This window comes from Glycine soja, chromosome 3 (genome assembly GCF_004193775.1).
Source record: "Glycine soja cultivar W05 chromosome 3, ASM419377v2, whole genome shotgun sequence".
Taxonomy (NCBI): domain Eukaryota; kingdom Viridiplantae; phylum Streptophyta; class Magnoliopsida; order Fabales; family Fabaceae; genus Glycine; species Glycine soja.
This window is the reverse complement of record NC_041004.1, coordinates 30,689,864-30,750,811: the sequence shown is the minus strand read 5'-3', so window position 1 is coordinate 30,750,811 and position 60,948 is coordinate 30,689,864. Positions and strand designations below refer to the sequence as shown.

The window sequence follows — 60,948 nt, the reverse complement described above, 5'->3', positions numbered from 1 at the left end:
TGTGATTCCCCTTAAGTGACCTCATGCATTGTGTGGGCAAAGTGCTCGTCGCCCTAGGGGTGTCACACACAAACCTCCAGCTGGTTATGGTAAGCCTTCAGCTTTATGAGCTCCTCCTCATGATGTCGTTCCATCTCCGTAATGCGGGTTTTAAATTGTTGGAAAATATCGGTATCTGTCATGGTCATCGAGGGAGGATTGGAGCCTTCAAAAATGGTCTCTCATTTGAGGTCAGATTGCACGCTAACCATGGGTGAAAAAGAGGCCGTGGGCTAAGTTTTACCATGACCCCACGATGGACGCCAAATGTACATACCAAAATCTGGAGCTGATTGATGTCAGGGTGGTCGTGGCCAAGGTGGGCTCCACGATCTCGCAAGTCGAACTTAGAGTACCCTTTGTTAGGAGAACAAGAGGATAGACCTGCAAAACAAATGATTCTAACACTCAAGTAAGTACATGAGTTAGGTGAGAATGAAAGATGAAAATGGTGAAATACAACCTGATACTTATAGAGTGAAGTGGGAGCTAGGGGTCTTTGTTTGTAGGGGCTGTTACCATGTTGTAACAAACCTTACATATAATTACTAGCGTGTAGATAATAGCTAGTAAATAATTTTTTCTTATAGATAGTGCATATCTTATAGATAATTGAATACTTGTCATGTGGTAAGGAGGTTGCAACATATTTAAATAATGAAGTGATTAGAGATAACCTATCGGTTGGAAGCCCGACGGTTAAGGGTGATACGTTCATGCTCCTGTGTCAGGACTGACACGGAGGACTAACGTGTGTGTTGGAGTGTCACGTAGTTTGTCATGTTCACTTTATGAGCCCTGGACAGTACACTTATTTATTTAAAATAATATATTTTTATTTTATTTTTTGCATAAATAAAATTTTAAGTAATATTTCTATTAAAAAGTAATTATTATTTTTATAAAAATTGAATATTTTTTTCAATAAATATAAAATATTTTATTAAAAAGAAAGCAATACAATAATTAAAAAAAAAACAACAACGCAATATTAAGATGAGAATCCAAAAAGTAATTTAGTAGCAACAAGCCAACAACCGATGTGGTAGCTGAGTGGATTATTAGTGCTGAGGGATGTAATAGAGTTGTATTGTATGGGTAAATAAGGTATCATAAAAAAATTCAGGAATAAAAATAATAAAAAAACAATTGCAAGTGGAAGTTGAAAAATTAGAGAACTACTTAGAATAGCATTTAAAAAAATGCTATAAGTTAATTACATAAGCTGTTTTGCTAAACAGGTCTTTTATTTAAACATGTTTTTTAATTAATAAAATAAAATTTTAAGTGAAAAAAAAGTGTTTACAAACACATTTAAAAATTTGCATTGTCCATGTACTAATAAAATCAATACGTAAAAAAAGTGTTACGCTCTTCTTCTGTTTTTAGCCATGTTATACTAATTTGATAATTTAAAATATTAATTTGAAGCACAAATCAATTAGGCGACAGATTTAAATTTTAAAAAGTTTAAAGGCAAAAAGGCTGCATAAAAGATGATTTTTACACCTCATTTTAAGTAATCATCTTTTTCATCCCATTTTTATTAAAAAGATAAAGAGAAAAATTTATTTACAAAACATTTTCCAACCTATCATAATAAAATATAAAAAATATTCTATCATAACTATATTACGACATAATTGTATTTTCATTTTTTATTACAGTTAATGTATACTTTTAGTTCTCTAATACTTAATTTACTTGAATTTAATTTCTTTTCTAATTATTACAGTCAAATTATTTTATCATTTTTTCTTTATATACAATATTTAAATTCTTACATTATTTTTACTTATTGAGAGATTATGATACACTTGAAATAAGAAATTGTTTAAAAGGCTTAGAAGATTAAAAGAAAGTTTAAAGAATTTTACAAGATTTTAAATTAAAGTTTTAAAAACGATCAAATTCTTTGATTTTAGGAAAAATAGATAGGAAACAAATTTAAAATAGTACAACTAATCCAGAAAATAATGATATAAAAAATGAAAATTGAGGAGTTAAAAAAAAAGCATACTGAAGAATTAGATGATAAACTTTTTTATAAAAAAAAAGTTAAAAAATTAAATTTAAATAAAAGTATTATAACCGAAACTACACATTGGAGTAACTAAAAATAGAACTAAACCTTAAATTCTTTCGTCAAAATTCCATATTCCATAATCATGTTAGTACATTGGAATGTCATAAATGGAAAGAGAAAAACAAATGCGATTCCTTTTCTTTCTCCGTCTGTTTCGTGAGAATTGGTGTAGAGATCATAATTTATTAATTTATTTAATATTTAATTAATAAATATATTATAATATTCAATCTCTCTCTTCTTTCTCTCTCTCTCTTTCACACATAACAACCAAAAACACATTATGCCACAAAGAAAGAGAGATTGCGCAAACATTTTTCAATAAATTTTGGGTAATTATCATCGTGATCTGTGCACAATCATCTGCTACTTCATATACCTCTCTTCCTTTTTTATTTGCTCCTCTTTTCCTCCTTTCTTTGTTCAACACCCTTCTCTTAGGAACAACCCTTTTCCAAGTTTTGGGATTTGGAGGATGCAAAACGTGAGATTTTTCAGTTGGGTTTTGTGTGTGTCGTCATAAAAACCCTTTTTTTTTCTTTCTCTGGGGTTTTTGTTTTATTTTAGTTTATTTAACTTTTTTTTGCCTTCTGGGATTTTTGTTATCTATGTGAAGCTGGGCCAATGTGTTTTTTTTTTTTAAGGTTTGAGTCCTTTGTGTGAAGGGTTGAGGGAGTTTGGTGCTTTATGTATCAACTAGGTGAGTTCAAGTTGCATTTATATCTGTGTATTTTGACTTTGACTTTTCTGCTTTGTTGTTAGTTCTTGTTATTGTGTTCCTCCTGCTGCTTTTGTGTATTGCAAATTTGGGCTTTGGATGGGGTAGTTGACAGGTTTTCACATCATAACAATTGGCTGCTTCTGTTACAGTTTTAACTTCATTGGAAGAATTTCTCATGTGCTTGAGTTTGTGGTGGTTGATTTGCTTAAATTGGTTTATTGAGTTCTGTTAGGTCAATTCCTTTGATCTATGTGGTGTTTGTGTTTGTTGAGGTTGGTTATACTTATGGCTTCTCACTTCACTATAGGTATAAACTTTAAAGAAGTCTGTTGATTGAGAAGTGCTCTTTTGGTTCCTGAAAATGCAAGTTACCTTAGGTTGAATAGAGAGCTGTTAGGGGCATGAGTGTCATGAATATTTTAATATTATTAGGTCTAAAGTGAAAATTTTGTAAATTTTTTTTATCGAATTTGAGCTAACTGAATGGTTTAATTGACTTTATGATTTTGTTCTTCAACTGAAAAAAGATTGACATATAAACATGTGATTGGGGCTTTGGTCAAAAAGGAAGGTTGCCTCTTAACTTCCGAATGAGTTTGAGCTGTCCTGATGATTTAATTGATTCTGTTAATTTCCTTTTCTTCGACCTAATGTGCCTTGTAATTTTGTTTGATCTATATCTTTGCTTAAAGTGAAAGAAAAATGAAAAATTTTCTGATTGGTGATCTTAACAGATTGCTTGGTGTATGCTGTCATCAGAATTTAGCCCCCTTGAAAAGCCAGCTTATATTCTATATTATTTTGCTAAGAAATGAACCTTTACTCGTTAGAGAATGGCATGCTTGATACTGTAATTTTAAGCTCTTTTTAGAATCAAAAATGCAAAGTTGATGAATACCAACTTTGATCCTTTTAATGTAATTACTTTAACTGCCATTTTAATAAAGATTTTGAAATAATATCATATTCCATGGTCATGTTTGACATGAAACAAAAATACCCTTTTTACTAATGAAAATTCGGTTCCCCCTCGAGTACTCTAATATAATGAGCTACCTATCGGACAGCAAAATAATCGATTGCTGCCATTCAAAGCCTTTAGTGCTTGATGACATTATATCTCTCATGTGCTGCTTGATGGCATAGAGTTTCTGAAGGCATTTGCTTGGAAACGTATACTCATCTCATTACAAGTTTTTTTATTTTCTTGGCTTGTCCTAAGTAATGTTTTCTTTAGTGATTGATAGAACTTATTTTCTCTGAGAAGTTAAGATTATCGTCTATATCGTATTAATAGCCCTGTGGCAATTCTGTTATATAGTTTGTCTTTGATATAACAAATAGATGTTTGAGCAATTAGCAATATAAAAATGCCTTTTGCACTTCAGTTGTTTAATGCAATAGTTTATTGTGCACTTTAGATTAATGAAATAATTTGTCTCCCTTTGTATATGGTTTTTTGTCTAGTACTTCTATTAAACCAGTAAGGTATAGATGATTGAATCCATTTCTGTCAGTTGCTACGCTATTATAATCTCTGGAGAAGGCATTTGTTCTGACAATTTAACCATTGGACTCTAATATGCCAGTTTACCTTTGGTATTCACTGAATGTGCCTTTTGAAAACTTTATGAATTCAGGAAGTAAATTCAGTCAAAACGGTTCTTCTTTTCTTGTGGAACTTTTTGAATGCAAACTGTGAAGAAGTTAAAGAACTTAAAATTGATTTTATTCTTATGTGTGGTCTCTAAGCACTTAAACTATCATAGAATGGAATCTCTGGGTCTAAGTCGAGTGTGTCTTCCTTTGAATATCATAAATATATAGTCATATCCAATGGAAATTGGACAACATGGAGTGTGATTCTTGTATGAAATTTGTTCATAGTATATTCGTTCATTCTGAAAAAGTCGTTTTTCTAGTACTTTTAATTTCCCAATTTATTTATGACTGAAATATTTCTTTCTTCTGATGAGTTTGTTTCTAACATCTGCTGCATAAAGTTGTCCAGTCTTTCCGTGAACTGGTCTCTTCATGTTAATGTTATATATAAACAGTTTTCTTTTGGTATCCTTTGTTGCTTTACCTACCCATCGTGTTTGCTTCATTGTGTTAAATTGCTCACACTGCTTTCTAATTATCGTGTTTACACAAACTAAACAATTGTCCTAAGCTAATGGGTAGTGTCTACTTTTTCTTTGTTTGTTTTTCAAATATAAATGTATTTTTGTTTTAGTGGAAAAATATAAATGTTTGTTGCTTGCTTTAAATGTTGTATTTTTATGTTTTGTTCGGTATGACAAGCTATAATGACTGCAATTTAATATTGCATGCTAACTTGTGTAATTTTTTTTAATTCTAATCAAACAAGTGCTTAGTGCTTAATTTTCTCTTTATTCCTGTTTTTATTATTCAGGACATGAGTTTTGTGAAAAATAGTGCTTTAAAAGCAATGGTGGGACAATTGTGACAAATATGGATCCTCAGGCCTTTATTAGGTTGTCAATAGGTTCTCTGGGGTTGCGATGCACTGGAATTGAACTGAGCACTACAAAATCTGGAATTCAAACACTCTCTTTACCTTGTGTTTGTGAGATACGGCTTCGAGGTTTTCCTGTTCAAACATCATCAGTCCCCGTGATATCCTCCACAGAAGTTATACCTGATACTCAGAACGTTGCTTTTAGCTTTTACCTTGAGGAATCTGATTTAAAAGCGTTGTTAGCTCCCGGTTGCTTCTACAACACTCATGCTTGTTTGGAGATTGCGGTGTTTTCAGGGAGGAAGGGATCCCATTGTGGAGTTGGCAACAAAAGGCAGCAAATTGGGATTTTTAGAATGCAGGTTGGCCCCGAGTGGGGTGAAGGAAAGCCAGTGATTCTTTTTAATGGGTGGATAGGTATTGGCAAGAACAAACAGGATAATGGAAAGCCGGGTGCGGAGTTACATTTAAAAGTGAAACTAGATCCTGACCCTAGATATGTGTTCCAGTTTGAAGATATAACAACATTGAGTCCTCAGATAGTTCAACTGCAAGGATCCATCAAGCAGCCAATCTTCAGTTGCAAGTTTAGTAAGGACAGGTGATATGAAATTCACGATCTATTTTACTTTCAGTTATGTTGACCCTTCTAAGAAATCTTTAGAAGTCATCATTTAGTTGTTCTCAAATAACTTGCATTTGAGTTTTAAAATTGAACTCAATATCATGTTTTACAAGGTTTTTCTTTTATCAACATAATTAAGTATGGATCTGGCTCCTCTAAAGTGAACTCACTTTAGAGAGTGAAGTAACAAATTCCAATCGTGGATGAGAAAATCAATGATTAATATTATGTGCACATGCATTATAAATCATGCATGTGTTAGAATATCAACAGTTGATTTGTTTGTCAACAACTTAGATTTGTTACTTTACTGACTAAAGTGAATAACTCATTTTGGAGGAGCCAAATCCATTAAGTATAATTTTCTTTGCATCCTGAAGCATGGACAAAACACTTATACCAGAATGTCTGTGGACTGATGTAGTTAACCAGTCTCCTCCAATGGAAGCTTAAATTATATTTCATAAGAACACAATGCCTGGTTTTGGGACCAAGGAATTAAATCATTCTCTCAAATCAATATTTCAAGTGGAAAATTGGTAGTGTATTTTCTTCATTGTTTCCTTGTCAGTTGGTTGGACCTGATATCTGTAAGACGTGCAACATTTGTCTAAACATTTGTTGTTAATAAAACTTTTGATAGCTATGGAATGACAGGGTTTCCCAGATTGACTCGTTGAGCGCTTACTGGTCAGGTTCTAATGACATTTCTGACTTAGAGACAGAGAGGAGAGAAAGAAAGGGGTGGAAGGTGACGATACATGACCTCTCTGGCTCAGCTGTAGCTGCAGCCTTCATAACAACTCCCTTTGTTCCATCTTCAGGTTGTGATTGGGTTGCCAGATCCAACCCAGGATCTTGGTTGATTGTTCGTCCAGACATAGGTCGATCTGAGAGCTGGCAGCCATGGGGAAAACTTGAAGCATGGCGCGAGCGTGGCATTAGAGACACTGTTTGCTGCAGATTCCATCTTCTGTCTGAAGCTCAAGAAGGAGGTGAATTTCTTATGTCTGAAATACACATAAGTGCTGAAAAGGGTGGAGAGTTTTTCATAGACACTGAGAAACATATGCGAACTGTAGCTACTGCAGCAAGTCCAATACCTAGTCCACAAAGTAGTGGAGACTTTGGTGCGCTGAGTCCATTGGTTGGAGGTTTCGTCATGAGTTGTAGAGTTCAAGGTGAAGGGAAGCGAAGTAAACCATCAGTACAACTGGCAATGCGACACGTGACATGCGTGGAGGATGCTGCCATCTTCATGGCACTTGCAGCAGCTGTTGACCTCAGTATCGTGGCATGTAAACCTTTCCGGAGGAAGGTCAGGAGAGGTTTTTGGCATTCGATGTGATCAACAAGGCAAATGTATTTATAAGCACTGTCGGAACTGTCAATGCTCTGCCTTTGCTTTTCATTGCTGCAATGCTTAAAAAAATGTACAGCTTAAGTTAGTGTCATACATTGCCCTCTTGTGAATTCTTCTACATATTATGATTTCTAAGGCTACATGACAATGTGGCCTTTGTACAATTAAGGTGCACAAAACAATCTCAAGTTAAAGAACTTTTCTAGAATTAACCTTATTCTGAAAAGCTCGTATGTTTGATAGATGTTATTGTCAAATATCATATATCTTTCTTCCCTTCAATATTGTGAGTTGGGTTCAAGGTAGACCTTGTACATTGTATTATCCATTTACTGAATTTTACAATATGTGCAGATTCATAATTTTGAATATCTAAGGTAAATAAACACATTGAATCCAAGATTACATTTTTTTTTAATAGTTTTCTGTTTTTTGAAATTTCAGTAGTTTCCTCCTTTATATGTTGTATTTTTCCGTATGTACTTTTATGGAGTAAATTAAAGGTGTTGGATTAATTTAAGAAAGTTTTAATAATGATACAAAGGGTTTTTATTCATGTTGACCCAAATATTAGAAAGATTTTAATTGGTATTACCTCTGATAATAAGTCTCACTTAAGAAGAAAAAAATAATTTTAAAATAAATGTCATTTTAGTATTTTAGTTCTTTAATGTAATATTAATTATTCTTTTTCATGTATTCACCTAATAGTAATATTTTTTTATAATGCTATGTTATATCATTTCTAGCAAATAAGATTAAGTTCTATATCATCTAAATGTAGTGTCAAGATACAATATATAATTGAGAGATAATCCTTACCATATGAGCTAGGGTTTGGGGTTGATTTAGACTCAAACTCATAGTGTTTAGCTTAGGTTGAAATTCACATTTTAAGATTATATTGAGAGTGTATTTGAAAAAAAAATTAACTCTCATATCGACAAAAGATAATGTCAAGATAGAGAATATGAATGGGAAAATCCTTATTATATGAGCTAGTTTTTGAGTTGAGTTATGTCCAAATTCATAGTGCTAACTAAGATTATGTCTAAACTCACATTCTAAAAAATAATAAGGTTAATTTTATAAAATTTTTATCTTTTATCATTTTGTTAACTTGTTCTATGTAAAAAAAAAAAAAAAAAACATAGGATAACATTGTGTGATTGACTCGGCAATGTGTCATCTTGAATTCACTAATGTTAAAAGACATAAATGCTACTCTTGATAGTTTTGATTGAACACACATAAATTGGAATGTAATGCGTATTCAAACACTTTCAAGTCTCATTAAAGACATAAAAACTACTCTTAATAGTTTTGATTGGACACACATAAATTCAAATGTAATGCGTATTAAAATACTTTTAGGTCACATTAAAGGCAAAGAAGCTACTCTTGATAGTTTTGATTGGACACACATAAATTGGTACTACTTCTGTTCTATATATAAGAAACAATTATCTAATTCATCAAGACCAATAGAAATAATTAGATTGGTCATTTTGTCATAAATTTTGATGTCATTCCAAGACTACTCATGACATTAAATGGTTTAAGAAATGATTAATTTTCAAAAGATGATTTTTCAACCAATATGTACCTTGTTTGATTGGTAGCTCAATAAATACACCCACTTCCAGGGAGAAATGAGTATATATCATTAATAAACCTCACAATTAATTAGGGGTAAAAATAAATTTAACAATGAAGTAGTTTTATGTTTCTTACAATGAGGATCAAGAAAACGTTACATTATATTTCTTATATATAAGTCTGGATGTAGTATGTAACACACTTAAACATCTTGAATTTATTTTAAAGACAAACTCTTGAGATCTGGAATATTAGTAAAAAAGAAATTAACTTATGCTAATTAAGAAAGTTAGTTAGTATCATTTAATTATTTCAATTTCATGTAAACTCTTTTTTTTTCAAACTATTATTCCTTAGAACTTGATATCAAGAATATAATATAGTTATAAAAAAAAATATATCAATTAAATAAACGATAATTTGAGAATCATCTCATTAAATAGAATAAAATTAGTTGAAATTTAGTTATATTTAAGATGGTTTTTTTTTCTTGTTATCCAAGAATAAAGAGAGCGAAAGCTACGCTTGATTTAAGACAAAAAAAAGCTATTCTCGATAAATTTGATTGGACACATAAATTAGTATGTAATCCACATTCAAACACCTTGAATTCCTTAATCACATAAAAACTTGTGATAGTTTGGATTCAACACACATAAATTGATATGTTACACGTATCCAAACACTTCTGAACACACATAAATTAATATTTAAGGCATATTCAAACACGTGAAAGAGCCAACTTTACAATACATGCCTAATACACTAGTAAGAAAAAGCAGCTGCATAGTGTTACTTTTAAGATCAAACATTCTTTATGCGGACAAAATTGCTCATTTAGCTTTCATTTATAACGATTTGTACTGGTTAGAGGAATTGCCTCACCAAGCTGAACCCATTGCTTTGTATGATGCTTCTACTAGCTCAGGCTAGTTTCTGTTTTGCCTTAATAAAATAAGCATCTTATCGTAAAAACTAAAAAAAATAAAAATAAACTTTCTTCTTCTAATTTATTCTTTTCCTTCTATTTGAATTTCTAATATCTTTTGATTTGATGATTTTTAAGGATTGTTCTACAGTCATGAGAGGCTAATTTTCTTATCTGTAGGATTAGAGAAGTAGTTCACCCATCAATCACTAATATTGTAACTTGTAATTATCTTAGGTAAAATTTAATCCACTTTTTTATTACAACTTTTCTTTTGCTTAAAAAGCGAAAGTTCCTTCAATTAATTTATGTTGAAGTTTTTTTTTTTTGTCCTGTAAAAGCTGTCTTTTTTTACTTGTTCTTCATTGTAAAAGAAACTAGCTGTAGTAGAATCTCTACAAATTGTGTTTTGTCTAACGTCTCTTAAGAAAAGAGGAACTAGAAAAGAAATTAACTTAAACCCTGCCTTAATTTGTAATTTCAATGCTTGTTATAGTACAATCCATGTGTACAAATGTATTTAGGTGAGGAATTAAATGGTGAAATTCATTATTGAAACGTCTGATAATTAAATCTTGGAATTTACTCTCCATATGTAGGTTATTTTTTTAGGCTAATGAGTTATTGTGGAGCTTAAAAAAAATCAATTAACATAATGTCACGAAAGTAAGTATTAACTTAATTTTAGTTTTTTTTACCTCTAAAGAAAGAACTAAATTATAATCAGAACCTACTCATCAAAAATTTATAATCAGAACATTCAAAATGAATATAAACTTAGCAATCTGGATGTGAGTAGTGAACCTGTGTGACTCTTTTTTTTTTTCGAGTTAATTTGCTTTCAATCAAAATCACTCAACTCTTATTGTTCCACCACTCACTGCATCACATATTGACAACTCTAAAAACACACATTGCAATTCAAGAAATCAATCACTGAACACACGCTCACACGCTTAGGCAAAGCAACAAGGTACGTATAATTATTTCATATTATTCTATTTAATATATTGTTTAGTCAATAAATGGAAAAAATTGTAAATTATTAAATTAAAATTAAGTTATTAACTTACTAAGTATCCCTTATATACTTGCATGTAATTATAAAATTATATTACCAAGATTTTATTTAAAAATTTATGTGTATATATTTTTTGGACATTTTTTTTCATAGCCATCCTTCTGTTAATGAATATTGGCTCCATCCCTGCATCTAAATACTCAAAACCTTAAAAATTTGAGATCACTAATTAAATTAAAATAACTAAAAATTCGTTTATACACACACATTTTGGACAATTGGTTAGACATTTGTGTTGGTGCCAAGTTTTGTTTCCCTTTAATAGGCATAAAAATCATGTGTAATAATTGCTCAATTTTATTTTTTTTAAAAATGATAATAGAAAGTATGAACGGAATATTGCCATCACATCTATAATTTATATTACCTAATTATCGTAGAATTATCTTTTGTCTCTATTTTTTTTATATTTAGCGGCAGCTAGAAATCATTGTTATTGTCATAATTAATTTAATAGATAATTATAATCACCACTATAATTTTGAAAGATTACATTTTTTAGATTTAGTGGTGGGTGAGGGTGACTTACCATCGCCAAATTTTTATTTAACGTATGGATTTCACTTTAGAAACCATCGCAAAATTCACCGTCACAACTAATATTACAGCAGTTTTATATATTACTACCACAGCAAAATTCCAACCTAGCAAGGATAAGTGTTACCACTTACAACATCATGCCTAAATGTTTGTGATGGTTTGGCGTTTATTTCTTTTATACGGAAACATTATGTTTCAAATTGCAAACCCGTCATTAAGTGTTTATTAACTTATAAATTTCTAGTACTGTGTTGAATTTCGACGGATAAAAAAAAAATTAATTGACAAGTACTAGAGTTACATAAATATTCCTACAAAGATCTTTAGTGTTTTCCACGGAATAATTGGTGCATGGCTAAGAAAAATATTAAAATAATGATACAATAATCTTATAATGTAATTTATCTTAAAGAAAAATACTATATGATATTTTTTTTATACTTATGACATTGATACGGAATATAAATCAATTTTATTGATAACTAATCTGGACTAAAAAATCTGATTGATCAATCACCTTCAATGAAATTTCCTCTCTTAAACATGTTTGTTTTTAAGACCTATTGTAAGGGGACCAAGCTCAGTCCACACAGACCAATGACTAATTATATGTAGGATTGTGGGGGTGGAAGAAGAGAAGGAGCTTGGGGGTGCTTGTGCGGCGCTAGGGGTATGGGATGCCTGATGAGGATGGGGGCATTTTGGTCTGTTCAGGTCTTCTTGCTTTCCTATGGAGTCTGGGAAGTAATTGCCAAAATGCATATCGAAGTTAACTATGGCAAGGACCAAACCAGTAATGTTTTGTTTCCATGTAAGGAAATGATTTAAAAATATTAGTTTAGCGTTACAAGTAAACTTAATTTTTTTTTTCTACTAATGAAACCCTTTTGTGGTTCAAAATTTGAAAAAAGTTAGATAAAACTAATTTTGAAAAAGTAATTTAAAACCGTTAAACGTGAAAATGTGTTAAAAGTAATCTCTACTGTGTATTTTACATGATGTGTTTGGGATAATTACAAAAATTAAATAATTTAGTAATCAATTATACGTATACTCGATTATATTTGGATAAGTTTGCTAAAAAGTAATTTCATTTCTAGGATCTATATGAATAGAAGAAAAATAATTTGGTCACACGGTACTCTTCCAGTCACTGAATCAATTTCATTTTATTACACTGGTTAAAGGAAAAAATATCTAATAATTCAAAGAAAATATACATACTTAATATAGCTATGTAAATAATCTATTAGGCAACCATCCACACTATTGTACAGAAAGTGATACAGTTACCCAAAATATGGATCAGCATCTAGTTCAGCCATACATAATAATGTACAACACTGTTTTACCATGGTGCAGACACAAAGGGACATGTTCCCCAGGTTCTGCATAGAATTCTCCAAATTAAAGTTCTACAACTGTCCATTCCAATTTTCCAAAGGTATGGTTTTGTTGGGACAATATAAGTACTGCACTTTGTGCATGTATATATATATATATATATATATATATATATATATATATATATACCTAATCAATGCACAACTCCATGCTCATTAGCTATTAATGTTTCCTTTCCCACTTCCCTTCACGTCTGCTGTCTCTGTCTCTACGTTCTCCAAGTTGCCTCGACTTGCTTCCTCTTGAACTATGCCTTTGAGAACCATATCCACCAGGCTGGCCATCAAATGCTGATACTAGCTCAGGATCTCCAATGCTGCCGGTATCCCCTGAATCCTTGCTTCCATCGACATTTTCTTCATACATGCTGCCAGTGTCATCCTGTCTGTCACGTGACTGTAAGATAGTAGGCAGCTGTCCAGACAACGTTCGAGATCCAGAAAGAACTATAGTTGGTAAGGGTGCCATTGATGAACTGGTGGAAGGAATTTCAGGCTGTAAGCTTCCACTGCCAGCTCTTATGCTCCCTTCATTACCAGATCTTCCGTTTTCTCTTTCGCGGAATCTATCCCTAGGTCGACTACAAGATGAGAAACCCACAAAAACCCCATGAAGCAAATAGAAAACCAAGGAAAAGAAGCACAAAATACATCTGCTCTTTCCAACAGAATAGAGAAAAAAAATTCTTTATGACTACAACATTCATGGCAAGGATAAAGTTTCATGGAACACTTGTAAATAGGTAACTGATTTAATTTAACAGCTCACCTGGAGGATGGAAAATCACGCCGAGATGGTCGAAGTCCTGATTCTGCTTGCTCTATTTCACGCTGAAGTTCTCTCTGCATATAAATGAAAAGGTATTGTTATTTTAAAAGCCCTAGAGCAGAATGCCACTTTCTTTGATTAGGGAAAATGAGAATATATATAATCATATAATTATACAATCCTTATTATTACACTATCACATGTAAAATCAATCAAAATTTAAGTAATCACGTTAACAGGAATATATGTGTAGAAAAAAACATAGTGGAATCAATCATCCAAGAGGTTTCAAGAAGTTAGAGAGAAAATAACTCTTAGAAAAATCTATATTATTCCTTCTTATTTTTTAAAGGGAAAAGCCATATAAAAGTGTGAAGGTAAGCCATTAATAATTGTCGGCCTATCAAAAGTAAGAGTAACTGTTTTCTAGCTAATTAGCAAAACCAAAAACCATATACAGCAAACTAAATTACAGTTACTTTAACAATAATAAGTCTCGAAGGAGGGGGGGCTAGGGCCCCTGCCTCCCCCCCTTCCTCCTCTCTGTCCCTGACTAGAGCTGAAAAAGCAAGGAGAAAATTTGGCATCAAGACTTCCTTTCATGGTGATTTGAAAGCGGGAGTTATGTAGAGCAACTACCAAGGTATACTGACTAAGAAGGGGTCTGCATTTGCCAGAAAAGTCAATAAATCTCTATATAGCTGAAGGTGGTCTCCTATGCTTTGTTTTTCATCCTCAGCACCATCAGTCAAACCTTTTATTAAGATGTCCTGCATTGCCTAGGAATGACTAGAATACTTCTTACAAGACTTGGGCAATCCTCCTCCCTTGAGCTAACTTTTAGGAGTGAGTTAGGTCCAATTTGTATCTACTATAGTATCATACATATCTTATCCAGTCTTTAATGTTGGGGCACCCACTAATGTTGAGTCTTGAGTGTGAGGGCTGTGTTAAGATGTCCCATATTGGTTAGGAATATGGCCAAAATACTTTTTACAAGAGTAGGACAATTATCTTCCCTTGGGCTAGGCTTTTGGGAGTGAATTAAGCCAACTCCGTTTCTAATACCTAGCAACACTCAATGAAGTTGATCATTCTATTTTGTAGTGATAATGTGATGTTTGTTGGAAAGTATCCCTATCAGGAGAACAGAAATACTAGCAAACTTCTCTTTATTAGTATATTATTGGGTGAATGTAATGTGGGTCTCACTGTAAATGGGGATTGGGAATAATCAAGCAACTCAAAATATATCTTGCAATCACTCTGTGGAAGGACTAAGCACATTGAGATTTTCTGCCACTTTGTACAGGTGATTCAGTGGTTCAGCCCAGATAAACTGTTGTTGCAGCATTTAAGTTCTAATAACTGATTAGGACAGGTTTACTTAATGGTCCTATGTAACTACATGCCAGCTTCAATGGTCTCTCTTGAATATTAAGTCTTACGGTGCTGGGCTAGTACTAGTAAAAAGTAATACTACACTAATACTTAAACTAAATTAGTAGTTTAAATAGGCGTCAGAATTCAGTATCAGTATTACAAGTTTATAACACATTTCACAATAAGAATTCCTGTTTTTGAGTTATTACCTGTGTTTGCCTCTCCTTCTCCATATCAAGATTGTGACGCAGTTCCTTTGTTTTAGCACGCTCTATTTCTAGCAATCTTTGTCTTTCCAGCTCTTTTTCCATTTCAGCTGTTCTCTCCCTATTGAATAATTATAAAAAATACTCAGCTTCCAGTACAATCAATCAAAACAATATATAACAAGCACCAAAATCCTCAATAAAGAGCTAAAACCTATCAAGTTCTTGCAGAAGATCTGCTTCCCGTAAAGCTGCTTCTTCCAAATGTTTTTGACGGGCATGTCTCATAAGTAGTTTCTTTTGCCTACGAGCTATGATATCTTCTTTAAGTTTGGACTTTTCTCTGAACATAATAAGAACAAGTTTCAAACACTTAGCCACATTCCTCAACAGCGTAAATTGTTAAGATTTCAAAGAAGGTAGAAGACTGAAAGAAAAGGTAACATTTAACACACACACACAAACCCGGCAGTAAACCACGACCTGCCAATAGTTATAATATTTTGCTTTTTTACCTTTTTGGTTGGCAAGGGGAGGGATAACAAGATATTTTAACTAAAGATAAATGACCAAACTTAAAATACAGTGGCATTGTGGACAAAAAAGAAGACAAAAAGACAAGGAAAATAAGAAATACAGTATCTCAAGAGAGCTGCAGAGTCAAATTGGATCCTACTAATTTCTTAAATAAAAATCATAAGCTTTAATGTGGAGACAACTCTACCCCAGGGGAGATTTATAGAGTGGTTCATACTTAAAGACATGCAAACCCTCTGAGTCAAACCACGCAAAAAGAAAACACTTCAAAGATAAAAGTCAAATTGAGTAAATCATGTCTTTTCTACAGGGTTTCTACCATTACTATTAGCATACTTGAAAGAGAAAATTACAACCACTTACAGGGAACGAATGCACTCTCTGATTTGCTGAAGCCTTGAGACATCCTTTCTGTAGGCTGTAAAGTTCAAATTTATAAAACAAATTTGAAGCAGAGTGGAGGATTTTCAGCAACTATAATAGTGAATAAGTTACTACAAAACAGCAAAAACAAGTGTACAAAGACTTCTGCGTTACTTGGTTACATGTGCGCATGTGCTATACCAGAAACAGAAAGTACTTACAGGGAAGACCTGGAATCTGATTCCAATCTTTGGAATCATCCATTCGTCCTGGTAATGCATGTTCCTTCTGAATAATGTCTAGCTCCAACTCAGCCTCCTCAAGCTCCTAGAAAATACTCAACAATATGTAACTAATCAAATAAAAATTAAAATAACAAATGCATTTGGTTAATGACCACACATACCATATCATCTTGGTCGATTTTCCTTGTGAATAAATCAAAGTATGAGTGAACTGCTGTTAAGTTGCCAAGGACCTGTTTCAAATTAACTAAGTTAAAAATCATGGCATAAAACAGTTGTAGAAAATTTGGCTACTATGCCCAACCAGAATGCATAACAGCTGAAAATAGTATAAATGCATGACAAATTTGGATAATTTAGTATAAGTAGATTGCAACACTTCTTTTCCTTCTTATTGAAAATTTATATTTGCAACCAAAAGACATTTTTAACTACATGCACATGAGACTCTAACATGAATCAGAAGTTTTATACACAACAGCAGTGCAAATTTAATTGAGCTCCAAGTTTACAAAAGGTTCAAATCTGTTTAGTAGAATATTAACAAGCATAAAATTACAAATACAAGCAGGCAAATCTACATTATAGAAGGAATCTGCTGAATGTTGTGTTTTGTATGTTCATTGTTCACACGAGTCTTATTTATAATCATATATTAGGGTAAACCAGTGTCAGTCTTAAATACATAAGAATAAATAAATCAAATCCCTATTTTGTGGTAACTGCATCCCTAATTTATAGCAATAGCTATTTACATATTTAAGTATTTAACCAGTGTTAGATATGCTATCTAACACATCATAATCAACACACAGAAAAGTAATTTTGGTTTATTCACTTAGAGTACACAAACTTGGGTAGGACTGAAGATTATGTGTCAATAAATTTATCAGCAGCTATACACTATTACAAGTTGCATGTATAAATCATTTTGATGCAAACAAAATTTGGGCGTTCCTGAAAATTGAAAGGATGACATGGTTGTTTTAAGTATATTACATTATTACCTGGACAACAGATTCACGTGTATTAGCAAAGTCCGGGTCATACTGCTTTGAAGAATTCTGAGAAAGTACTTCTTTCAGGGCCTTACATATAAGCATAATTTAGGAAGTCAGTATGAGATAAGAAAAAACAAAATACAAAATTATGCTTTGAACAGGAAAAGGATTTAATTTTTTTTGTCTAAACTGGCATGAATGACTAGTTTCTTTATAAAAGATACCTCTTTGGCCTCATCTCCTTCATCCCTCAATCTACACAGGACTTGACAAGTCCTCTTTTCGAGGTCTCCAAGCTTGCCATCTAGAAAAGCAATAGATAACAATATGTAAAATTAAAAGATGTACAACATAAACCGAAATTGTAAAATGCTCATATCATACAAATATACCAAGGATAAAGATTGATACCATGTTTTGTTGACCCTAAAGTTTCAACATTTTCCCATAAATTTTGAGGAATCAAAGAAATATCTTCAGCTGGTGAGTACAAGCAGGCATAAGCAATAAGTGCTAATGAAAGTTGCAGGATAGGACCATCTTGCGATGGTTGCGCATTACACAAACAGCAAATGCTATCAGCTGCCACAAGAAAAGATTGCAAATGATGGCGCTCAGCAAATGGAATGTAATTTGAAAGAAGTGCCATTGCATGAATCCTTAGTTGTAATGACAAATCAGATGATGCCAGCACAACAACTTCATCCCAAGTACTAGAAACCAGACGAGAAAGAACATAATCAGGAATGGATAAAACTAACTTATTTTGAATGAAGTCAGTGCAAATTTTAAAATTCATCACAGCTCTTTCTCCATTTGTACATTGGCCAAGAAGTATTCCTAAATGCTTAACTGCTATAATACGTTGCTCCGGTTCAGCATGGGCTAGCAGAGTACAAAATAGATCTATAAGAGGAACCTCACTTTCTTGACTATTATAAATGCCTCTAGCAATTAAAGAAGATAACCACTTATCACTCCGCAAACGCCAAGATATTTTTGGCGCACTGCAAGAAACATTCTTTATTGTGGAACATATTATGCCTACCACACCATCCAGGCAAAAGCTATAGGTTACTCCAAGTAAACAATCAAGCATCAAGCAAGAAACTTCCCAGCAACTTCTTTCTTGAAGCATAACAATCAATTCACAAAGTCCTTGAAGACCAAATCTCCAATGGAGTGTGAATATGTCAGATGATTTAGTTGGTGAAGAATTTTGGTCATCATCTTCAGCTTTATGAAATTTTTGAGAAAGTGATGTCAAACATTTTGAAAAGACAAAACATTCTGCTGATGCTATCGTTAGTTTTCTACTTATCTGATGATGAAGATTCCAACAGCACTCAATAGCTGGATTAAGTTCTGAAATGAGACCCTCTATGTCCTTAGAAAAGCCTTCTAAATCATCAGAAGGTAAATGAAAATGACCAACATCAGAGTTGTTACTTTCTACATTATGAACATCATTCACACACGAAGTGCAACAGACATCACTAAGAAACCATGGATTCGGTTTCAAGTTATCATCAGAAAGTCCACCAACATTTCCATGAGGATAAGGAGGCAGCTGAAGAGGAATCACACCAAATTCTGTTAATGCATTCACTAATAGTAATTTGCAATTATCCATAACACATTGAAATGCACTGAGATAATCAAAGAAAGAAGTTGTTGGGGCAAAAGCAGCAAAGTTTGCCAGTTTCAATAAAGACTGCAAAAACTCCCTTCTATATCGGATAGATAAATCAGGAAAAATTGAAGCCAAAATAAAAATAGCCAGCGCTGTATTATATTCTTTATCTTCAGAACTATGTTCAATCTCACTCTTTTGTTTCAGTTTCATGAAAAGAATGTTAAAGCACAACTCCTCAAAGTTAAGACAAGAATCACCATCCAATAGCTTTTCATCATGAGAGATCTTAGACAAAGAATAAGAAATGATAGGCTTCAACAAACGCAAAACAGAATCAAGAAATGACACATCACAGTATGTAGAACTTGAGAGAGACACAAGCACTTGCACTAGTTTAGGAGTCTCAGGAACCATAGCTTCCATGTGTTCAACTATAATAGCTTCAAGTATATAAAGGATTATTGCTCTGGCATTCTTTGCATTATATCCTTTTAAATTATTACTTCCAATTGAAGAAGCAAAAGAAAATGGCCACAAACACAACTCAGAAAACCAGCACAAAACATCAGGCACCAGAGTGGAAGAAACAGATCTCAGCTGCAAACCAACAGCCTCTAAAATGGCTTCTCCAAAAGATTTGAATTGCCTTTTCATATTAGGAAAGAACTTCCAGAGTTCAGGATATATTGCACAAAAAGATCGTTCCTCATCACATTGATTACCTCGCTCAAATTCCCTCTTAGCAGAAGAACTATGTTCAAGCCGTGAATCTTCAATTTTTACCTCTTCATACTTTTTATTGACAACGTCATCAACAACAGCTAGGTCATCGGCAAAAATAGAAAGTAAATATGTCAGCTGAGATAGATCAGATGCAAGGAAAATACGGTCCTTCATATACTGTTTTGCATTACGAGATATTGCCATCCAACCAAGAAATCGAACCAAAGGGTATAAAGAACCAGAAAAATGAGAAATTCTCTGCATCCATGCTGAAGAAGGAATTAAATTTCCACAGAGGTAATTATTTTGGACATTAGTTCCAAAAGTTTGTTCTTCACCTCCACCACTTGCAGCAATTACCAATCTTTGTAGCAGTAACCAACGTCGCTCTACCCCATGCATTCTTTCTTTTGTCAAATGCAAACTACCTTCCCTCAGCGGGTGATGAAAAGATGTCAGCAACTTGTTCAAGTCTTCAGCATATTTTAAAATGATATCAATCACATGTTCTGGAGGACAACATAATTTGGTGCCTGTGTGTAAAAAGTACACAAGACTCTGCAGGAGAATTTCATGCATTGAGATTTGGTCTCCCTGCAACTGTTGGATCAAAAAGTTACACAGCAGGGCTTGGTTTTGTCGAACCAAGGTTAGAGCATCTGCATATTGTACATCAAGGGGAGATAGCTTTATAACCTGTTCATCAAAACCTTCAGCAGAATAAGCCCCATCTTCCCCATTAGATACTTGTAAATGATATTTCCTGTCCAATTCTGCAGCCTCAAGTAGTATTTGAAAAACAAGTTTATCTCTTTTTCTTTCTATATGTGCAATAGTTTCTAAATTAGGTTTATTCTTTCCAGAAGCCTTTTTTATCATAACTTTATCATGAGACTGCACCACTTTAAATTCATTAACGCTCAAAAGGTCCATCAGTTTTGAAGAGGCTCCAATAGACAACATAAAATAAGGATTTACATGGCATTCTGCTGCTAACAGCATAGCATCAATTGCAGCATCATGGCTTTCAACAGAGACATCATTCTGAGAATGCAAATCTAAAGCCAGGCGTCTAAACTCAGAAGCACGAAGTTCACAATCATGGTAGTTTAATAGTTGAAAATAATCAGCCTGCAGGTTGAAGTATTCAAAACCAAGGCCAGCATCCAAGATATTAGTAGGAAAATGATGGCTGGCGTGTTTCTCAGCCACATGTTTGGATTCCAAGCTTATATCCCCAATGTTAGAAACAGAGCTATTTTGATCAGGAATATTAGAGAAATTTGTCAATGTCATACTCTGCAGTTCCTGTGGGGCAAAAAGTAGATTACGATCTTCAACAAAATCAGATTTTCCAGCCATTTCTGAAACATTTGTTTTTCCATCAGACTCATCTTGACCATTTGACTTGGAAAAAGCGCCTCCACCATTAATGGCAGAGGAAAGATGTGAAATAGATGCAGTTTCATGATCAGTTGGTCTTAAAACTGATTTGCAGAGGTCAACATCAGGTGGCAATAACATGTGCGGTTCCAATATCGAGAGAAGCACACTGCAGATAAAAAGTAAATGTGCAAAACAAAAGATATCCGATTAGTTACTAACAATTTTTTATTAGTCAGTAAATTAGGAAATTTTATATTTTGTTGTTAATTTCAGATTTTCATGGGAAATCAGAATTCCTAGAATTAAGGGGAAAATAAATCGGGAATAAGTCAATCCCTGATATTATGTATTTTTAGGTTCGGACTTTATTATTCCCTTTCTATTTATTTGCTGTAAATCATTGACGTTTGAGAATGAATGAATATGAGAATAAAATTATTCTCTTTTCTCCTTCCTCCATATTCTACAATTATTAAACTAGATACATCGATGGAAAGTACAAAAACATGTAATGTTAGTTCAGTCATCATTAAACATTAACTATAATAGTCACATAGAGATCCAAATATATTGTTTTGGCATTGAAGATTTAAACTAAATTATGATTAGTTTTCAACGTAGTTGATAATATAAGTTGAAAGAGAAGAAACTGTTATATTCAATCTAATCATAGAAGATAAAAGATAAAATAGCTATCTTTATATATATATATATATATATATAAAAGATAAACTACAAGATAAATTGAAAGATAAACTTTTCTATCCTAAATAACTGTATTTACAACAATACAATACAATACAATACAATATAGCAAGACACAAGACAGTGACACAATACCTAGGAGCCACAGATCCATGCCTCCATTCTGATTCCAAAGAAGGCAGCACAGCTGGCTTTCGTACAGCAGTACGGATGATATTTAGAGCAATTGTGCAATTGTGTTCCTGCTTTTCTGGAAATGAAGAAGCTATATCTCCAAAAGCTATTTTGCTTTTTGGTACAGCAATGCCAGGATCAAGAAAAGGTTCCAGCATCTCCACAAGAAAGAGGATTTTGTGTTTGACTTCCTGGAAAAGGCATATTAAATAGTATTAACATTATTTGGCTCTCTTTTTTTGTTTTAGGGGAAATGAAAAGCACCATCTTCACAGATAAAGAGCTCAATCATTTCATCACTTGCAAATTGATAAGGATACAATGTAGAGATAATGAAATAAGAAAGACATAATTTATTTACCAATGAGATGTTTTATGTTTATACTCCTTACACAACTCTCTAGTTATTTTATTAAAAATTACATATAAACACCTTATTATGTACAACCCACTCCATGACTGCTTGGTTAAAGAATCATAGACATTTGGAGAATTTGAGTTATATTAAATAATGAAATATACATCCAGGTATCAGATACAATTCCCCTACATCCTTATTACCCTTCAACAGTTTAAATGTCTAAGTGCAGTTTACAGTGAAGGAATGGAACGTCATTCTTCTATATTATCAGAAAAATATTTAGACTAACACTCCAATATGAATTCTATTCCATCGATTTCACTTTTCCAAAAAGGGTAGGACTGAGATTCCATGCATTTGTGAAATATTATCCAAATTATTTTTCATAATAATATCTAGTTTATAAAACGATAGATTATGAAATATTTACAGTCTCCTATCAATTCATCCCCTTGTGATGCGAGAAAAACAAAGGTGACAAGTTTCACAGATTTAGGTTTACTTAGGTAGATACCCACATTGACATAGGTCTATGCAAGGCATACTAAGAAACTTCCAGAAGTTAACTAACTACAGGCAGGTAGGTAGTTAGTCTAGTACTAGTCAAACAATTTAAGGGAGGAGAAAAATAACAAAATTGGGTGAAGCTCTTGAAAATTCAGGGAAATTTTATTATACTGTTTTTCCCATTTGAGTATGTCTGCTAAGTTTTAATAAAGAATCAGAGTTGTTCTTGCTGCTATTATTTTTTCTGATTCCAGTTTTATCAACAGATATCATATCTCAATCCAGGAGCTTGTGGGTACCACAGAAGTATAGGAATACAAACGGAGGGCCATGGGTGGTTAACAATGTGAACACCTAATTTTGTCCAACTACTAAATGGATAGAAAATATAATAATAATAATAATAATAATAATAATAACAACAACAATAATAATAAATAACAAATCAACATTATATCTAGTATCAAAGAAATTATTACTATGGATTATTCACTAGTTTTAATATTTTCTATTTTTTTTCTTGTTTCCACATTTACTCAAGATTATTTCTTATTTTCATATTTTCTAACATGTTCCTTACTTGCTTGAGATTATTTCTGATTTTCCTTTTTTTCCTAATATTTTGCAACTTATTTATTCATTTACTTATGAATATTTCTCAGTTTTCTCCTCATTTACTTAGAAGTATTTTGTTACTTGTTTCCTCTTTTACTTAGGATTATTTCTTAGTTATAGTATTAATATTTGATAGGGGTAGGGATTTTCAAGAAAAAAGAGAAGATAAAGTAAACAAAAGAGAAGGACATATCAAGAAATTTTCATTGCGCACTGAAATTTTGCATCTCTTAGCTCAAGCACAATGTATCAATATGACAAGAGAAGAAAGGGGAGGAAAAAGCAATAATTCCTACTCTCATACCTTATATTTTCCAAGTATGTCATCCATATGCCCAGATAAAGCTAGCACAATATACTTCAAGGCAGCACGAGCACGAACAAGTGAATTGTGAGCATCCTGGCAGACACGACAGTTCTTAACTTTTAGCCATAACAAGAAGCTTAGTAGAAAAGAATAATAAGAAACTAGAGAATGATGGAAGTATTGAACCAACTTTCTACATTGCAACCTAAATCGTTTAACAAATGAGCAGTGCAAAAGGTCATGCTAATAGCCACATGTAGTATGAAACATGAATACCATGCATGAGAGGTGTGCATAAAGATGGCGATCCACACATGTTAATTATTATCAGAAAACAAACATTGTGTTCCAAAAAGCTTATCAGAAATAATGATCAGTGTTTGTGAAATACATGAAGTAAGCAAGAATGACTAACATACTTGGATTATGCCCAAAAGATCCTCCAAAAGCTCCAGAGCAAGATCGACCTGTGCAAAAAAGAGGCCCATAGATGAGGAGTCAAATAATATTTGAATAGCAGTTAACAACTTGACACAAGTCCATTTATTTCAATCTGCCTTGTACATCGATTTGGATATATAAAAAAAATTGAAGTAACTGCATAACTAGCTACTTGTTAAATCAAAATCTATATTTACATTAGTGTTCAAAAAAACAAGAAAAAGAAAAACTACTTTACTAATTGTAGCTTCCTACTTTAATTGTTGTTTTAAATAAAAGAAAAAATTCATTAACAGTGAGCATGAGGATACAATGATCTTGGAGAATACGGGACACTCAATGATAAACAGAAAAGAAACAACAAAGATAAAGTAAGAATATTAGAAATGCAAAGTTACTCAATCCTTCGGGTCTCAGCATATATAATAGGAAAACACCCTTACATATATAGTGCGCTTTAAAATCAAATAGAAACCAAACACTTAATCTTATAAAAAATCATCTGCTAAGCACCTCCCCTCCCCCATCCCAAAAACAAAAAAATACAATATGAACATTCAAATCCCACAGTCCTACCAAAACCATATAGTAGCCCGGAACCTAGATTAAAACATAGCTATTAAAAAAAATTCCAACTTCTTGCAACACCATTAAAGCTGGTTAGAAAAAAATGGCCCAATAATCTATAACAGTCACATTAACTAAAATGGCTAAACTAAGTATTTCATAAAGAAAAATTAACAGTAAATGTAAGAACAGATCTTACATTTTACTGCTAATTTTTCTTTATGAGAACAGACCAAATCAATACCAGTTTTTGGTATTATAATCATGATGATGGAGATAAAAATAACTGATAAGGACAAAAAAACATTGCGGGAGATATCTCAAAAAACAAAGAATCAGGTTATAGCATACCTTCGCAATCACTTGAGTCATCCACGGTGCCAGCACACCAGAACACAGATCAATCAGTACACATGCAGCCCTAGCCTATACAAAAAGTTAAGGTCAAATCAGCTGCTGACCCAGAAGAGAGTAAATTTTTTAGAAAATTACATTAACACCCCTTTAAGTTTTTTTGAACTAGACACAATACACTTCCTTGTTTAATGGTTACAACAACATCCTTATAGGGGTACCAATGTAATGTTTTCATACATTCAGGGGGTTTAGTGTTAATATATAAAGAGGTTTCAGTGTAAAGTTTTCAAACATTAAGAAGAGTTAGTGTAGGAATAGAAAAAAGAGTGGTGTTGTGTCTAATTTGAAACTCGGGTGCGAGTGTAATTTGTTCTAAATTATTTCATTTAGAACCTGAAATTCTGTCAAGTAGGTGTATCTACATTTTTTATTTGTTGATATTACAATGGATGTGCAATCATTTTATAATTTACACTAGCAATATCAATCTATAATCTATCTATAAATGATACAAGAAAGTTATAAAAATGGAAATTTTTACAGGTGTCATTACCTCCAATTTATAATTTACTCTTCTAATATTCTTTCTATTTTTTTGAAAGATTTTATTAATGTATTTGTCAGTTAATAAATTTTATTAAAAAAGAACTTAAATTTTATTTTCAGATTCTCTCTACCTCTTTAATTGTTTGAGAAAAAAAGTATACTTCCAATGTCTGTCATGGACAGCCCAATGTAACATGAGAATATTTATTTTAAATCCCGTAATTACATGTTCAAAAATGCTATACATGAACTTCTCTCTCCAGCTTTTCAGATTTCTAAGTAAAAGTTTTAATTTCTCTTTCCTATTTTATTATGAATTTGGATTATTAATTACCCACCTATTCACTTTTCTTTGTGATTTTCTTTTCTGAAATTTCTACTCAGCTATTTAACTCTTTGTCCTTTTAAATTGAAGGTTTTGAGCCTTCTTTCCATCTTATCCCATGGACACTTTTTGGGTTGTGCAACATGCTCTTTGTTGTTTCTCTTTGCCACAGGAGTGACCTTCCATCTGTCAGTGCATCATGGTTATTGATATGTTTCTTTTCCAGCTAATTCTTTCCATCCCATCTCCATCTCTTTTCTTTCAGCTCTTTGAATATTTTTTTTCTCCAACGAGTAATAATCTGCCACAGAACCTAAGGCCGAGATCAAACAAGGAGTTGAGGAAGTGTTATTCTTGGGCGTCGTCCATCAGCCGAGAGAACTGTTTACATATATATGGTTGGCTGCATTGGGTACTTCTCTCTCTTTCTTCCATACTCTATCTCGCTGCAAGATATATAGCTGGGCTGTTTGGAAAATGCTGGTTGTGTTCCAGGTCCTCAAAACAATTTTGTTTGACTAGATTTAGTATTAGAAGACATAAATAGGTTAAATTTTTACGGCAATGTGGTGATTGGCTCCAGCATGGTGTAAAGCAAATAATCCATTTAAGAGTGTTTCCTTAACAAATACATAAAAGGGATTGTGCAGCTTTGCATTACTATATTTTCTTTTTCTCTGTTGTTTTTGTGGGCTTTTTTTTGTTGTTGTAATTTTCTTATCTTCATCTTAAATCTTAATGATTTATTTTCTTTTATCAACAGAAGCTTATTCCAACCTATATAATAAACTACCTCTACATCAGAATATTATAGAATTAAAAAAAAAAAAAGCAAATAGTTGACAAAACAAAATTATACAGCCCACAAACCAAGCAGAAGGCAACAGGCTATACATGAAAAAAAAAAAAAAAAAAAGATTCTAGCTTAAAATTAAGAAATAGTTGCTTGACTAACATGAGATGGTGAGTATGAAGACAGATAACCAGCACAAGCATGAACCAGCGAACGATATGCGCCTGATGTTGCTGTAGCAACAATCTGCACATAATACACACAATCATGAGAACTAAGTTTAAGATGCCACAAAGAACACAATAAAATCATCTAGCCAGACGAGTCTATAATTGCCTGCAGAATATAACCTGAGATAAAGCCTGTTGTACAATAGGTTGTTTCCACTGAGAGAAAGTGTCATCAACAACATCAAAAGAATTGCTCACCCATGGGCGTAGAGCTACAAAAATTCCAACAAGGCAGAAGCCAAACATTGAATAATACAGTTCTATAAAGGAAGTTGTAATAACTACGTTTGTTCCAACTACAAATAAAATTTCTCCTTAAATAATATTTTAATTAAAAATTTATAGGAAAATGATCAAATTCTCTTCTAGGTAATACCATATATCAATAAAATAATAACATGAGTGGAACATATCCGCACATTTCCATACTTCAATTTTCAGAGCTTTATTTAGAAATATCATAAATCCCCCACATTCCCAATTGTGACCTTTGATGTCAAAATGTATAACAACTGGATGTTTATGTTCCCAAAAACTAATTTAGGTAGGTGCAATTTCATCTACGCTAAGAACTAAATTAATTAAGAATAATAATCCATCACTTTCTTAAGTGATATCTTTGATACCAAAATGTGAAACAACAGAAATTGAGGATGACATACCATTAAATTAAGAGACTGGAAACAATCCCCTGTCCATCTTTTACCAGATTTCTACATTACCATGATATTACTCTATGCTAATTGTTTTAATAAAAGAAGAAATTCATTAAGATCAAGAGAAGAAATTTTAAGGAATTTGAAGGATAAGAGAGCCTACAAAACAGCAAAGGTAGAAATAAAGCAATGCAGAAAAAGAGAAATCATCAATGGAACAAAGCTACCCCATTCCTCTGCAATCTGCATGTCTGTTAGAAAACCTACTTAGAAAAATCAGGCACCACGTCCTCACTCGATCATTTTGTCTCACCGGACGTTCCACAACACAAGCAGAACAGAGGTTGACCAGAGTGAAGATGTTGCAGAAGTGCAAAACAGAAGCAAGATGAAGGTACAGGTGTTCCACAGCCAAAAAAAAAAGAAACACAAAGATTCAATGCCTCCTCTGAAAAGCACCCGCTTCACTGCAATCACAACACTATTGTGCACAATTGATAACTATGGATCAAACCAAACAAGGACCAACGAACTCTCTAACAACAGCTGCAGATTGACACGACTGGAAGTTGATATAGTTGGAGATTTGACACATAGAGATTGACACAATGGAATTTGAAGCAGCTGGACATACTAGAGAGAACATGGCCATGCTATGACTAGAACAAATTGGGGCTAGTGTGTTTGAGAAAGCTGCAAGGCCAGACATTATTCATTGAAAAAGACAGCCAGAATTTATCCATCATTGATTTATACTTTTGTATAGATTAACAAAGGAAACAAATATATGAAATATTTTATTTAGATATTGTATATATTTTGCCTACAACAATCTACACAAATCAATGCCACATGACTTACATCACACCTTGTGAGATTTCCACTAAATATTGGACAAAATATGAGGTGAGGGACTTAATTTTAACAATTGAGTAACTACAAAGACTAAATGCAAGCAATTAGAACTAGGGGAACCAAAATCGTGCATAGGCTAAAATAAAGGAACTAAAAGTGTAATTAAGCCAAACTAGTATTTGCTTCCCTCAAATAGGGGGAAAAAAGATCACAGCAAGATTTCCAATTCCAAATTTCATTATTTCAGAATGATGTCAGAATGGCTTCATTATGTAGTCAATCTGATACCAAAACCAAGCACAATTTATTAGAAACACTTAACCTGGCAGCAGAGCTTGTACAAGTGGCACTGCAGCCCAAAAGTCCGAAGATCTCTCTGCCAACTTGCTGCAAAGAACAGGCTGCAAACTGCAGTGTGTTAAACAATGTACATACTGCAAATTTTGACGATATAATCAACACCAAGGAATTATATGTCATTTTCTTGAAAAAAACCTGTGATGCACAAGAATAAAGAACATGCAAGATCCCTTCTTCCACAGCCCCCATATCTAATATATTAAGATAGCTGCAATCCCACTGCTCATCTGGCATCTGGAACTCCTCACCCAAAAGCTTCGAATAATCAACTAAAGTGAAAGAACTAGACAGTTCCAAATTTGATTTATCTTCCAAAAGAGATGTTACTTCATCTTGAGGTTTTGATACATCTAGCTCAGTATCTGGATTTATGAGCTTCTGCATAATTCTAGATGCCTAAAATAAAGGTGAACATATACCAGAAGAACACATTAGCAGCAATGGATTGAGCACAGATACAAAAAGCAAAAGATAGATATTTCCGTTTTTGGTCAAAAGTAAAAAAGAGTATTTAAACTAGATTATGGATCCATGTAATGGACAGTAAACTTTTTATTTTTTTATATTAATCATTTGAATTTTACTTATTACAATGTTAATTAAATTAATATCATTCAAATTATGTAGTTTTTAGTTTTTATGATATTAACTGTTTGAAATTTAATATTATGATAATGATAATAATTAATAATTGAATACTATTAATCAAGTTGATATTATTCATATTATTATGTATTAAAAAACTGAATATTATAACTTAATAAAAAGACTAAAGTACGTATTTAGATTCTTAGACATTATTTAACAAAAAAAAATTTCTTATTCAAAGATTGGAAATATATTAAACACGTTTTAAAAATTAAGAAAAGAATTAATTTGGAGATTTATTTAACATTTCAAAAAATTAATATATCAAATTAATCTTTAAGTCAATCTTTGGATGAATCAATTTATATTTTAGTCTCAAAAGAGTTAAAAGTATTAAATTAGTTTAACGTGTAAAAAAAAATATTATACTTTGCAAGTTTAATGTAAGAAAAAAGAAATAACATCATAAAATATTTTATGTAGGTAATAATAATAAAAATTGATTGCCGTGAAAAAATTATTCTATTTTATAACAATATAGGATCATGTGAAATTATTTTAGTATTATTCCAATTTCTTTATCGTTGTAGTAGTATGATATTACAAAATTTTAATAATATAAAAAATAATATAAAATATTATAACATTAAAAATTGAAACAAATAAAGGAGGTGAAAGTGTTTGAGAGTACTGCAGTCGAAATTCACACATTTAATTATAATACAGAATATAGATTATATATTTTAATAAATAAATTTTATAACTTATTTCTAAAAAAATTAAATCATTTATTTAGTTTCCTAAATATTTATATAACAACAATATTTTATTTTGAAAATTTATGGTATAAAAAAATCTTTTAAAAAGTACAAAATAATTATTTTTGTTTTCTAAAGTTATTTAGAGACTTATTTGACATTATTTTTAATTATTTTAATATTATTATTGGGTGTAGATAATTTATAAAAATAGTTATTATGTTATAACATTACAATAATATTATGTTTATATATATATATACACACACACACCGAGATATATGAGAAAGATGAAAGGAAATGTTGACAGGGTATTATTATTATTATTATTATTATTATTATTATTATTATTATTATTATAGATAATTAAAAAAATAGAATTGTGGCGAGAGTACTGTAAATGATGTTGATCAGATTTTATTACATATATATAGATAAACAACTAAATGGGTGAGAGATAAATACCATTCTACAAACAGAGCCCAGATCAGAATCTTTATATGCCTTTCTCAGAAGCACAAAAATTGCATCAGGCCTAAAAACTATGGCACGGTATGCAGATAAAATTAAAGGTGATGCACTTCGAGATCTCCTTGGCTGCATCAAAAGGAAAAAAGATTCATGGACAGAGGGGTCATACATGTGGAATGACCATCACTTAATAAAAAGCACAGGAAGAGTAAGTACTATAATTCTATAAAGCATGTACAAGAGACAAAGAATATGGATTGGATTTCAGAAATTAAAATGGCTAAAGTTAAAAAAAAAAAAAAAAAATTGTCTGTCCAGTATCAACTAAGAAAATATCACCCTCAACAATACCTTTACCCTCCTCAAATATACCGTAAGAAATCACTTAATTTCATACTTAAACATGATTAAGCATGGAAGCATTGACTTTAATTGGATGATTTTGGATATGTAAGCACTGATGTGCAGTGACAGTTAATTATAAGATTCCAGTTTCAGATATAAATAGACAGGGCTTTATGAAGGCACTTTTGGATCTTTGGAGACCTAAAGGGAGATGACTTCTAGGGTTAATAGGACCTTTGAAGACCTATAAGGAAATTACTTCTAGGGTTAATTGGAGCTAGGAAGGAGACGATTCTCTCAATTGAGTACAGAAACAGACAAACTTATTGTGTAAAAGTCAAAGAATGGAAAACCATGTCGTAGCACATGCACACAATAATCACACCATCAGTAAGCACAAATAATAAATCATAGGGGAATGTACCTCAAAGTTAGTGGAAACAGTTAGGGTTGGTGACAGTTGACTACTTTTGGAGACATCAAGGTCAGTGATATTGCCTGGAGGTTTTGAAGTTGTCCTGTAATTAAACAAATTATTTGTGCTAGAGAAATTATGAATAATAAAATAGACTAAGCACCCACACGCACACAAAGATAAATAAGAAGTGTACTTAAAGGGCTTCAGGTGCCTTACACATATTGAGTCTAGCAATGGAATCCATACCAATTTCTGACCAAGAACCAATGAATTAGTTTCCAAAACAAACACATCTTATTAACAGCATTGAATTCTATCAAAAACCATATTATCAAAAAACCATTACAATTATAGCCTCTTTCAAAGGTTCCCCCCCTAAAACTTTTAGTGGCCTTGTTCTTCCCATTTGAATTTAAGTACCAGACTATCTTCCTTTCAATCCCCTTGTCTCACTGACTTTTATGGGTCGACTTCTCGTGTGACCAAACCACTACTACAAAACAAGTCTCTGCTTTGCCGTCAATTGATGCTATTCCAACTTCCTCCCAAACACATTCATTCTTAAACTGATATTTCCTATTATGTTTCTCATCCACCTTAATTTTTGCATCTCTGCTACATAATTTTTAGCTCTTTCAGAAGTTTACAGCCTAAAATCAAATAGCTTACTTTCAAACTGAAAACTCATTAAATTTACAATGCATGACAAGAAGCAGAATACATAGCTTATGTATCTCTACAATATGAGGGCATGCCATTTGAAATCTATAACAATATCACAATCCGTCAGTTTATTTTACTGAAAATCTTTGTTTCAAATTGAGCTTTTTCTTATTGAAAAAATATTAGAGAATACAATTTCCAATAGAAAAATAATTTTCTAGTGAAAATATAAAAGGCAAACTAACCTTTCATTCACCACATGAAGAATAGGATAAAGAGGACCAGCAAGCATGGCAAGAAATCGAAGATTAGATTCAGGACTATCTGGAAAGCTGGAAAGGTCTGTCTGCAGTTTTACATACAATGCTGAATGGCCTAAACAAAAATATGGAAAAACAGAACAGAAAAAAATAGGAATTATGAACAAAGCCATGAAACTAAAAATGCTTGGGGTTTACCTCTAGTTGTGGAAGAAATACAAGCAACCGACTTGTCATGTCTTGCAACAACTGTAAACAATGAAACACCAGAAAGGATAGAATAATAATAGAATAAATAAACTGCATAATTAGCATGTTGATGGCACAAAATTATGTAATTCACCTGGAGATGAATATCATGAGGATCCTGTTTGTGAGATAAAATACTAGGCAGTAAGTAATTTACAACCGGTTGAAATTCAGGTTCAAGACCAGCCACAGGAACTCCTATTAGCTGCAAGTGACAGGTGGCAAAAACATGGTCAGTAAAAGAATACTGAAGAGAGACATTTGAGAGAAGTGAAAAACTGATAAAGGGAATAATGATTTCCATTAGCCAAGTGATTCTGAGATTACAGATCCGTATTTATAGACAGATTTACAGATAACAGAACCCTAACTAACTTTGTAACAGTCAACTGACTTTGTAACTGACATCTAACCACTATGGTTAAATCTAACTAGACAGCTGCAGTTGAATAACTGCAGGTCTGTGTATTACTCTAATACTCAGTAACAGCAGGTGACAACCAAATGAACATTTTTTCATAAAAGTTGTGTTAAAAACAGAAAGAGAGAAGATTACAAGAAGATAGAGGATAGGAAAGTAGAGAAAAAAAAACACACAAAAACAAACTGAAGTTCTTGAAAACCAATCAATGTAGAAGAGCTGTGACTGTGAGGAAGCAAAAAGTTCAAAACTTTGTCAAGATGTGTTTTATGAGAAGGCTTTTGATATACACTGTTTCTATTTGTTGAACAGGATAGATTACAAGACATTTTCAAGAAAATTCTCATGGAATTTTAGGTGGGTGTCAATGGAATATCTTTGGAGGGGTTTGAAGTGAAGCTTTGCATAGATTAACTTCAAACATTTCTCTTCTCAGTTTATATTCTTCAGGTGCTGGCTTTGTCTTGTATATTTTCCTCCCTCTCCCCAACAGAATACACAAAATTAAGAAATATAAAAGTACACATCGAAAAAAGCGGGCATCTAGCATCCACTCACTTATCAAGAATCTTAATGCAGCTAAAAAACATAAGCATCCTACTATCTCATTAACCAAATGTCCTAAAGTAAACGAGGACAAAATATACAACAACTCTATAGGATGTAACTCTAGATTTTAGAACAATAACAAATGATGAAGAGCAGAAAATGGTAAAGCTATTATAGTATACCTGAACAAAGAAAATGGCAATGGGATTTCCACGCAAACAAGATATCCTCACATATCGGCATGGAGTGTAATTTGTAGGGTAGATCATGTCACGTCTAGGTGCTTCACAACGTGGGCGAACTTTCTGAAATATCTCTGGCTGGGAGGAAAATAAGAACCGATAAAGCACAGAACACAACGTTATTCATCTTGGAAAATGCATAATTAAAAGAAAAAATAAGCCATATCTAATTGCAGAGGAATAACTAATCAATATAGCATCATTATCAAAACAAGGAATTGAAGGAGCAGAGTTTAACATTAATAGTGCATCCTTATTAAAAAGCTGAAGAGAAACAACTCTACATTCTGTTGAAAATAAAATTGCATCCACATGAAGTGAAACTCAACCATTTTACCTTCATCTTCTTTACAAACAAGTTTATTGGACAGAATGCTCGCCAACATTATTGCTCCCAATCAATTAATTTATCAATTTCATTAAATCAGCACAACATAATTGTATCATGATTCATGAATGACCTTGTAAAGAAAGATTTCAACAAGCATGCATCCTGTTGACAATATCCTTAGTAAAACAACTGGAGCCTACAGCCCAAAACTTCAGAAAATCCTTAATATAGCACAATGATCAGACTTTCCTATGTTCCCATAAGATTGCAAATACCAAAGATTCAACCCAAAAAAACACTAAAAAAAATATTAAATAGTCATTTTTTGTCTACCATTTCTAAGCCAGACTACAATTTTGCTTCTGAAGGATGTAATGCAAAACCAGTTGATCCAGTAAAAGCTTAAACTCAATAGAATTTGTAATGTCTATGGTAGTATGAAGCCCAGATACTCCAAAATTAGAAAAGTATCAGTGTCATACCTGTGTCAAATACCGATACTCCTTGGATACCTCCAGATACATATCTGAAAATTATCCAACCTTTTTTAAAAAAATTCTATAATGCTTCTTGGATACTTCCAAATATGTATCCGAAAAGCATCCAATCATTTTTTTTAAAAAAAAATTCTAGGAAATGGCTTGGGTACTTCCGGATACATATCCGAATAGTATCCATAAAGCTTGTCTTAAAGCTTCTTCTGAAGCCATGTTCTTCCTCATGTTGTGAGAGGAATTAGAGTGCATACTCCTTTATTCATTCATGGAAGAGAAACAAAATAGATCCAAACAGGGCTGAATATTTAGTTTATGTGCATTCAAACCTTGGACTTTTATCTAGAAAAGATGAAGGGTATAATTGTATAAAAAAAAGGAGAGACAAGGTTGTGAGACATTAGTGGAGATATACATGATCCATTAGATGATGGTTCTAGACTTCTTGAATTGGCAAAGTTGTCTCTTGATGAACCAAACTTAGAAGTTATGTTTTTTCTAGATGATGTAATGACATATCAATGCCTCTTTCTTTACCAATATTCTGCATCGATATAAAATATTTTATCAATTTTTGTTAATGTATCCAGACTGTATCGTATCCTAAATTTCAAAAAATTTGGCGTGTCCCCATATCCGTGTCATATCATATCATACCTATGTTATACTAAGTATCTGGGCTTCAAATACCATTTTTTTGTTGTACCTACTGCCTACTTTGTTTGGTCATTGGATTATATATCGGCATTTGTTCACCAACAATCAAACCTAAAATAAATTGGCAATCATGCAGATATACCATATACTTACTATCCTCTATAAACCATTGACAAGCCAAAAGAAGGACCCCAAAGAATTTGACAGTTGACACACACAACCTTAATAAATTAATAAAAAAAACACATGAGAAAAAGAATATGAATTGCCAATGATAATTGCTTGACAACTTTCAGCCACTAACCTTGTAACGTAAGCCAACCGCAATTTCCCACTCAAGCACCGACTTGTTATAAATTCGTATATGCGACAACAGGCAAGGCTCCTGCGACAAAGAAATAACTACCATTTAATTACACAAGAAGACACAAAACACAACAAATGCAAGAACAAAAGCCGAACTGCTTCCAAACTTGAAAACCGCACACAAAACAGAAAGAGCAGTTACAAGGCCTACAAACTTGCAACAAACCAACCGTTAATTCGCATCAATCCTATCCACAGTACACACAATGCAACACACCCTTCCTTTTCATTTTCAAATCTCAACATAACTACTCTGTAAAATCAGCCAAAATCCCAAAACTCCAATAGTTATAGCTGAAAAACAAGGTTTTTAAAACCAGTCCACAATTGTGATTTTGGCCACACCATCAAGGTTTTTGAGGCGTACACGACTGCAATTGTGACTGCATTAGCCACATTTGTCCCCAGTTCCCCACAATATCACAGAACACAACAAAACCACGACCACAATTTAAAACCTTGCTCAAAAGTTAAAGAACCACTCCTCCCCCCAAAAAAAATACAAAAAAACTGAGAAACTCAATTCCGAATACTCAATTTATCTTCAACTATTATTACTCCCAGCTCAAACAGTAGTCAAACACTGAAACAGAGTACAAGTGCAAAACCTAAGTTCTAGTTTCACTCATTCATACATCATAAAAATAAATAAAGTTCTTCATCTTTAACCAGCCCTAGAGTTCAAAAACCAACCGAAGGAAACAAAAATCATTCACTGTATATCAAGAGAGTACAGCATTATAAAAAAGGAATAAATCTAAGGAAAAACAAAAAACAACAAGGTGAAAAAAATGAAAATTGAAAGCGCAAAACCTAAGTTCTAGTTTCACTCCATTATGCATCAAATTAAACAAACAGATAAAGAGCCTGTTTGGATACAAGGATAGAAGTGTTTTTAAGAGCTTTTGGAAAAAGCTATATATTTCCAATAGAGAAGCTCTCAAAAGAACTTCTGACTTGTATCCAAACAGGCCCAAAAATCTTCATCTTAAACCAGCCCTAGAGTTGAAAAACCAACCGAAGTAGGAAACAAACAATCATTCACCGTTTTATTAAGAAAGTATTAAGAGATTACTATTACAGTATTATTATAATTAAAATAACAAGATGCATGAGAATGAAAATTTGAAGAGAGAAAATGTTTAGCAGCATTGAAGAAAGAGCGCGCGCGCGCGAGAGAGAGAGAGAGAGAGAGAGAGTTTGGGGCTGACATCGAGTTCTAGAAGAATCCACTCCTTGGTGTTGGTGGCGGTGGACCAGTGAGTGCGGAGGTCGGTGTCGAGAACGTGAAGCGCTTTCTGCGACGGCGATTCTCTCGACATCGCTTTCACCTTGAAAGGAAGAGCCTTCACGCGAGGCTCCAACTCCACCTCCATTTGAACAAATTCAATTCAATAATCACAATTCGCAACACGGACACTTCGTTGGGGTGGGGTTCGGGTTTTATTTATAGTTTTATGCATTCGTTTCGTTTCACTGTGTGTGTGTCACTCGCAACACAGACAGCAACACTAGAAGAAGAGAAGAAAAGCCCCTTTCGGTGCCGCTTCACGCCCAAACCAAGCCTTAAATAATTTCGGAACTGACCATGACAATTTTATTTATTTATTTTTGTACTTCATAGATCTCTGGTCTACTTAAAAAAAAAAATCAATGTGGTGGTTAAACTTATAAGAAATTTAAAAAATTTCGAAATTCAAATGTATCAATTAAATTTTTTAGATTTTTAAAATATATTATTTGGATAAAGTAATTTAAATTCTTTGAATTTGAAATCCAAATAATAAGAATAACATTCTTATTTTTTGTCTAAACAATATCTCAAAACAAATTGAAATATTAAAAGTAGTATATAGAATAAAATTATTTATTTCTTTATCAATTATATTAAAATAAATATCTCAATAAAAATATAAATGGCTAGCTTAAACTTGAGTAAAAAGTAAAAAAACCAACCCAAAGGTTAAAAATGTCAGGTTGACCCGAAAAGTTGCAACTCGCATAGGGTCGGGTTTGGGCTTTAACTTAAAAGACCGAATTAATTTTAAAGTGCATTTGGATGGAGAATTTTAACTAAGGAAAGTAATTTATCAGAGAATTTAAATTTCTTTAATCTAAAATTCATTATTTGGATTTTTTTTTTGAAGAATTTAAATTTTTAGAATTTTTTAAACCAGAATTTTAAACAACTAAAAATGTGGAATTTTAATTTTCGTAAAGGTAAGAAATTAAAATTCTCTTATTGATAGAAGAACCTTCTAAAACGTTGATGTATTTCCTTTATAACCTTCATCCTTTCTTTCACTTGAATGTTCTCGAAATCACGTTCTCGAACTCACGACTCTTCCCTCACGTCGATGATCATCTTCTTCAAGAAACATCGTCTGAACTCACAGGGCATTGATCGGGTGCGGGCGTAGGGGGACACATAGAACTGCACCCACAAGTCAGGGGAGCAGTCGTTGTTATCCATCACGCGATAGAGGTGCTCGCTGGTGCAGAGGGCCTGGGTCATGCCTTGCGTCGTTGATTGAATGTTGTGGTTGAGTGAGGTGGTATACGTCATCGTGTCTCGATTCTCCTATGACTCCCTATGCCGCATCAGTATTCTTCTTTTTGGAAGCACACCAACCATATCTTCTCTTCTCTTTGTATTAATTTTCTTTCACCCTGGTAATTTTAATTTTTTTTATCAAAATACAAAATTTTGAAAATAAAAGAATTTCAATTGAAATATTTAAAATTCTCAAAATTTAAATTTTTTTTTATCAAGCCCGTTGTATCCTATGGCCCGCAATGAGCCAGATAGCTCATTTTGTCAACTACAAAAATACCTAGGTCAATATTTGTCAAAAATCAATCTTTAATACATGAAAGAAAAAAAATGTCAGCGACCAAGAGCAAAATAATTTAAAATTCTCTATATTAAGGTGGGAATTAAAATTCTTGATTTTTAGTTAACTAAAATACCTCATTTAAATTCCTTCAACTAAATATCCAAAAAATGTATTTTACTATAGAGAATTTTAAATCCCCTTTTAAATTACTTTCCCCTTTTAAAATTCATCATCCAAAGATACTCTAGTGTGTTTGGATGGAGCAATTCAGCAGGGGAACTCATTTTTTCAAAGAATTTTAAAAGGATTCATGATGAAATAACTTGTTTTGATAGAATATTTGAAAGGAGATTTAATTTTTGGTATTTTTATTAATCATTTTGATTGACTAAAATAGTGGGATTTCAAATACTCTTAAAAAATATAGAATTTGAAGTTCTTTTTTCGGAGATGCTCACTCTAACTCACGGTCTTGCTTGCGACTCCTCATTCAACACTCACAACTATGGGTGACCAAAGTTTTTATGTTCGACATCAACATAAGTTGTTTTTCACTGACGTTGGACAAGGTTTTTTTGTATGATGTCAACCAAAGTTATTTTTGCCGATTTCGGTTAAGATTTTTTTTAGAAGATGTTGGTTAGGGTTATTTTCTCACTAACGTAGTCATGGGAATTTTTTGCTGACGTCGGCCAAGGATTTTTTTGGTCGTTGTCATCCAGACTTTTTCAATCGATGTTGACCAATGATTTTTTTGGCCGACATTGGCTAGATTTTTTCTACTAACATCGGTCATGGCTAACTTTTGAGTAGACACCTGTCAAGGTTTTTCAACTGATGTCAGCTAGGTTTTTCCAACCAACATTACCCAAAGCTATTTTTTAGCTAATATCAGTTAGGGTTATTTTTCAACCAATGTTAGCCAGGGTATTTTGGCTGATGTCAACTAGATTTTTTTAGCCGACATCGATTAGGATTTTTTTTGCTGACATCGACTATGATTTTCTAGCTAACATCAACCAGAGCTATTTCTTAACCACATTAGCTAGGTTTTTTGGTTGATGTTGGCTAGGGTTTTTCCTGCTAACACCAGCTAGGTATTTTTGACTGACATCGGGCATGACTATTTTCAGTCGACATCGACTAGGTTCTTATAGTCAACATCCGTTAGAGTTTTTTTGGTTGATATCGATCAATGCTATTTTTTAGCCAACATCAGCCAAGGCTATTTTATAGTCGATGTTGGGTAGGGTTTTTTGTCCGACAATGGTCAGGGATATTTTTTAGCCAACTTCGACTAGGTATTTTTTGGCCAATGTTGACCAATGATATTTTTCGATCGACATAGGGTAGGTTCTATTGGTCGACATCTACCAAGCTATTTTTTAGCCGATATTGGGTAAATTTTTTTGTCAACACCTGCTAGGATTTTTTAGGCCGACATTGACTAAAAATAGCTTTGGTCAATGTTATTCGAAAAGGCCCTAGTCGGTGTCGGCCAAACAAATCCTAGCCGACGTTGGTAAAAAAACCTAGTCAACATCGGCTGAAAAATAAACTCAACCAATGTTAGCCGAAAAATAGCCCCAGCTGACAAATATTCCCGGCATACTTTGACAAAAAAAAACCCTATTTGATGTAGACCGAAAAATAGTCTTGGTTGATGTTTGTTTAAAAACATCATTGATTATGATCAGACAAAACAATCCTAGTTAAAGTTATCAATATTTTGTATTTTTAAATTATTAAAAATTGAAAAATATTTTTAATTAATATTTCAAAATTAGATTGTGTTTGTTTTCTATAAAGTTTAATATTAAAATTTCATCTATTTAAAATATAAACTTGAAATTTTGCATAGGGAGGAAATTGAATTGCCTTATCCAAACAATGAATTTAAAATTGAAGAAATTTGAATTGATTTATCCAAACAAATCATTTGAAAAATGAAGGAAATTAAAATAAAAGTAATTCAAATTCTAGGCATTTCAAATTCCCCTGAAATTTTGAAATTCCTAATCCAAACACAAGGTTAGGGTTTTCTTATAGGATGTGTGTTTATTGTTTAAGGTTGGTTGATTGTTTCTCATGTTTCATTTTTAACCAAAGTATAATAATATAATTAAAGTTTTTTTCTTTTTCTATTAGTTTTTTGTGGGGAGTGACTAGTGAGATATTTTTCACAAATTTTGATTTTGATTTTGATTTTTTAGTTCAATTATGTAGCTGATTAGTCAGACTGAATCACATTTGTAGTCCCCCAAGTTTTATTTTAAAGAAATAATTATAAAGTTTAATTTTCATCTATGGTAAAAAAAAAATGTTTTGTGAACTATAAATCATGTTAGGCATGAATTTTAAGAGTTATGAAAAATTGTTTGAGTTGAATTGGTTTAAAAAAAAATATAACCCTAATAAAATTGACTATATCATATTTGGGTTGATTGTAATTGGGTCACCTAATAAAATAAAATAAAATAAGAAATCATAATAAATGAAGGATAAATTATTTTTTAGTTCCTAAACTTTTTAGAAATTTTGTTCATAGTTTTTGAACTTTTTTTCCTTATTTTTAGTCTTTTAACTTTTTTTCTTGTCCATATTTTGAATTTTTTAAGGGACTAAAAGTAATGATGGAATAAAAGTTGAGATTCTAAAAATAAGGACTAGAAAATAGTTGAAGGACTAAAAACACATAATAAAAGTTTAGAGACTAAAAACAAAAATTATAAAAAGTTTAATAACTAAAAAGATAATAAACCATAAAATGAAAGAAAACTAATGGATAATATAAAAATTATAATATAGAATTACACTATAAATAACTAAATCTATGAAAAAACATAAATAATTAAAAAATAGTGTGGGTTTAAATTGGCTCGGGTTTTACATGTTCAAATATGATACTCAAAAGGATGTCATTAAGTTTATAATTTTAAAATCTAAACTAAATCAATTATATCAATCTAATTTTTTTTCTTCGGCTTGGTTCAATTTGATCGAATCGATTTGGATCATATTCACCCTTAATATTAAGTCTCTTGTGCATAAAATAAGAAAAATATTTTTGAGATAAAAACATGCACATTTTGGGTATATATATTATATTAATAGATGATTTTTATATAAAAATAAAACTTATATATTACCATTATATTAAATATTAGTATAATATTTCATATTATTAGTTGCGTCTATAATATTTATATTAATGTCCAAAATCTAAGAGGACTATAAATCTTAAATTTTACAACTTTTTCCATTATTAAATAATAGGATTTACTATTTTTTAAATTCACTAAACTTTTTAGAATTTCTAGTCGTGGACTTTTTTACTAGTTTTGGTCCATTAATAAAAGTAAGGACAGAAAAAAGAAGGTTAAGAGCCTAAAAGTAAAAATGAGAAAAAAAAATCAAAGGATGTTGACCATTAAAAAAAATAAGAACTATAAATAGAAATCTAAAAAAGATTAAGGATTAAAAAGATAATAAAACCTAAATAATATTTTTCTAGTGTCTCTTATGGAAACAAAGCTTTCATTTTCCCAAAATAAATTAATTTAAATACACACTAATTATATTTTTATCAATTTTCAACATCATATTTAATTTATGAGGTTTTATAAGGATGGAGGGTTTTAATTTCTTTGTTAGGTCTTCTTTAATGCAATCAACACCAAACAAACCACTAGATATAAGGACTTCAACAAAGGCAATATCCTTTCGAGATAATGTTTTGGGTAATAAATAGGCTCCTCATGTGATGGGAAAAGAGGATTTGATAGCACAAAATCTTGTGTAGGTGAAGCATGAAAATGGTGACAAACTTTGTGTCTTGATTTTTTTCAAGAAATTGTGAAGTCCATGGCTAAACACAAGCTAATGTTTTAGTCCTCAAACTTTTACGAAAATATGGGTCACAACATTATGAGGGATAAGTTTAGAAGATATGGCATATGAGTGGTGGTTTTGACATTATGGATACTAACAATGGTTTCTTCACAATGAAATTTGATTTGCCAATACATAAAGAAAGAGCGACTATTGAGGTTTTTTATATGTTATTTAATCATTCATCCCTTTGAATTTGAACCCTAGATTGTGAATCCCTATATCACTAATTGTGAATCATGAACCATAAATCCTTATGTTTGAAATGACCTACAAGAAAATGAGAGCTCACATTTTCATTCTTTGATTTGGATCACCAATCCTTTTCACTAGTTTGGAAATTGAACCCATAATATGTTTTAATTTTACTCATATAAGCGTGTTTGAATTGATGTTATGGGTGCTACCCTAAGTGCAATTTTGTGACTTTCATTGGTTTTGCTTACAAATTTGGAACTCTTTGTTTGATTTTGTGACTTTCAAGTCTTTCATAAAACCAAGAATTATTGTAGATGGAGACAAGTTCATATTCTACACACCTTGAGAGTATAATTAGAGATGTATCGGGAAATAACTCAAGTTTAGTCTAATACATTAGACATAATCAATTCCATTAAGTAGAAAACCTAAAAAATGATCATAAATAAAGCACATGCTCATAAACTAATGTACTAAAAAAATAGGTGAATTTGATGATAACAAGACAAACCATGTTGTTGACTAGTTTGCAATATCTCATAGTTTGAATGTCATTTCGATTAAGAAAATTATCAAACATATGAACCAAAATCTTGCACAATTACCATGTGAGGCATCATACAAAAACATAATTACATATTCACATTCAAAGATTAAAAATGATATACTAAATTTTTAATATCATGTCGAAAATAACAAATATATTTTTATTACTAATCAGTTCATTTCAATCGGGTACAGTAGTCCCATAATTTTTTCATTTTCTTCTCTTTGTTGGCAAAATTTTTGTTCATTATCACCGATAGGGTGGTTCATCATTCCAAACCAATCCAACAAAATTAACAATTTGAATTGAACCAATTAAATTGGTTCAGGTTTTTTTCCTATTTAGGTTGGATTTGAACCAAACCAATTGAAATCTGATGTTGATTGGTTCAAGAATTAGATTCATACTTTTCAAATTAGAAGTAAACCAACTATAATTTATTATTATTATTCTTCTTTTTAATGTTTATTTTACCTACTATTGTGTTTTTTCGAATCTTTTCATTGTGTTTTATTTTAGCTTTCCTTTGGAATCAAGGTTTATGTTGAATAAATTTTTTTAATTATTATATATAGAAGGAGTTTTATGATTTAATCAATTAATCATGTGTTATTTTTTTATATAATTTATGTTATTATTTTAGTTGGTTATAAGTCAATAGCATTCAAATATATTACTTATATTATATTATGACATCATTATTTCTCATAAATAGGACAAAACCATGTTATTTTAAAAAAAATTAAAAAAAAAAGAATTGATCAAATATCTAATGATTCAAATTGTACACTCCACAACATTATTTTCATCTCCAACATGCACTTGCTTAACTTTTTGATGCTCCACATTAGCTTGAATATTCAACTTTTAAATAGACAACTTCCTGCTTTAGGGTGACAATTCTTTCAAGAGATTGCTTAAATTCCATGGTCAATTGTTGATAAATACTTTTGAGATCCTCATGTCAAGTGAATGATGTTTCGAATAAGAAAAATCATATTCATTCTCATTGATGGTCTCCATAAGAATATCATATTTGTTATATTCTTTTTTGTGGTTACCAATTAGGGAACTATTTCTTTACGACAACACAAATTAGTACAAAATAAAGGCGATGACAATTGCATACCAATAATATAAATGTATTTTATAAAAATTCATTTCTCTAATCAAGTAAATTCATACCAAATTATGATTAAAAGTCATTTAAATGACTTTCTGACCTTTACCCATATTTTTTCACACTTCCAATATAGGAAAGTGGCATTTTCTTGCAGCATTTGAAGAAAGTTTCATAGATAATTGTTCTTCGGCCCAAACCTACATTATTGACATGGTTTGTAAAAAAACTACACATCAATAAAAAAAACTAACACAATAAATTATGTAAACCAAATATTCTATATGAGAAACTTCAAATGCATAAAAAGTGTACTTACAACACTATTACACAACTTTATAGCCATACTTGAGACTTATTTTTCCATTGTATAAAATAATTTGATACTCGACCAAGGTTCAAAACAAGATAATTATATGTCACATCCCTCCAATTGTACTAATCTAAAGAATATAAATCATCCAAATACTTTAAGAATCCAACCTTCATATAATGATTTACTTGAGAAAATAAAATTTCGCAAATGCCAAACATTTATAAAGTCAACAAAAGTTGTCAATCTGTTTGTTACTAGGATATGATTTTAGTATATCAGTAATTGTACTAAGATTTATAGGTTTTTCTCCAAACAACGATTATGTTTGACTTTCAACTTTGTCCTTAAACAACACCTCTTGGCTTGTTATGCGTATTCCTAATGCAAAACACACATCTAAAGGATTAAATGCAACATTTTTAGTTCTGACCCTAAATGCTCAATAACTTAACCTACAACCTAACTCAATAGTTGGGTACAAATTTGAAAATTATCAAATATTTTTAGAGTCTATCTAAGCTAAGTGATCTTTATCCATTTCCTTTGTGTAGCGGACAAATTATTATTCGCGTCAACCAAATTTTTTGATTTACATACATGGCTGATGTGTATCTAGAAAAAATGATACAATCATCAAATCATAATAAATTATAAGGAATTCATTAATTCAAACAAATTAACATTAATTACATATCTTTTTAGAGCCAACATCAAAATGATACAAGGACTGTTAGTACTCGGTACCTCTTTGGTATCAGAGCCATTATTTAGCTCTGGATAGACATAAAGATCTAACTTGTACTAACAGTCCTATTAACAAATTTTTGACAAAATCCTTTGAAGACTTATCTGAAACTTTAGAAAGTCTAACAAAAACACAAAATTTGTTGTTTAACAAAGTACAAACTTTAGAAAATAAAGTTAACGATATTTTGGATATTCTTAAATCTAAAGACCAACAAATTCGTTTTTCTACAAACGAACTCAACAAAATCACAACACAACTTTCTAAACTATCTTTAGGAAAGACCACTAGTCAAACCTCAAATAAATTTGTCTTAACAAAGCCAAGAAAATGAGAACAATACCATTTATAGGAACCTCACAAACAGTTTCAGGACACAGTCATGTGACTGAATCTATAAACCAACATCCTGGAATCCTAGATAGATTCTTCAGAAGAACAAACTCCTGAACCAGACAACTGGAACAAATAGTAGACATAGAATCCAATATTGATATTGGGTCAAATTCTAGGATAGACTCCCTAAATCCTAGACAATTATACAACCTAAACTCGTTAAGTTCTGATAGAACTAGTTTATACAAATACAGAAGGATTGATGACTTTCATCTTCCTGACGAAAAACACGAGATTATCAGATTAATCTTAGAACAAACAAGACGACAACTTCTTAGTACAAATAGAAGATATGTACACCTAGGGTTAATTGCCATAGGCATCAGGTCTCTAATAAGATCTTTCGTGGGAGCTAAAGCTTTTGTAGTGCTCTTCGATCAAAGGTTCAGAGATAATAATTCTTAGGCCATAATAGGGATGATAGAAATAGATATGAACCAAACAGTCTCCCTGATTTATATCGCCCCTAACTACACAATGAATCTTAGTGATTTCATACAAAACATAAACTTAGAAGTCCAGACAATAGGTTTTGGAAGAAACTTTGTGGGACATAACTTACACATAGATATCACCTTCATAGGCAGAATAAGTGATCAAATATCCCCTAGATACAGGATAAACACTAATCCTTTAGTGACAGCCTTATCATCTGATGGAATTCAATTTTTGCCACCCGAAATCTTTGATTCCTCTAGAACTCAAAATAATCAATGGCAAACACATATTGATGACCTCTCCTGGATCAACTATAATAAAAAAAAGAAGAAATAGTCTTTCAGTAAGATTTACTGATTATGAAGACATACAAAACCCTCCAGAAGAGAAGATAGAACCCTCTAGAATGTCTATGATGAATTTATGGCATTGCTCATATTTTGAATCATATATTCCATATGAGGAACATAAACAAACTGAAATCTCTTTTCAGAAAAAAATTTCCTTTCCCAAAAACTCCTTAAAGCAGTTGAAAAATGGGAAGAAGACAAGAAGTGTCAAGGACAAAGTTTCGTAAATAATGGAACAGATCCTGATGACACTGATGAAGATGATGAATATGTTTTCAGACAAAAATTATTCTCATAAATAGATAAAGAAAATTCAGATACAAAAAGTATTAAGGATTTACTTGAGAAGATTGATTTACATGAATTTTATGAAAAAGAAATCAACTTCTAAAATACTTTAGAAATTAATTCCAAGATTGATGAAACAGAATCACTAGTTTCATTTCCTGAATCTTATAAAGGTCTCATGGCTTATGCTTCTGGTACTAGTTCAAATTTTACCCCTTAATTTGATTATAGTATGGAAGACTACCAGATGGGATTCCTCCCCCATGAAAAAGTTATCACCCCAATAGACTTAGCTCTAGGAGATAATATAAAATCTAAAGGGAAAAGGTTGCCCATAGAACCAATAGTCAATATGCCATCCCTTTTACTAAACATAGGAAGTGTAGACCCCCAATTACTTCCAAACTATATAGAACAATGGACTTCTGCTGTTATATGAGACTATAGGATGAACCATGAAAGTCATGTATCCACCAGCCAAGACATGATAGCAAGAGCTGAAACATATCTAGGAGATATAGCTAGAGCCTGATGGGAATCGTTTAAACAAACTTTCCCATAACAAATCAAAACAAATCTAGTAGACCCTGGTCCAAACATCTACAATTTCTGTAGCCTAATACAAAGAATCTTTATAGCCTAATCTGTAAATGATGGAAATACTATCAGACAAAAAATTTATCTAGGTAACCTAGAAAGACTCTCTATAAGTTACTTTGGTAAAATAAAAGAAATTACCCAAGACTGCCAAATGTATGCCTCTATAGCAGGAGGATTTACCAATAAATCTTTAGGAGAAAAATTATTCTTAAAACTCCCCGGTAAATTAGGACAAAAAATTAGAAACAGTTGGGATGATGACCAAATTGACCTAGTCATGAACAATCTAACTGTTAGAATCCAACACATAATGAAAGTGATGGAAGATACATGTACCAACATAGCCATTAACAAACAAATATAAATGGTTGATTCAGTGATATGTAAACAGATTTACACTCCTCAATAATACCATAAAGAAATTAAGAGAAAAAGGCCTCAGTACAAACCTCCCAATAAACAACCCTCTAGGAAAAAGAATCCAACTTGTAGGTATTCTATTAGAGCCTCTAATTCTAGAAAACCTACTCTTAATAAAGAAGGACATGTTAGAAAACTCAGAGATAACAAAACATACACAAAGCAACTATGCTTGTCACCAACCAGGACATTACTCCAGAGATTGTCCAAACAAAACCAATCTACTTACACGAGAAGCAAAATTAATAAAAAGTTGTAGGATGAATCTCATTCTCATAGATGAGACAATCTCTATTGACTCATAAAGATATTCAATAGTTAGTTGGTCTGACTATACTTCTGAAAAAGAAGAAGTTAACAAAGATTATAAAATCTTAAACGAATTCACTAGAAATGAGTACACTAATCTATACCCAGTGGATGATAAATATAATCATTATGGAGAAATCCTTGATGATTTGGGATACAACCTTATGTTCAAAACATAATTAAATGACTGTGAATATGAAATACAATTCCACATAGGACCTGATCATAAGGAATGTCATTTTAGTAAAAGATATCCTCACAAAACGTTAAGAGCTCATTGTAGTTTATGCTACAAGAATTTTTGCAAAACTTGCGTACAAACGGTTTTGAAAATAGAATTTCCTGATTTTAAGAAGGAAAATGATTCGGGAAATAAAATTATGAACCATAGGATTTCCACTTTGGAAATCAGATTAAACCAGATGGAAAAAATAATAGATTTTCTCTACGAAAATTTTGAGAAAAATAGAAATAATTTTTTTTCCTGAAGAACATACAAGTGGGCTTATGGCACAACAAAACAAAGATTGCATTCCCATAATTTGAAATAAAAAGAAAAATAAAAGCCTACATATTTTGGTTAAAATAAATTTTCCCAAAATAAATAAATTTGACCAAACTAAAGTAGTTTTACAAGCTTTGGAAGATACTGGTTGTTCTTTTACTTCCATATGCAAAAGTGTTGTACCCCAACATAATTGTTTTAGAAGTAATATAATAACTAAAACCATAACCATGTCTAGAGACATAAAACTAATGATACAGAAACTAGAAATTTCACCATCCAATTATCTACAAATTGTGATATTTTTGGCAACAAAATTTTTATAAATAAAGCAGACATTGTAGATTTGCAACCAGCCAAAGAAAAAATGATTTTAGGACTTGACTTTATCGTACATGATAATAGATCAATCACTATTACAAAAGATTACTTATTAATTTCTACAAACTCACAAATGTCACCCATAATATACGAACTCACATCAGAGTTACGAACAAAGCGTGGTGATGCCCCCACTAATACTAGTAACCAATGTCCTTGTGACATACCTGGTAGTTGTAAAATAAAAGAACCAAAAAATTATGGTAGGATAAACACTTTAGAAACACCCCATGATTCTTACTATGAAAATATTTTAGACAACAATAAAACAAAAACTGAGCTACAATATGAATTATCAGTAGCAGAATTTAACTATAATTCCGTCAAAATCAACATAATTACAACTTTCGATAACATACAACAGATTATAGATAGACTAAATAAAACAAGCATAATAGGAGAAAACCCTACAAAATATTGGGAAAAAGATCCTCTTATATGCAAATTAGAAATTATAAACCTAGACCTGATAATTAAAACTGAAGATATTTAGTATGGGAATTTCGAACAAGAGAAATGTAAAAACCACATAAAATCCTTCTTGGATCTAAAGGTTATAGTACCCAGTACTAGTCCTCACAGAAGCCCTGCTTTCATTGTTAATAAACATTCAGAACAAAAAAGAGGAAAAACTAGAATGGTTTGTAATTATAAAAGACTTAATGATAACACTCACATAGATGGATACATTATTCCTTCTAAAGATATGTTGATAAATAGGATACAAAAAGTCAAATGGTTTTCAAAATTTAATTTAAAATCAGGATTTCACCAAGTTAAGATGCATCTTGACTCAATAAAATGAATTGTCTTTTCTTGTTGAGAAAGATTATTCGATTGGAAAGTAATGCCTTTCGGATTAAAAAATGCACCACAAATTTTCCAAAGAAAAATGGATAATATTTCTAGAAATTACAAATAATTCACTTGTACATATATAGATGATGTACTTATTTTTTTGAAAAATAAAGAAGAACACTATTTACATATTAAACAAGTTCTTCATTTATTTGAAAATTTTGGCTTAATTATCTCAAAGTCAAAAATGGAGATTTACAATACTCATATTTCTTTCCTAGGAACAGGAATAGGAATAAAAAAAAATAAGGCTTAAGCCTCACATCTCCCAAAAAATTCTTGGTTTTCCAGATAAAATGGAAGATATAAAAACCCTAAGAGCCCTTCTAGGCCTGCTTAATTATGCAAGAAATTTTATTAAAGACTTAGGGAAATACACAACTCCTCTTTACAACAAAACATCTTTAACTGGATAAAGAAAATTTAATACAGAGGATATAAAATTAGTTCAAAAAATTAAATAAATGGTTAACAATTTACCATATCTATCTCTCCCATTAGATTCTGACTATCTAGTCATAAAATGTGATGGTTGTGAACAAGGATAAGGAACTATCCTAAAGAAAAAGAAAAAGAAATATGAAAAAATTCATGATGAAGAAATTTGTAGGTATGCTTCAGGAAAATACCACACAAAACCACAAGTATACTCAACAACCTCTACAGATTGCGAAGTAGATGTTGTGATAAATACCTTAGAGGGATTTAAACTCTTCCTGGTCAATAAAAGCAAAATTACTATAAGAGCTGATTGCGAAGCAATAGTGACTTATGGTAGCCAACAAATAAATATTGATAAAAAACCTCACAAAAGATGGCTTTTATTCCAAGATTATGTTTATCATAACGGAATAAAAATAAATTTTGAACACATAAAAGGAGTTAAGAATGTTGCTGCTGATATTCTTTCTCATTTTGCAAGGATACAACAAGATGAAGCCTTCTAAGGTCTGCTATCAAAACATAAAACAAAAAATGAAATTCGGCAATCAAGAATTGCTCGTACTTACAAATGAGTTTCACTACCCTGGTAGAGAAGCTTTCAACGATAAATTTAATTGCCTTATTGATAATATTTTGAATATTCCAAAGCACACAAACAATAATGAGCAATTTGTCTATTTAGTAAAAAAGGCATAATTTGTGCCTTATACAATTTATGTATAGCAGATAAAATCAAGAAGGCCCTTGAGCCAGAAACCATGACCATAGTCATAAATGCTGACCAAACCAAAACCTGCCACAAAACCTACAAGGACTCAGTCAGCCCAAATGTCCCTGAACCAATAAACAGCTTGAGCCTAGACAACTTCAAGAAAATACAAAAACTACTATTTAGGGTACACAACAATCAAACCCAGATTTCAGGCCTTTACATAGGTGTGCATGCTTATTTCAACCAGAAATTTGGATGCACCAATAAAACCCCATTCTATGAAGACAAAACTAATTGTCCTTGCAAAATAAAATTCCTTTTCAGAAAAGCCAGATTAGACCTGGACCAGTTCAAGTCCTTCGGATATGAGGACTTGGCAATTTCCACAAAAAGTCTTCTGGAATTTGGATGTTTAGAATCAATCTTGATTCCTCCATTAGACAGATTTGAAGGGTTTAACCCCTCAATTAATGAAGCTATAAACCTAATACAGAAAGAAATAATGGATTACATTTCCATCAAAATAATAACCTGCCCGAGCAATTTTTCTGCTCAAAATTATCCATGCCATGTTATGAAACTCTTACTAGAGGACCATAGATATTTTCTCTATCTATTCAATGATGAATATGAGACTTGGGATGTACAAGGTAACATACAGTACCAATACATCCTCATGAGGGCACAAATACAAGGGTACCAATGGTTCTTCTCAGATTCAGACAAAAGAGAGTTTGACCTGATAAGAGAAACCCATGACACAAAGCTCTTCCAACCATCATACAATAAGAAGTTTTTCATTCCTTTCCCAGTTGATCACAACAATAAACTGGTTCAATTTTTCCAAAAAGATAAGAAAGATAAAGAGATCTATGAAGCTAGCGGATGTCATGGATAGCAAACTCCTCTTTTTCCATCCACTGATCTTTCTATGGAAGACTCATTAGACATTTTCTGCTCTGGAAACATCCAAGAAGAAAAATAAAATGTTACTATTACAATGTCATCAAAGAGTTGATCAAAAGACAGAAGCATCCTGTCAAAATACATTTGTAAAATTTAAGCAGGAATCTTTGCTTTTGCCGAGACTCTAACACTGAGTATATCCATAAATATGTATTGTAAAATGGGCCATGTGACAAAGTAAATGAATAGTAATTTTACTATTCTTGACTGAAGGGGCCTTTTGCCGCTTTCTTTATGTTTTCTCTATATAAAGTGCCTCAGGGCTCAGTTGTCAGCACAATAGACAGATACTAGAAAACTAGTGATAGAATAATTGGGTAAAAATTTGAAAATTATCAAATATTTTTAGAGTCTATCTAAACAAAGTGATCTTTATCCATTTCCTTTGTGTAGCGGTCAAATTATTATTCACGTCAACCAAATTTTTTGGTATACATACATGACTGACGTGTATGTAGAAAAAATGATACAATCATCAAATCATAATAAATTATAAGGAATCCATTAATTCAAAAAATTAACATTAATTACATATCTTTTTAGAGCCACAATCATTATTACCTTGCTTATGTTTTCTTATTTTTATGACCAATTGTTGCTTTTAGTTGATTGAATGAACAAGTAATTACCTTTCAAATAAGAGAAATAAATACCAGCTAATTAGTATGTATTCAAAATTTTAACTATATCATTAGAACAAGTTTTATAATATATAAGCAAGTATATCATGATTAAATATTAAACATAAATATGAAAGAAATGTATAACGACTCATCATTACATGAAACTAGAAAAAAAAATATCAAAGTAAAAAACTTTATTTTTATTAATTATAACTCTTTAATTAATTTAATTACTGAATGTACTTTTAAATCTTTTTCAAATTTCCAAGGACAAAAACTAGAGTCCATAAACAACAGGATAAAATGACCCATTATGTAAAAACAGTTGAATTAGCCATGTGCATTATGGAAATGTAATCTATTATCAAAAGATACAACATCAAAACAACAGTTCACACCTTAGAACATACAAATATACATAAGCAATTCTAGAAAGGTAAACTTCTTAAACTTGTTAGTCAGATAACACTAGGCATCTCCAACACAAGGAAAATCAAAGAAAGAATTACATTTTTACGTCCATGCACATCCATCCATGATGCCTCTAAAAGACATATCAACCACCTAGCCATTTGTTCCCATGAACACAAAATTTGAGATCATTACAATCACAACCACACATGTTACATCACAAGAGTAAATTTACCAAAAATAAACATACTTACAATTTAAAACATCGATGATTAACAATCATATAAGTTTTATCACCTTTAAATCATCACACTGGAAAGTAGTTAAAATAATCCATTCATCACACATAAACACGGCATTTCATTTTCAATCGTCATGAATCACCATCAAGAATTAATCTTTAAATTTATTAATTTTATAACAAATTAGTTATTTCATTATTAAGTTAACTATGTAGGAAAAAAGGTGTTCAAAAACATACATTGCAGAATAAAAGGATCTATTTTGTATTTAAATTATATTATAAACAGATGACATATTAAAAAAGTGTACCTGTTGATGAGCTCTTCAAGCATAACAATTCTTCAATAGTGTGAAGACTCTACGTGTATCCACACTGAGACTGACCTCTATTCGTCAACAACTTTGACAAATGAAAAAATAAGAATAGAGAAATGAATTTTGGGATCAGTTCAATGCGCAGCCTAAGGCTCTATTTATAGCACACTAAGGATACCAAATTTCTGATCAAATCAAAATCATTATTGATGATATCTTTTTTTAAGCTATATTATTTTTTGTTACCTTTTATTGCTAACCATTTACCAATTAAAATTAAAATAATAATTGACCAAGTCAAACTTGTATCTAGCCTCCTTTTCAACCCAAATTCCAAATACAAAATCAGACATGTTTGTTTCTCTTCTTTCACCAAATCTTTCATATTATTTATATTTTCAGTGCTAGCAAAAATATAATAATATTCCACCTTTTTTAAATCAATTAATCATTTGATCATATTTAATTCTCTAATTTAATTAATCATCAAATATTAAAATAATTTCTTTAATAGAGATTAGAACACTCGTTTGTGTGTGACCCTGTAGGTTCAATACTAAGCCGGTAATATAATAATCAAATTAATATACTAATCAAGGTAGGCGTCTAGCAATACTCCTTAACGTCTGGATATCATGAAGTAGCATCTTACTTTCAAGAACCATTAGAAGAGTAGTGTAATAATTTCTTCCATCTTTACCGCTCTGGGTTAACTCTAGAGTATGATATTACTGTCAAACCCTTTTGAGTTAACTCATAATGACTTAAGAAACTCATTTCTTCTTTCATTTAATTTTTTTGGCCAGGATATAATTTTATTCATAGAACTCAAACTCATTACCAAGAGTTGATGGATTCCTTCTTGATTAATCATTAATTCTACAGGTATTTAATCATATCCAATATCCATTCAACAAATGCTCTAAAGCATTAGGTGTCCGAAATCAAAATACAACAAATAACTTGTTAATTACTGTCGCAACCTACCCTTCGGCGGGAGGGCGACGCGAGACTCGCGGGATGCGTGTTCCACGAAAGGAATACGCGCGGAGTCGCCACCAACGTTTATTTGAGGAAAGCGTCGGAAAAACCGGAAAAGACGCGATCTACGAACTTTTAAGTTGAAAGGTTCGGGAGTTGTATTTACGCACGGGGAAGGTATTAGCACCCCACACGTCCGCCCCAAGGGACGACAGCCTTTAATCGAATGTGCAAACATGACTTTGATTTTTTTATGTTCCCTTTTTATGTCTCTATATCCTTTATACCCTTTTTATATTTTCTTTTTTGTGGTCGACAAGGGTGTTTCCCTTTGCTCCTACGTATTCCTCAATTTGCGATGAGGAAATCAGACCTACGTAGTTCTTTTGGAACAAAGTGTTTGGTTAAGTTGTTTTTGTCTTTTTTGCAAAATATGTTTTTATTGAACAAAAGGTCATTTAAGGTGTTGAACCATTAAACGGTCTTTTGATTTTGAAAGGGGAGAAACGTTAAGGCATTGGACCATTAACGATCTCTTGTTTTTGAAAGGAGAGAAACGTTAAGGCATTTGGACCATTAACGATCTCTTGTTTTTTTTTTGAAAGAAGAGAAACGTTAAGGCATTGGACCATTAACGATCTCTTGGGGTGGTCGACAAAAGCGGGGCTTTTGCTCCTACGTATCCTCAATGAGGAACTCAGACCTACGTAGTTCTTTCTTATCAAGTGATTCTTTTTTACTTTAAGGGGTGATCATTTTAAGGCGTTGGACCTTAAAAATGATCCATTTTACTTAGTGAGAAAATGAAATGACAAACTTCAAAAGCCTATTTTTGTGGACGAGCTTGACTAGGCGAATTGATTTTAGCCTTTAGTTTCACTTTAGTTATTAATCAATTCGATTAAGAATGATAAATTCCAAAGAGAAAACGTCCGATTGATTTTCTACTTTATTTTACTAAAAGATGTCTTTTTGATTATTATATTATTTTTTGCCTCTTTTTGATTTCCAACGTGGTTACGGCACGACCGAACGGTCGGAATTTATTTTAACCGAAGTTAATGGATAATACAATTCAAACGTTCGGTGGAAATTTATTTTATTTTTAAGTTAAGCGAGAAATGACTTAAGTAAAATGGCTTAAGCACGTCAAAAGGGGGTATAAAAAGTAAACAAAACGAGAATAAAAATGCACGAAACACAATGTGGACCACCATGGGTGCATAGAATGAATCGAAAAGCTTGGTTCGAGGTACTTACCCGTTGAAGATCGAAGAACGATGAAGAACGAATGAAGAACGTCGAAGAACGGTTGAAACCTTTGCGAAATTCCTCACGGAAAACGTTACGGAAACGTTTCGGAAGCGCCTCGGCTTAGATTTTCTTCACGGAAACAATTTTTCCAAGCAAATTCGAAAGAGAGAGAAGTGCCTAAGGGGCTGAACTTTCCTCTTGCCTTCCTCCCCTATTTATAGCAAAATAGGGGAGGTGGTTGCCGCCCAGCTCGCCCAGGCGAGCAGGGTTGCTTCCTCCAGAAGCAACCGCCTTCTGGAGGAATATTCTGGAGGGCCCAAATGGGCCTGGGTGCTATTTGCACCCCCATTTTTACTAAGTACACCCCCTCTGCTGTTTTTTGGTGATTCTTTTTTCGTAAAGTTACGGAAACTTACGAATTTCGTAACGATACTTGTTTTCTTTCCGTAATGTTACGGAACCTTGCGGATTACATAATCATCCCCTTTTTGACTTACGGAATGTTACGGAACCTCACTTAATTATGCAACGATGCTTCCATTTGATTTCCGGTGTGTCACGGAAACTTACGGATTGTGCATCAATATTTTTTTTGGTTTTTCGGCATGTCCTGGAATTTCACAAATTGCCTAATGATGGGTGCCAAGCACCTCACGAGGACCAAAGAATGGTCGCACGTCATCGAGCAAAGGTCCCCGGACGAAATTAGGGTATGACAGTTGCCCCTCTTTACTTGTCTTTTATTGGAGATAAAAGGAAAGTAAAGATAAGACACTAATTTCGTTCCTCTCGACTTGGCGAGAGTTGCGGGTGACCATAAAATCTCCACATGCAAATGACTTGTTGTTCCCAAAATTTCACAAATTGCCTAATGATGGGTGCCAAGCACCTCACAAGGACCAAAGAATGGTCGCATGTCATCAAGCAAAGGTCCCCGAAAATCAGTGTATGACACTAATTTCGCTCCTCTCGGTTGACGAGAGTCGCGGGTGACCATGACTTGTCGCTCCTAGAATTTCACAAATTGCCCAATGATGGATGCCAAGCACCTCACAAGGACCAAAGAATGGTCGCATGTCATCAAGCAAAGGTCCCCGAAAATCAGTGTATGACACTAATTTCGCTCCTCTCGGTTGACGAGAGTCGCGGGCGACCATGAAATTTCCGCATGTAAATGACTTGTTGTTCCCGGAGGAACAAAAGGTGCAGAAGACTATGTCAGCCTCTGCATGCTATCAAGCGTTCTGTCTTACAGATAGCAAAAGAATGTTTATACGGATAACCACTCGGGTATTTCCGCGTATCATCGGGCCCGCCGCCTCTGGATGATACAAGGGTGCAGAATGACCAAACTTGGTCTCTGCTTGTCATCGGGCCCGCCGCCTCTGGATGACAAAAGGGTGCGAATAACCGTAAGGTATCTCCGCGTATCATCGGGCCCGCCGCCTCTGGATGATACAAGGGTGCAGAATGACCAAACTTGGTCTCTGCTTGTCATCGGGCCCGCCGCCTCTGGATGACAAAAGGGTGCGAATAACCGTAAGGTATCTCCGCGTATCATCGGGCCCGCCGCCTCTGGATGATACAAGGGTGCAGAATGACCAAACTTGGTCTCTGCTTGTCATCGGGCCCGCCGCCTCTGTATGACAAAAGGGTGCGAATAACCATAAGGTATCTCCGCGTATCATCGGGCCCGCCGCCTCTGGATGATACAAGGGTGCAGAATGACCAAACTTGGTCTCTGCTTATCATCGGGCCCGCCGCCTCTGGATGACAAAAGGGTGCGAATAACCATAAGGTATCTCCGCGTATCATCGGGCCCGCCGCCTCTGGATGATACAAGGGTGCAGAATGACCAAACTTGGTCTCTGCTTGTCATCGGGCCCGCCGCCTCTGGATGACAAAAGGGTGCGAATAACCATAAGGTATCTCCGCGTATCATCGGGCCCGCCGCCTCTGGATGATACAAGGGTGCAGAATGACCAAACTTGGTCTCTGCTTGTCATCGGGCCCGCCGCCTCTGGATGACAAAAGGGTACGGATAACCATAAGGTATCTCCGCGTATCATCGGGCCTGCCGCCTCTGGATGATACAAGGGTGCAGAATGACCAAACTTGGTCTCTGCTTGTCATCGGGCCCGCCGCCTCTGGATGACAAAAGGGTGCGGATAACCATAAGGTATCTCCGCGTATCATCGGGCCCGCCGCCTCTGGATGATACAAGGGTGCAGAATGACCAAACTTGGTCTCTGCTTGTCATCGGGCCCGCCGCCTCTGGATGACAAAAGGGTGCGGATAACCATAAGGTATCTCCGCGTATCATCGGGCCCGCCGCCTCTGGATGATACAAGGGTGCATGTCACATGACCTCAGGGTCAGTATGACAAAGATTATGGGGCGGCCGACAAAAGCAAGGCTCTTGCTCCTACGTATCCTCCAATGAGGAAATCAGACCTACGTAGTTCTGGATAACTTGTGAGACTTGAAAAGTCTCCATCGGAAAATGCTGACATCTCCGGAAAGGGCGCAGATGACCACATTGGTCTCTGCTCGTGAATCACACTTGGGGTCACTGAATGACGAGGTGCGGATAACCGTAAGGTGTCTCCGCGGGCTACCAGCTCTTGAGTTATGGCAACAAAAGGCGGTGTGGTCGACAAAAGCGAGGCTCTTGCTCCTACGTATCCTCCAATGAGGAACTCAGACCTACGTAGTTCTGGATAACTTGTAAGACTTGAAAAAGTCTCGGTGTTTTCTCCACTAAAATGCAAACATGCTTTAGCAAAGAGACAAATATTCCAACTGATTTAGAGCAGCATATGCTTTTTTGAGTGAAAAACAATGCGTCTACCGGGGAAGGAGAGTCTGCTGATGAAATCTCCCATAACCATAAATGAGATTTTGGATGTTAGCATTTCGTTTCTAAATGACCATTTAGAGGAAACACTGGGTTCGACAAAAATAGAAAAAATCCACTCAAAGTGTATCAATCTCGCACAGGTAAGTGTTTCATCCTAATTCCGAACCATAGATATGTCATGACTTGACTTTGCAAATTATTTCCTATCAAATCAAAAATTACACGCGTGATCATGGATCAGCAGGGCTTCCCTTGGGAATGGGTTCTTTTGGTGGTTTCTTCTTTCGGCTTTTGTGTGTTTTTGGCTTTTGATTTTTCTGGCTTTTTTCTTTTTCTGTTTTTGTTTAGTGCGGGGCGAGAAAAAAAGGTCGCTAGCGCACGGGATTTCGGTTGGTAGTCAAAGGGAGAAGACCATTTTAGGTCGTGGATTCCTTTCCTTCTTTTTGTTCATTTGGTGACAATTCTGTATCGTTCAGGTATTGTCTGGTTAAAAGACCTTTCTGCACATTTCTTCTAGTTTCTTTGATCAAGAACTTTCTTTCCTTCCTTTTTTACTTTCTCCCATTCTTTGGTTGGGAATTTTCTTTCTTTTCCTTTTGCTTTCTCCCACTCTTTGATTGGGAATTTCCTTTCTTTTCTTTTTGACTTTCTCTTTGATTGGAAATTTTCCTTCTTTTCTTTTTTGCTTCCGAGGGTAAGGATTATGGTGAGTCAGGATTTTGGCTCAAGGCTTGTAGAATGGCTAGACATGATACATGTCAGGGTTTGGTTTGGTTCAAGGATAAAAAGGGATGCCCCACATTATTTCCATGACACAAATGCAAAAATGATGATTTGGAAATTTTATGCAAAACTGGTCATGCATGCACCTATGCGGACACTCAAGTGTCAAATTTTTATGGTCATGTGATGCTAGGGCTCAGGATTCATTTCCTCTATTTTAAATCAACCCAATGTTTCCAAAATATGTTCTTTTATCAATTTGTGCATTCATCCGAGTCCATTTCGGGCGTCTGGGAAAATCTTCACAGCATTCACCCTTCAGGTGTAGACACGTTTTTTTCTTCAAAAATCGGTTATGATCAATGAATGAATTTTTTCAAAGAAAACTTGGAAATCGTCTCTTTTCAAAAGCATGTCGGTTTTTAGCTAGACAACTTATTTTCTCTTTTTCCACCTTTTTCCTTACTTGCTTTCTTCTTTTTCTTTTTTGTTCTCTTTTCCATTTCATTCATTTCATTTTTTCTTTTCTATTTTATTTTTATCATGATCATTTGTTTATTTCTTTTTCTTGTTTGTTGTTTTTTTTCTTTTTTTTCATGAGGTATTTTGCTACCTAAACATGTGCATATTTTTGTGAGGTATTTTTTGCTATATACATGCATATCCGAGGTATCTTGCCACCTAAACATACATATATATGTTTTGTGAGGTATTTTTTTTTTTTTTTTTTTTTGCTACATACACGCACATCTAAGGTATCTCTCTACCTAAACATACAAATATATATTTTGTGAAGTATTTTTTGTTTACATACACGCACATCTAAGGTATCTCTCTACCTAAACATACATATATATATTTTGTGAAGTATTTTTTTGTTTACATACATGCATATCTAAGGTATCTTTCTACCTAAACATACATATATATATTTTGTGAAGTGTTTTTTTGTTTATATACATGCATATCTAAGGTATCTTTCTACCTAAACATACATATATATATTTGGTGAAGTGTTTTTGTGTTTACATACATGCATATCTAAGGTATCTTTCTACCTAAACATACATATATATATTTTGTGAAGTGTTTTTTTGTTTACATACATGCATATCTAAGGTATTTTCACTACCTAAACATACATATATATATTTTGTGAGGTATGACTACCTTCCGAGCTTGCGCTTGTTTTATTTAAATCCCCAGGATCATGAGCAACTAGGTGCGTCCTACTATAAAAAGTGATCAAATAACAAGCATAGATTCAAAAGGTACTAGGTTGCCTCCTAGTAGCGCTTCTTTAACGTCTTTAGCTGGACGCGTTATGACTTGTCAGTCACTGACCTAGTACTTTGCTTACCTTTGGCTTTGGACTTGGTTGCCTATTGGTCGGCCATGTGTCGTAGGCAACGCTCTAACCTTTTTATGGATGAGCTGAGGTGAACTTTAGTGGTGATGGCGGTGTGTCTATTGCCCGCTACCGTCCATCC

At 32.8% G+C, this 60,948-nt stretch overlaps 2 protein-coding genes across 6 annotated transcripts; one reads left to right on the top strand and one right to left on the bottom strand.

Moving 5' to 3' along the window:
- The first annotated feature begins 2,336 nt into the window (after positions 1-2,336).
- Positions 2,337-7,598, top strand: LOC114406427. Of its 3 annotated transcripts, none has more exons than XM_028369126.1 (3): positions 2,337-2,457; positions 5,263-5,929; positions 6,611-7,598. In XM_028369126.1, exons 2-3 carry the CDS (start codon positions 5,322-5,324, stop codon positions 7,299-7,301), a joined length of 1,299 nt encoding a protein of 432 aa, XP_028224927.1. In that variant the 5' UTR covers positions 2,337-2,457; positions 5,263-5,321; the 3' UTR covers positions 7,302-7,598. The 3 variants fall into 3 exon arrangements, with proteins under 3 accessions (XP_028224927.1, XP_028224926.1, XP_028224928.1); XM_028369125.1 differs by having other exon boundaries at positions 2,445-2,825; XM_028369127.1 differs by lacking the exon at positions 2,337-2,457 and adding an exon at positions 2,464-2,609.
- A 5,010-nt stretch (positions 7,599-12,608) lies between these two features.
- LOC114406426 lies at positions 12,609-37,280 on the bottom strand. Of its 3 annotated transcripts, XM_028369123.1 has the most exons (27): positions 36,939-37,280; positions 35,666-35,746; positions 33,820-33,957; positions 32,762-32,872; positions 32,617-32,667; positions 32,404-32,504; positions 31,502-31,595; positions 30,727-30,858; positions 29,051-29,311; positions 28,878-28,956; positions 27,165-27,256; positions 26,977-27,060; positions 25,145-25,219; positions 24,205-24,252; positions 23,783-23,878; positions 21,957-22,186; positions 17,783-21,282; positions 17,596-17,675; positions 17,378-17,458; positions 16,532-16,603; positions 16,347-16,452; positions 16,126-16,180; positions 15,440-15,568; positions 15,229-15,346; positions 13,637-13,710; positions 12,996-13,448; positions 12,609-12,969 (listed from the first exon to the last, which is right to left on the bottom strand). In XM_028369123.1, the coding sequence occupies exons 1-26, from the start codon at positions 37,101-37,103 to the stop codon at positions 13,031-13,033; spliced, it is 6,471 nt and encodes a 2,156-aa protein (XP_028224924.1). In that variant the 5' UTR covers positions 37,104-37,280; the 3' UTR covers positions 12,609-12,969; positions 12,996-13,030. The 3 variants fall into 3 exon arrangements, with proteins under 3 accessions (XP_028224924.1, XP_028224923.1, XP_028224925.1); XM_028369122.1 differs by having other exon boundaries at positions 12,609-13,448; XM_028369124.1 differs by lacking the exon at positions 36,939-37,280 and having other exon boundaries at positions 12,609-13,448; positions 33,820-33,953; positions 35,666-35,752.
- Between the last annotated feature and the right edge of the window lie 23,668 nt (positions 37,281-60,948).

Excerpts from the sequence above, each read along its gene's own strand:
- LOC114406427 (XM_028369126.1), top strand. The coding sequence starts at position 5,322 with ATGGATCCTCAGGCCTTTATTAGGTTGTCAATAGGTTCTCTGGGGTTG. Across the intron at positions 5,930-6,610 it reads TGCAAGTTTAGTAAGGACAG|GGTTTCCCAGATTGACTCGT; the intron begins GTGATATGAAAT and ends ATGGAATGACAG.
- LOC114406426 (XM_028369122.1), bottom strand. The coding sequence starts at position 37,103 with ATGGAGGTGGAGTTGGAGCCTCGCGTGAAGGCTCTTCCTTTCAAGGTG. Across the intron at positions 35,747-36,938 it reads GGATTCTTCTAGAACTCGAT|GAGCCTTGCCTGTTGTCGCA; the intron begins GTCAGCCCCAAA and ends TCTTTGTCGCAG. Across the intron at positions 13,711-15,228 it reads AGAAGGAGAGGCAAACACAG|AGAGAACTTCAGCGTGAAAT; the intron begins GTAATAACTCAA and ends ATTTATATGCAG.